Genomic DNA, 72089 nt, shown 5'->3' on the forward strand with positions numbered 1-72089 from the left:
CGTAGGAAGCATCCTGAATGTGGGGGGGACATTTTTAACGGGGGGTGTGGGGGTCCCCCACCACGAAAACAAAATAGATGTCCTGTATTCTGGTGCATTTTAACAGGTGGTTTGATACTTTTATGTGGCTATACTAGCATGAGGAAAATGATGGGTACATTTTGTAATTTCATCCAGTAGTAAAGAAAGGAAACATATTTGATTATTAATTCAGAGCCGTCTTTGAATTAATAAAAAGCAGTTTAAATGCCAATTTTTTTTGTACATTTATATACAACAATAAATATTTGTGAGTGCATTGAGAGATATTGTTGTGGAGAGTCATTTACATATAAATCGCAAAATACATTTGTGAATCCTTCTGTGAGCATTTATTAATATTGAGACTGATCTGACTCCATACAGATGTTAAGTTCACCTAGGAATGGTATCATTGACTTAAATGTTCAAATAAATGTTGCTCTTCTGTCTATATTGGTCATATGATGCCCCTTGACTGAAATGCTTCCTGTTCAATATCCCCACTGATTTCCTTAACATTCTGGAATGAGAGTCCACATCACAATTGACTCTAAACTGTCATTTCCCTTTCATCGCTAACCTCAGCAATGGACCTCTCTCCACTGTCCCTGTATTCTGACTCACTCTCAAGCGCCTAGATGTCAAGAGAGGTGGTGAAGTGATCATTATTTATTGAGCAGTATACTCTTTCACATTGAATCATAACAAGTCATACTGAATGTAAATACAACTGACTCTAAAGTAAGTCCCAGTCTGTGACATTGGACATTTTGAAGACTCAGTAGTAGGTAGAATATTAGCTAGTCTATGTAATGTGCACAGAAAATAAACAGTTAACTGAATACTGGGATGGAAATGGCCTATAAGCACTCAGTAAAACATAAACACACACAACAAGCTTCTGAATGATAAGTATAATTAAAACATAATGCACATTACCATTTTGAGAGAGAGTACCTAAGTTAAAGAACTCAGAAAATAATCTCTTATCGAACTGAGGCTCCAGTAAAACACACTGACTGCGTCTCTACATCATGGTGTTTACATGAGCACAGAGAGATCGGGTTATTCATGTTCCCTGTTTACATGATAAATACTAGTAACCTGGCATTTCGATGCCTTTTCTCATCTAAACTATTCAGTATTTGTATCTCTCTATCATGACATAAAGACGAAACTCCTCTCCAGAAGTGAGACGCTTTTGCCGCCGCCGCCATCACTGTTAACTGATTAACTGCTACCAGCTGAAGACTTACTTTCCTATTCTTTGAAAAAAATGTTGTTATGTCCATGTTGTCTGGGGGAGAAAACATATCAAACCAAGAGATCGTCAGCTTTGATTTTCGCTGTAGGCTATTAACAATGTCCTGAACACTTGGTGTGTGTGCCTTACCTCCGCTACCGGCATCGCTTAACAGATCTGAGCTGTCCAACTATGACAACACTCCTTGAACATGCGCGCGCTATGGGAGAATCTGCCTTGGTACAAAGTAGCAGTGAAAACATGGTAGGGAGTTTCATTGATTTGGACATTCTCTCAATAAGCAAGTGGAATGGATTTGATAGTGAAGCACTGACATAGCGCTCTACAGAGTGCGGCGAGTGGAGAGACCGATTCACGGACTTTCCACATGGTAAAAGTGGGGGGGTCTAAATTAATCATTTCAAAAAGTGGGGGGGACTTGTCCCACCCTCATATAATGGCTGTGACGCCCATGATTTTAAGAATGGCGTTTATCTTTTTTGAGTATGAGTTCTTATTTTATTTTATTTATTGGGGTCTACAACAGATGATACAAATGTTTGTGTCAGTAAATGTGTACTAACAGAGGCGGGGGTGTGTGTGAAAACAACGGGGACAGGGCTGCTGTCAGACGATCAGCTGTGCGGCGTCATCACAAACGGACGTCGCTTCACGTGACGCTCCGGAGGAAAGGACGTCCCATTGCTCTTAAAACTAATTTCCCTGCTTCTCGTAGTTTACTTGCGTCCATCCATGCTTCCCTGGTGGGAGAGACTAGTCACAGGGAAACGACGCAAGTGAGAGACGCAAGGAATCAATTTAACCAAAGTGAGAAGGGCCCCCGGAAGTCCCTCAGTGGCAGCCATGATAAGTGCCGTTTGAATTATCTAGAATGATAGGAAAGGAGGTTTCAAACTTCCTTTATAACCTCCTTTAATTTAGGAACCACTGGACCTCCCTAACCGAAAGGAGAGGAGAAAATGCTGCCCCACAATGCCTTGCAGCCGCAGCATTTGCGTCACACAACAGTCGGCCGTTCACGGAAACAACGATTATGACGGAGAAATTATATCATGAAAGTTACGGTGCTTATTAAGCATTTTAAAACGTATGTGGTAAGTTGCCAAAGTGCTTTGTTTTGAACGTTCATCAGTATTATAATCAAAAAGAGAAATATGAACGTTAGTTTTTACTGAAATTATCAAATAAAGTCAACATTTCACTGAGCTGTGTGGGGTTTGTTCAACTTTAAAAGATGTTTGAATGGTGATGTACACAGTGATAGGTGCACGAGCCACTACCGCGGAGTAGAGGTTGGGGCCGTAACAACATGTCCAAGACACTGTGAAATGTACTTTGCACTTCAATGGAGTAATACAAAGTTAAAATGGGCATTTTCTTTGTTTTTCTTTGTTGATTGAGCAGATTCAATTGTGTATAGTTATGGTAAAATATAGTCAAATTTACAATATATTATCGTATTATTTACATTTTTATATTTACATTCAATTACTGGCAACTGTGTTGCATTACTTCTACAGTAAAAGTGTGAAAATGCAGGTAATTACTATAATTTATGTACAGCAAGGTACCATAATACCACATCTCTGTACTGATATATCACAGTAATTCCATGGGCATGGCAACTGTAAAGTCACAGTAGTTGTACTTTTATTCTAATTTACTGTAAAATATCTACAGTCAATTACTGTGAAATCCATGCAACTAGTAGCCAGTAATTTACTGTAATTGTACAGCCAAACATTTTACAGTGTATAAATATAATACATGTTCCTTTTGCTTTTTTTCATCTCATTTTTCTCAAAAATCTTACCTCATAAGAGGCAAATACTCTGGTGAAGGGAAAGGGAATATTGAACATAAACATGAACCAAATTACGGTGGCCCTGAAGTGCAAGACACTATAGCATTTCAGAAAACGCCACAGCATTTCACAAAACACCACAGCATTTCAGAAAACACCACAGCATTTCACATTGGACGGAAAGGGTATTCCTTAGTGATGTTTGTGATTGGACAGAGCCAGCCAGAGAAGCACTGCTGTGATTGGTTGTTTTTGCTGCCAGTCAAGAAATGACGCTTCGTGATTGGTCAACACCCGACAGCGAAATATGTCCCAACACATCAGCCGTTAGCACACACTCAGTCAGAGCTCACAGCTCCTCATATCTGTTCAGAAACTGGAAAAGAGTTAAACATGTACAAACCACAGACTGTCTGTGTCGTGGTGAATACAGTCGCTGCTTTATTTATGTCTGTATGACGTTGTTGTGAGTGTGGACGGAGCAGCTACAGGTTAGTTTAGCCTGATGGATCCGATTCCATTCAGAAAACACGCATTTTAAAAGCTTTTCGCCTGCCGTCTTATCTGCAGACTTGTCAAAGCGTTAATTCATGGTTTTTACTAACCGTTATCAGTATGTAGTTTCTTCGGCATCACTTTGAAACGTGTATTACAATTAAATCACGGTCAAATATGTTCATTTTGTTGTAGTTGGTATCTCCCATAGGATTTACATGGAGATACGCCCCGCCCCCTCTCCAGCGCGTCTTGTTTGAATGACAGGAGCAAACACAGCTGACAGCCGCGGTGAAACTCGAGCGATTAGAGCGATGCGAATATTGGGTGGTCTACCATAGTATTTACATGGAGATAAGCCCCTTAAAAACCATGAATTAATAAAGCATTAATTCTGTGTTTACTCCTGTCATTCAAACAAGACGCTGGAGAGGGGGCGGGGCGTATCTCCATGTAAATCCTATCGGAATCGGATCGACCAGGCTAAACTAACCTGTAGCTGCTCCGTCCACGCTCACAACAACGTCATACAGACATAAATAAAGCAGCGACTGTATTCGCCATGACATAGACAGTCTGTGTTTTGTATATGTTTAACTTGTGTCCAGTTTCTGAACAGATATGAGGAGCTGTGAGCTCTGAGTGTGTGCTAACGGCTGATGTGTTGGGCCAATCACGAAGCGTAATTTCTTGACTGGCAGCAAAAACAACCAATCACAGCAGTGCCTCTATGGCTGGTTCTGTCCAATCACAAACAAGAAGTGTTCTCCCTAAGGAATACCCTTTCCGTCCAATGTGAAATGCTGTTGTGTTTTGTGAAATGCGGTTGTGTTTTGTGAAATGCTGTGGTGTTTTCTGAAATGCTGTGGTGTTTTGTGAAATGCTGCGGCGTTTTATGAAATGCTGTTGTGTTTTATGAAATGCTGTTGTGTTTTGTGAAATGCTGTTGTGTTTTGTGAAATGCTGTGGTGTCTTGCACTTCAGGGCCACCGTACCAAATTAAACATAATGTGTCTGTTTGGCTGATGTTTAACAAGCAACCTGCACTTGCCAACATGTTAGCCATATCAGTATAATATCAGTATTCAATGTATAACATGTCCAATATGTAATATAATGTAATGTAATGTAAAGCGCTTTGAGCACTTGGAAAAACACTCAAATAAATACCATGAATTATTATAATATCAACTTGGCTAAAGAGTATCAATATGTTAATAACACCCTGTTCCCTTATATAATTAATTTAAAATTCATGACTTTCTTTTTATTAATTACTATTTTCAAAAACAGATTATTTACTGTCACCAGCCTTTCAGCTGCTATACAGGTTCACTGCTACATCCAGCACTATCTTTGACTTGGTGCAAAAACTGCAGTCAATTTCACCTGACACACCAAACCTTATACTTGGTGATTTTAACCATGTGACCCCTAAAAAGACACTCTCTAACTTTTATCAATATGTCTCCTGTCCAACCAGGCGGGATAAAACATTGTGTTATGGGTCAGTAAAGGAAGCCTATAAGTCAGTCCCACTGGGCTCGGCTGATCATAACTGGGTGCATCTACTGCCCATATACAAAACAGTTTTGAAGCGAGAGAAAACATTGACAAAGGACATAAATGTCTGGACAAAATAATCTGTAGCCTGTTTGCAGGAATGTTATGACTGCACTGATTGGGATATGTTCAAAGAGTCTTGTGGTGCCAACTTGGATGAACTTGTTGATGTAACATGCTCATATACAGCCTTTGTAAAGACATGATTATTCCGTGTAAGCAAGTCAAAATATACCCTCATAACAAACCATGGGTGACCAAGGTGGTTAAGTCCAGCATTCAGAAAAATAAACAAGCTTTTAAACAGGGAAGTGCCTCTGATCTGCATAATTCTAATAGGGAACTTAAAATAGAAATTCTGAAAGCTAAACAGAATTTTAAATCTTAACTTCAAAACAAAATGGCTGCAAACAACCTTGGCTCAGTCTGGAATAGCATGAAAACCATAACAGGCCTCCGGGAAACAAAGAATAGCTGCCATGTGACTCTGGATGGCTTTAATTCAGATGTTGAGTTTGCAAATGCCCTAAATAAAAAAAAATTCTCGATTTGACACATTTGATTTCAGTAGTAATATATCTGAACTGAAGCTTGAACTTGAAGACAATAAGCATTTTAATATAGACCAGAGGGAAGTGGAAAAGGCCTTCCATTTAGTAAAAATAAAGTCATGGACCTAGGCAAAATAACTTAGCCCTGTGTTCCACTACATTTTGAATATGTCTTTACAGACACAGCATGTGCCAAAGGTTTGGAAGGATGCTGTGGTAGTCCTTGTTCCCAAATCCAGAGGCCCCAAAACTCTTAATGATTTTTGACCAGTTGCACTTACATCAATTCTAATGAAGACATGGGAAAAACTAGTCAGAGCAGAAATCTTAAGGAAGACTGAGCATGTACTCGATCCCATGCAGTTTGCTTACAGGCCACACAGAGGAGTAGAGGATGCCACGGTCACCTTACTTAACTTACTTTTCAAACACTTGGAGGGAAATGGATCTCATGCTAGACTTTTATTTGTTGATTTTTCCTCTGCTTTTAACACAATTCAACCTCATATTTTAATTGGCAGACTTTTAGAACAATTTGAAATAAGCAATAATCTTATGGGCTAGATTCTTGATTTTTTAACCAATAGGACACAAAGAGTGAGGGTGAATGGGACCTTATCTGATCAAGTCAGCTCCTCCACTGGCTCCCCACAAGGATGTGTCCTTTCACCACTATTATTTATACTTCACACTAATATGTGTCAAAGTAGGTGGGAAAATAGGACTATTTTAAAGTATGCAGATGACTCTGTAATTGTTAGTAGGCTCCAGGACAATGAGACCAGCCACAGCCCTGTCATTGACAACTTTGTCAGGTGGTGTGAGGAGTCCTACAACTGAACATAAGCAAAACCAAGGACATGATCATTGATTTTAGAAGACATCCCCACATACATGAAGTCTTAACAATCGCGAATCAGAAAGTAGAATTTGTGTAATCATACAAATATCTCGGGACACTTATTGACTCAAAATTGAGCTCTGATCCAAACTGTGAAGCTGTGTGCAAAAGGGGGCACCAGCGTTTGTACTGTCTTAGGAAACTGTCCTATTTTAACATTGACAAAACCATGATGATAATGTTTTATCGTGCTTTTATCGAGTCAATTCTGTCTTTTTCCTTAATGTCATGGTTTGGTAACCTGACTTTAAAGAGCAGAAACTCTCTGAGTCAGATCATAAAGTGGTCCAGCAGACTGATTGGTGAGCCACAGCTAAACCTGGAGACCCTGTACCTCAGGCAATTACAGCAGTTATCCAGCTCCATATTAGATGATGACTCCCACCCTATGCACTCAAAATGTAAGCTTTTTCCTTCGGGCAGGAGGTAAAATGTCCCAAAGAGTAGAACGAAGCAGTATAAAAACAGTTTTATCCCAGCAGCTATTGCACAAATTAACACATCATAGGAGCGTCCCACAGATGCCTATTTATTTATTTAATTATGAATTTCGAATGCCCATGTTTGTACTAGTGTTTTCCTTCTTAAATGTTTTTGAAATATTTTGAGATTTGACAGAGCAGGGTGTACTTGTACTTTTTACTTGTCCTTTTATTAGAGATCTGTCTGTTGTTTGTGTTTGTTTTTAGAGTGTGTCAGGATGGATCCCTTGTCTTTTTCTCTGCAAACAAAATCTACGCACGGGTACAAATAAAGAACCTGAACCTGATCTCAGTATTGGCTTTATTTTTAACTTATTTCCTGTGCACTGAATGCTATGCTATGGGGCTAAGCATCTTATCAGATAATGGCCAAAGACAGATTCATCAAACACCTTTAGATGTCCAACATTTAAAAGAATGCAACTAAACATTTAAGCGGTGTTTTCTTTACAAACAACAACACGAGGCCCCTCAGCTCCAGTTTCACTTGGGCAATCCCACCGTCCTCTTGGTTCCCACAGAAATTCGAACCCTTACTTTTATATTTAGAGACAAACAGCCGCTGTCAGTGTAAAGTATTGCCAACCTTGACACCTGGGGTCTTTGGTGATGGTCAGGGTGGAACATGCAGATGTTTGTGATCTTTTTGTATGCATGAACTTAGTAGTCATGTAATTCACTATAAATGTTCCCTTTATTGTAAGAGTTTTTATAGACTTTTAAATGAAATTAATTTCTTTATATCAAAACCCTCTCCCCTGTGGTTCCTTCTACCCTTATGCGACATTTACTTTGGCTTCCATCTTGCTCCCTTGAATCCAACTTTGAATGTTGAAGTCCCACTCCTCCTGCTAAAGTGATTCATATCAACCTCCCCTGCTACAGTAACCAAACGCATACAAGCAGGGGAAACGATTAAAATAAATGATTAAAATAAATGATTAAAATAGACTAAGGTGTTGATATGATGAATGAGCAAGGTAAGAGGCATGATTAACCCACAGGGGGGGAAAGTATTAAGAGCTGCTCATTATCTGTGCTCCTCCTCCTATTCCTCTCCCTTTTCTTCAATCACTTGAGGAGAGGAGACCCTCCCAAACTAACTACCCATTGGCCTATAGGCATTAGGGACAGCTTTTAGCAATTGAAGAGGGAGGGAGGGAGAGAGCAAAAGTCAGTGGCAGTGTGGAGGTTTTTGAATCATTGGCCCAGGGCTGTCAACAGGTGGCAGAGGGAGAGGCTTTGTGACGCTCAGTCCTTCAGATAAAAGGGGAGAAAGGAAGAGAGTAAAGGAGGAGAAAGTTAAAGAAAACTCTCAAGGGTAAGGCAACATTTTCATATTAGCCTTCTCTGTCATTCATATTGATTTAAGCATGCGACTTAATGTCTGTCCTCAATATGTGTTTTTTTTGGTAAGGGATTTAGTTTAGTGGCAATTGTGAGTCTCATTAACCTGTAGGTGTGTTTCTGGTTCAGACTAAATCGTTTTAATATAGATGATTACATTTAGCTATTTACTATCACCAGAAAAAAATATGCTGTTAATTTAAAGTTGTTATTTTTGTTATGCTCTTGGACAATTCTACATCATCCCAAAGGGCTCCATTATGCGTTTAACCTTTTGGTTCTCTATCTTACTATATATCAAAGTTATTGTTAGTGTTGTTTTCCACATTCTCAACTACATGGATATTGAATTGGAGTTGAAACAAGCTATTTTTCAGCTTTTCTTCCTCTCCCATCTCCAGTTCTTCTTCTCCATCCATCTAAACTCTCCAGTTGTCTCACCTCTTTTTCTACATCTACCAGTCTATAATCAGATGGATGGTAGGACTTCGGTTAAACAGTCCACATGCAGCCTTTCATGTGAACCTTGCCTAAAGTTGCATGGCATTTTACAGTTTAACTTGACACCTGGAATTTATGAAGTGTCCCTCGACCGAAGCGGTTCCTCTGTTAGTTTGTTTTGCATGGCAACAAGAAAGTAGTGGAAATCTTGGTCAGTGATGAATATTGATGTGATGGAGTTTGGCACACTGATATGAAGTATGAGCATTAAAGTGTTGTGAAGTTGTTCAGACTTGTCTTTCTGCATTTATAAAATCCAATGAAAGTGCTGTATAATGTCCTGAGGAGGAAAGTAGAGCTGATTTGCTGAAGTACAAATGTGTGGTACTTATACTTAATGATTTATTTCATTCTACTATCCAAATACTGTTCGAAAATGTTGTTACCAGTTACTTTAAAAATGAAAATGTTATCTAAAACAAATAACTATTACGTAAAAAATATGCATTGTTATACATTTAACTATCTAACATTATAAAACAATTACATTTAGCTTAACCTGCACATTAAAGCACTACCTGTTAATGCATTAGTAATACATCTTACAAAAAGCATCCAGTTTTATAATAATATTAAACTGAACATTTTCCCTATAGGTAACATTTTTAAGGCAAGAATTTTGTTGACGTATAATGGAATATTTCCATAATATGGTATTGTTACTTTAACTTAATGAATGACGTGTTTTCTGACCAAATAATGTATAAAGATAAAGACATTCCAAATTATTTAAATAAATATGTTATTTTAGTTTAGATACTCTAAAAAATGTTTTACATTTTGATCAGTTAAAACGTAGTTTGAGCTTTTGTAAATGTTTAAACAATTGAAAAAATCAGAGTTTTTCCCTTCAGAGCTGCTGTAAGCCTTTATTTCTGCAAATAATATACCCAAGTTATTATTTATGTTTTGTAAATCTATTTCCCCATTGTTGTAGATAATCCTAAATTATATGTCAACATAGCTGCCAGCACTAATTTTCTTCTGTGATAATAACACAATAACTATGTGCAGGGGTGATAGATATTCTCACAGGGCTGTCGATCCAGTAGATTTACTTTTAATGCTACTGTGCTGGCTCAGGGGATACACAGAAGCCCTCAGAAAAATGAGCTACAGATGTGGGCCCTCAGCCATGCAAAACGATAGAAAGAGGGACGCATGCAGGAGGGAGAAAGAGAGAGAGAGAGAGAGAGAGAGAGAGAGAGATAGAGAGAGAGAGAGAGAGAGAGAGAGAGAGAGAGAGAGAGAGAGAGAGAGAGAGGAGAGAGAGAGAGAGAGAGAGAGAGAGAGAGACCCACACTCTAAAAAAGTGTTCATATTGCATAACGTGACTGCTTTCATGAAAGCCTCACAACTCCAGTTTCTTTCATTAACTTTCACTGATTGAAAATGGCCCCTGGGCACATGAAAGCTACTCAAAACACACTTTTATTATTTCAAAAACGTATCTCTTTCAAAACTTAGACTTAGGTTTTATTAATGCTCGGGTTATGTTATTTTTCTTTCTGCTCAGTTGGATAGGTTTTCATCTGACTGCCCCACTAAGAGGATTGAATCCTCAATGTTTCTGATGAAGCCAAGGCCTTATCAAGGGCTACTTGTGGCCAGTAAGGCAGCGGGACGCTGACAGTATCGTGAAGATATGAGTTTTGCTCTCAGACGATAATTGCTTTCAGCTTCGTTTTATTCATTTCCTCCTTTCTGTCTGCAAGCTGTGGAGAGGAAAGGAAGGGAAAAGGAATGTCTACAAGTTTGTGACCGCACATAAATGCAGAACCTAGGCTTTTGGTTTGGTCTAATGAGACTGGTCTTGAGTTGAGACCTGGCCAAACAGTCTCCCTTCTGTCTGAAGCTTAATGGCTCTTTAGAGAGGATAGGGTATTTTGCATATCTCTTTTTGTGTGTATCTGTATTTTTCTAAAGCTGTTCATTTATGTTTCACCTGTTGTCCTCCACTCCATATCCCTGTTTATCTCAACCCAATGCGCATTCACTGTTTTCAAAACTCTAAAGGGAATATCTAGTTTTCTAGAAACACAAATACAGCTTGACACAAGCCTTCACTGAAAGGAGTCTGTGGATCCAGACAGCATTGTCTCCTGGTGATTAAAGTGCTGTTGTTACAATACATGTAGACGCAATCCCCCTTGTCTCTGTAAGCTATAAATAACATACACAGTGTCAGAGTCCCACGCACGTCTTTCTTCCATATAAAAGAGTGAATACACATCACAGGTAGTGAACACACATTTTACAGGCCCATTGACATAGCTTTGCTTTGACTTGGAGAAGTTATTGTCAGGAAGGAATTTTTAACTGGACATATTGAATTTTACTTGATGGTTTGAAAGTCAGGCTGAAATGCTATCTGGACGGCTGTGTGCTGAGTGAGAGCGTCCAGCGGACTGAAGCAATTCTGTCTTCCTGTTTCGCGTATTGATTTACAGTGACTCATGACAGTCAACTACTTTTAGATCATGAACTGTGAATTTGATGCCAAACCTGAGTTCAACATCTTTTTGTTACTGGTGGATTGGAGAATACCCAGTATGTGCTCCATCCATCCAGTATTTTATTATTTCATGTAAAACCCATACTCTACAAGAGGATATAACTATTCAATCGATTCCACCGATCCATCCGTCCATCCATCCATCCAACAGACCAATTATTTTTCTACTTAATCGTCCAGCAAACCCTCCATATCTCTCTGGCAGTAACTCTCAAATGTGACTGGCCCACCTTCTTCTCTATTCCCCCATTTCCTCTCTCCATTAATCCCTCCATCCATCTCTCTTTCCCTACACCGGGACTACACCGGGACATTCTTAGTACTCAGTAGTGGCCGTCTGCTATGCTTGGAAGGTCACAGTGCTGTCTCTTCCAAAAGAAATAAGGAAAGGGTCTGAAAATGGCAAGCATCAAATAAAAACCTTGACAGGGAGCTATAAACATGCTTGTTAAGCATCTCTATGCACCAGTTCTCAGTGCCATTCCACATGGCTAACGTGGCAAGACCAACGGTTCCCAACCTGTGGGCCGCGACCCCCTAGTGGTCCGCGAAGGCATTGCAAGTGGGCCGCCAAATTATTATTATTTATTTATTTAATTTACATTTTAAATGTTGTACAGGCTAAAGACACAAACATGGACATAACAATAACATATAGGAGATGACATTCCCAGTTGAAAAAGGTTGGGAACCGCTGTGCTAGACTGTCACTGACTCAAACACACTCTCTTCATCATTCCCTCTCCTACCTATTCACTCTCTCTCAGTCACTAAATCTCTCTCAATCTATGTGTTTTTCCTTCTCTTAATATCTCTTTTACCTCATCGCCAGTTTACCCTCCAAAGTCTTGGCCATTGATAAAACATCCACTAAAGATGTGGCCCTCACATTGGGTCATAAAAGTAATTTCCCAGTGATGTCATAGCTTGAATTTCTTGCACAGGCACCAGTCTCTAACCTCAACTTTTTGACCAGCAGCAATAAAATAAAATAGAATAACCTAACAAGTTCAGCTGTATTGCATTTTGAGACATAAAAAGAAAAGGTCATGGTAACTACATGTCTATTTAAAAGACTGGATACTTTTTAAACAGAACTACTTGAGTTACAACCTGTGTCAATCATCAGAGGAAGGATTTATGCAGTAAACCAAAGATTATTTTACTAAAAACAAATTGAGTCCAATTGAATAAGTGAACTTTCCATCTCTTACATATTCAAAGGTTCAGGTTTTCTCAACCACTCAGAGTCTTACTTAATCTGATAATGGTATCATTGGAAGATTGGCAGGATTTAGATCTACTTGTTGACATTTACATTTTCTGGCAAAGCTTCCCAGTGTCTTGGGGGAATTGTAGGATCTGTTTCTCTCTCTGCTCATTTATACTTTTCCATCTGTTTTAGTCTTTGATGCTCAAGTTTAGCTAATTTAGCTAAATTACTTAAATATTTTATAGTTCCCACTAAATCATTCTTAGCTCAAAATAACAATGATATTTGTAATCACAATGTCATGCTTGTAAAGTCTGGGGTAACACTTTTCTGTCTCTCTTTCCTATTGCTGTCTTTTTTGGTTATACAGTATGTGTGTATTGTTTCAACTCTTGGGTTTTGCAGAGCATGCATATTCCATTGAATAATCCTGTATCATTTGAAACAAATCCAACGTATTTATGTAAGCTTGAAAGATATAATATAGCAGTGTGGTTTTCTAGCTGTCAAACAACACAGCAGGACCCACAACATTTTATTACTGGGCTTTCTTTTACTGTCACTCATTAGAGGGTTTGTGTTTCCATAGACCACACACACTCAGCAAAGTTAGATCAAAAGTTTATTCTGCAGCAATTCAAACTTTTACATCAGAGTGTTAAATAAAGATCAAAGTCCTTAAAAATATACTATTTTGAAACCTGTAATTTTGCTTTCCAGGAAGGCATATTGGTGCTGCTAGGTTTTAGGTTCACATGACATCACTGTCATTAGACACAATGACATCATCACTGAGGGCACGTTTCTGAGGCTCTGCAACGCCTGAGTGAGCGCAATTTATAGTTTGGAGCAAATCTCTGAGCGATCTTTGGCAAAGTGATGACTGCTCACTGACTGCTGCCATGCTGTGGAATGAGGGGCAGAACACACACACACACACACACACACACACACACACACACACACACACACACACACACACACACACACACACACACACACACACACACACACACACACACACACACACACACACACACACACACACACACACACACACACACACACACACACCACAGTGACACAATGGTTCAGCTTGCCTGAAATTAAATATATATCAGCATGCCTCACTAAATGTAATATAACTTCTGCATTGTAGAGATAGTATTTAAGTCCTCCGCTCTCCAAACACCGTCTGGAAGGCACAAATGTGACCCTCTTTCAACCCGTAGACTCAGATTCAAACAGCTGTAATGACTAACATCTACAGTTTCAGAAGTCTATGCCATAGATCCAATCTCTTTGAGGCCTATGAACTTGCTGGAAAAAACAGATGTGATATATATTTCATAATTGTATCAAGAATTGTGTTAGGTCCCAATGTTTGAGAATCTTATGTGGTTGAATTCAGCAGTGAGGAGTTTAGTTTTCATTCTATTGTTGTTTCTGTTTTGTAATGTAAGACAACAGAACACCTATGCATTACAAAGAGGTTCCCTAATGGATGGTACCCATATCATTTCTCTTGTAGAATGCAACAACAAAATAATAGATAGATGTGAAAAACTAACATTTTGAATGCTCTTATCTCGTCCTCTAGCCATGACTTCCAGTCTCCTGTGGCGGGCCCTGTGCCTGCTGGTGACGCTCTGCACTGTGTCACACTTCAGCTCCGCCACTCACCACCCTGGTCCCTCAGCTCCAGAGCAGGGGGTCACCTTCAGCCACGTCTATAAAATTGACATCCCTGGGACTTCCAGTTGTAAACTTGAGAGCCTGCCAGCCCAGGACAAAACAGGTCATAAACAATAATAAGAATTAGAGCGAGAAAGTATGCAACTGAGAATAATTACTGAAAGAACATGAGTGGTGTATGAGTGTGTATGCAGAAAGCTAAGTGAATTGGATGAAAGTCTGTAAACAACAAGAGCTGAAGAAACTGTTTTTGTAAGAAATATGATAAGAACCTAAACCCTTTCAACACAAGGATATGGATTTCATTGGGAAACAATATGTTTTATTTTTGTAATTTTATATAGGTCAGACTACCCGCATTATTGTACCTCACACTTAGGTGGAAATTACGTAAAAGTTTAGGTTAACCTTTTTAGGTATCTTTTTGTCCACTTTCATTGTTGTCAGTAGCACATGATGGCTATATAGATATTTAATCCAGAAATGGATATTATGCTAAATAAACCGTATCATTGTGTGTGAGGATTGTGACCAAAAGTAGTATCTGAAGTATTGAATATATGTCCGTCTGTAGGTCTGCAGACTGAGACCACTTCTAATGGGGAGAACGACATCACCTTCAGACACAACATCAGGCTGCAGACACCAAAGTGTGACTGTGAGGATTCTGAAAGCTTCAAGTCACTTTTGTACAGAGTCAATGGGCTGGAGGAAGAAGTCACCTACCTAAAGACCGCCTGTACCCAGGGATGTTGTGGAGGTGGTGGAGCTGCAGGTAAGCAGTGCCACATCCATAGACTGTATACAAAAGGTCCACAGCCGATACATATTGACCCACAAGCTATAGTCTATGGAGGAATAAGTATACTCACTACCTTAAGTAAAAGTACCATTACCATATAGAAATAAGTACATTCCTGCATTCAAGATTTTACATTAGTAATACTGCGAGTTGTTTAGGCCTACATAGTTCTTAGGAGGATCTGATTTGTTGATTGTTGTCAGGATGTAAAATATTTTTCAACAAATGTAACAAAAAGCTTTAAGTACAGTTCTTGAGGATAAATGTAGCGTACTTAGATGTATACTTTTTTGTATCACTCTTCTCTTTCTCAAGGAGTGGGCACAAGCTGTAGTGGGCATGGTACCTACCAACCGGAGACCTGCAGCTGCCTCTGTAACCCAGGATGGGAAGGCCCAGACTGCTCCGTGTCCTCCTGCCCTGACGAGTGCAATGACAACGGTCGATGTGTGGATGGGAAGTGTGTGTGCCTTCAGGACTACACAGGCGAGGACTGTAGCCAGCTGATATGTCCAGACGATTGCAACGACAAAGGGCAATGTGTGGATGGCAAATGTGTGTGTTTCCCACACTTCACCGGCGAGGATTGCAGCGTCCAGAAGTGTCCCAACGACTGCATTGGTAACGGCCAGTGTGTGGATGGCCAGTGCATATGTGAAGAAGGCTTTTATGGCGAAGACTGCTCATTAGGTAAGCTATTAAAATGCCTAGCAACACAAATGCTTTAAGGCCGTGAGTACGTTTGTGAGCTAGTTAACATTGCCGTGGTGAAGTTAGATTTAGATTTGATATTCAAAAGACTTTTACTCAGAACCTATCAGTGTTTCAAGGTAATTCGTACCTGTTTTGTTCTATGTCCCATAGCAATGAATTGCATCTGAGTAAGCATGTTCCACTATAACCTTTTTTCTGGGTGATTTATATATGTAGGGTGTAGTTTAATGACCCAGGTTTTGATCGGTTTCTCTTCTGAGGATTAGCATTCACACCTCGTCTTTTTATTTAGTCACCACTATGGCTCTGCTGACATTAAGCTGTGAATGTTAACTGCCATCTTATGGAAAACACAGATGCTACAAGGAGCTCTGGGACCATAAAAAATACAAGACTTGCTCTTAAAGCCCAGTTCACCTTCAGATCATTTCCTTCCTATATCATTTAACGAAAACTTTTAGTAGGACACTGAATACATGTATAGTACTATAGGACTAAGAGCAATCAATTCATGCTTATTTCAATGTATCTGCTTTATTCTGTGTAATTCATGCTGCACTATCCTTGGTTATTCAACTGCAAAAGGTATTTTTCTTTAAAATAACATTTCTAATGAAAAGCAAAAGGGTACTAATACCTTGATAATGGCTGTGTATCACAGTAAGCCATGGCAGTGTGACAGTGAGCTAGCATAAACTATACCAGGGCCTTAAAACCAAAGTAGCTAAATGGGACTCATCGAACATTTATTATATTTTTTTCATCCGTTTTTATCATGTGACATGTAGAACGTGTCACCCTGCAACGCTGAATTTGAACTCTCCTGTACCAATGACATGGGTTGCTACTGTTTTCTCCACCAACTCTCTCTTGTCTTATGAGGCTTTTGATTCCGTTGACTGTTCAAATATATAATCATATATAACTTGTTGAGCTCCCTTAAGAGCGGTCTTCTTAGCCACATTTCTGTCCTACTTAATTTGTAATAAATGGTGACCTAAACTAAAGTAAGTCATTATGACGGCCACGGTGACCTAGTTGTGGGGAATTTAAAGCATCTCCCCAACAGTTATTTCAGATAGAGCAGCTGATGGGGCCTTTCCAGTGGGCTGACCCTGTGACCACTGACAGCTATGGCCTCTAGACAACATATGACATGAGGTCACAATTTGTATTGTACTACCGCTGTAAAATAGGAACACCCATCAGTCTTTCTTGACTGCCACCTTGCTGTGACCCCCATGAAGAATGATCACCTTTCCTTAACGCACTGTTTACCAAAACGCTATTACTGTACTGCCTCAGGTGCAGTGTGCGAAATTGCATTTTATGGCAATTTAAGGCCAGGCAAGCAGAAAGGTGCACAGCAGCAGCCAGGTCAGTTCAATCTGCTCAGTTCATTCTGTGACAGCCATTTCTAAAGATCTCTTGAAGAATCAGCCTCAGGTGTTTAGCTCAAAATGTAGCTTTTTTAAGTGTTCATCTCTGGGATTGGAAACTTTTGGTAATGTGTCTATGGCGTTTTATCCTCTTCATTTAACTCGGAGCACATACTTTAAGCAGGAGATTTTAATGTAAACTACACGTGGATTTACCACAAGAAAAGCTCAACAACCAATTTCAGTTCCTGAACCACATTCTTCGTGTTAGCCGCCAGGTCAGCTATGTCAAACTCTTCATGGTGATTTAGTTTTCGTCAAGCTGTATTTCGCTCAGCAAAGGCAGGCTCATGTGTAGGTGATGTTGAATGGAGTCCAACATTAATAATGGCCCCGTGTGAGAGGAAAAGTCAGGGAGGAAGAGAAAGTGGGTGGTAATAAAAAAATAGTGTTGTTTTTAGCTTATGTAATAATAGTGGTAATACGCCACAGGAAAAGAAGAGACATTCTTTGTTTTATTTGGCTACTTGCCATTTTAACACCAGGATGATGGATGTCAATCTGCTCCATGGGTGAGGACATGACTTTTGAAGTGTGGATTGAAAAATACTTAACCTCCGGTAAAGCAGCGGTAGTTCCTTGCCATCAATGTTAATATAGCTTCAACATTATATATTTTTCTCGCCACAATTGAAGGCAGATGCAGGTTTAGATAATCAGTGGTGATCTAACAATGAAAATATTAGTTTTTGTAGCTAAAACTCTATCCATCACACTAGAGTTGAAAAGTGGAAAGTATAGCAACTTCCTCCAATGACATAATCTTGACACAAAGCGGTTGAGATTATCAGCGCTTTGAGTCAAGTGAAGAGAGTACATTCTGTAGAGCTATTTCAACACAATGCAGATGCTTTGGATTTACGATTCTTACAGTGGCTCCTTTGACTGTCTCAAAAAAAAGAGATTAAAGGCAACATAATGTACCCTTTGAGTTATGTCCTCAACTCAAAACCATATTTGGCAAAATTCTGTGGATAAAGGAAGTTTCTCAGAGAAGTGTCAAATATTTAAAAACAGAAGCAAAAGGTAATAGTACACAAAGTTCTAGTTGAGTGAACTCCTATTTCATTTGTCCCGAACAATATTGACAGTGATACTTCCTTAGTGCTCACTTGTTGCAGATTGATAGCCTTTTCGCAATCTTGATATGTTCATTTTGCCTCCCCAGCTGTTCTTAAATATTATTCTAGTGTAAAACCTGTTGATAGTCAAGTCTAGAGTAGCGACAGGGGGATATTAACTGCTACTAGATGGAAAGGATTGCTACGTTTGAGAAAAAAAAACATTTGACTTCCTGACTTTGCTTTTGGAATGGCATTTGAACTTGATGTGAAATCCTTCCCTGCCAAAGTTATGGTTGCTTCCTTCAACACTCATTCACTTGTTTGTGGAAAGCTTCACTCCCAAACTCTTCTGACTCGATGTCTCCTGTTTTTGGCAGCTTTTTAAAAAAAAAAAAAAATCCGAAAAATGCATTGCTTGTTTCTGGTTCATGATTTCTTGCTTTAATTATCATTTTATGGATTTAAATGTGTATGTAAAGCATGCACTGTCTAACCAGTGAATATGGATCCAATTGTGACCAGAAACCAAATAGTTGTTTATGAGATATTTTACCTATAATATTTATTAAGCAGGTTGTAGATGTTGAGATTAAATAAAGTTGTAGTTTGATAAATAGATATGGGGATTTATATCTCGTACTGTTTAAAATAAATATGAATTAAAACTAAAACATAATTATGTTTGCTTGCAATTGCATTATAGCCTTTTTTCGCCACTTTTTCTCATACTGATTTGATATGATAAAATAAATTGACTTCAGGTGTTATAGAGAACATTACAGAAGAGAAAAGGTTTACAGTGAAGCAGTCAAAGATGTGATCAAAGTGATAGAACAGTGCATTAAAATGTGGTACCTCTGTTAATCCTTTTCTCTCTGTGTCCTTTCTCTTTCTGTGTCTCCCTCTGTCAGTCCTCGGCCCTCAGGGTCTGCGGCTGGTCCAGCTGACAGACGTCTCTCTCCTGGTTGAGTGGGAGTCAGTTCGCGGGGCAGAGTATTACATTCTGACATATCATCCCAAAGATGATGAGAGTGCCCTGAAGCAAGTATGTTGTTTCTTTCTTTATCTGTGTAGCTTTGTCAAATAAATGCAGTAGCATCTAACCATATGTTCTTGCTTTTATAACACCTTTGCTTCAACCCACTGTATCTTAGGTTAAGGTTCCCAACACAGAGAACTCCCACCTTATTACAGGGTTGAGTCCTGGGGTCACTTACATTGTCCAAGTTTATGCCGTCATCAAAGAAATCCAAAGTGAAGCAGACAAGGTCGAGGCTACCACAGGTAAGCACAGTACAGTGGAGTACATCTGAAAAACAACATTGGCGCCTTAAAATGGCTTTTGATTAAATGAGCATGACACAGATTGAGATCCATGACTGATGAAGTAGAACAGGGCTGGATGCAGCATGTTGCCCTTTAAATGTGTCTGTGGCGTAGCATTAAAGTCATACAGTATTTGACCCATTACAAACTGATGTGCCAGGGTAGATTAAGATTTTCTAGAGTTACACGGCAAGACAGTCTGTTCCCTTTATGCTAAACAACTTGCAGTGATTTGTGCAAGATGTGAAGTTTCTTGTATTTAAACCTACCGTAAATGTGTTTCACAGAAATGTTTTGCTGGAAAGCAATGGACAAGCTAAAGCCTGTCATTACAAAGTGTTTCATTAAGCATTGGTTTGTTCATCATTAAATGTAAAGGTAATTACAAGGAAATGGCTACACAGATGTGTTTAATGGAAATCGGACATGATCACAGATGTGCTGGAGACAGATGTGAAGAGCAACAGTTTACTAGACCGGATTGGTGGGCAGACAGATGGACAGAGGGAGAGATTGAGTTTGACTCTGATGTGTGGTTAGCCTGGTTAGCCATTAAAAAAAAAGAACTCACAGAGCACGGCATTCCCAAATGGGCATGAGAAAACACGACCTCATCTGGCTTATGGTTCTGTGAGTACACAGCATGAGGCAGACTGGTTCCATAGTTTTCAACTTCAAACGATGGTCTACTTCAAAAGAAGGTTTAAGTGAATGTTTTTCTTTTCCCAATAGCTGGCATCAAAATAAAAATGTTTACCCTTTTCATTTGGTTCAATTTTTTGTCACTTTGTTCTGTCTATTTTCACCATATGCTATGATTTTGACATCCCTCCTGGGTATGTTAATAGCATAAATAGAACCTTTGTTTTCCAGATATATTTATCTAATGGCATATGTGTGAAAAAGCCTTTAATGCTCCTAATCTTTTGAAAATACCCCGGTCTAAGAATGGTACAGTTAGTATAGTACGTCTGAGTCACAGTATCATAGAGGAGGGTATTGTGTACATCATGTACAATGAGCATTACTAACATACTTTTTTTTATAATTCAGAATGTCTCCGGTTCAACATTATATAAATGTGCTAGTATTTGATTATTCATACAGAGACTACAGTGTGCACTTTTCATGCCATTAAGGGCAGACACTGTCCACAGAATTCTGTAGGACAAGGTGTGATTTATTTTATATAGCCATGTACAAATGTTCTAATATCACGTTTTGTTATTACATTTTCCTGATGGCAAAAGATCCTGAATGGCTCTCTCCTTAGAAAGGTCTCATTTCAGGGTAACTCTTTTACCCTGAAATGAGACTGAGATTCATCATCTTGCTCAAGGACATGGGAGTATAGTAAAGCAGATGCTTGTGATTACAGGGGTTTTAATTTAAGCTTTCCAGTGTAAGGTTCACGTCTGAACTCCCTGTTCCACCTTTCTGTCCAACACTCATATCCTTCTCAGATGTCTCCACTGTTGATGGTATCAGAGTTCTTGGCCAGACAGAAGTCTCCATCAAGGTGGACTGGAAGAACCCGCGTTCTGAGGTGGATCACTTCAGGCTCACACACATCAACCCAGCAGGACAGGAGGAGGAGCTGAACGTCAAGAGGAGCCAAGAGGCGCGCACCAAACACACTATTGTCGGTAAGTGTTGTAACAGACAGATAAACAAGTTTGAACACAAGACTTAAGTCTCTAGGGTTGGCTAGCTGGATGTTATTAAAGAAAGATCTGCCCTAAAGGAAGGGAGGCTGTGCATTAGCTATGTTTGCCCCAAAATTAGATGATCATTTACCTCTCAATATTCTCCTATCATCCTATGCAGAAATATGAAAGCAATGTATACTCTAACTGATATTTTTACCCTTTTAATGATGCAGTTCCTTTTTGTCTGTTTTGTTTTCTTTAGTGTTTGCATCTACCCTAAAACAAAATGTCTTCCTGCAGGTCTGTTTCCAGGAACAGAGTACCAGATATCAGTGCAGGCCATCAAAGGAACCTCTGAGGGAAAACCTTCCTCCATCACGGGAGCCACAGGTCAGTGTCAACACATCGCCCTCCATGATCCATTTACCCTAATCTGTTACTGAGTGCAAATGATGTATGTAAATGATCAGTAAGCACAACATGGGATCAATTGTCTACTGCTGAATGGAAATTGCAGGGATTTGTGTTAATGCTTACTGTACACCAAGTGTCTGAATTGGATGACACTTAAAATGATGGATCAGCCACTTGTGGAACTGAAACACATTAAAGAAAAAGTGAGGACATCCATATTCCACTTCTGCATTAGGCGAAGCCTCAAATACAGCTCTTAGTTCTTGTCAATTGGCAATTCACTAGTGGTTTGAAAGTAATAGGAAAAATAGGAAAAACACATAATCTGTCATTCAAAATGCTGAAATGCGATATGACACAACCTGGTATTACCATTGATGCACAGCCAATGATAATGACGTAATGATGACAGCAAGCAAGAAGCGTGATCTTGGGTTAATGACGGAGGGCAAGAATTTACAACCTCATAATCTGGACAGGTCTTAATGGCTGTGGTGAGCCTAACACCAAGACGAAACATGAGATCAACGATGTTACGACTACCCTGATGTTCCTGGTTTGAAGGTCCATCATTTACAGATTCCATATGGTAATGTTGGATTTTAGCGGTAAGGCATTACGTTTGATGCCTTTAGTTTAGTGTTTGGTTTTTCAGGACATGTGGAAGAATTCATTTTACAGCTTTACTTTAACAGCTGGTCCTGTCATTCAGTTTTTCTATGGATATTGTTTAGGTGACAATACAATTGTCCATAATGGCACAACAGGTTTTCAGTTTCTCACAATATTCTGCTCAATATTTTTTACTTTTTTGAAACGTTTTCTTACTCTTTTTCCCTCCTTCTCCGTTCTCATTCACTTTCAGAGCTTACTCGGTTCAAAAGCAGTCTCCAGGTCGATGGCTCTTCGGTTTTTAGACCCTAAGGCAGCCAATTTAATGTTTTTTAGTCATCAGAGCTAGCTTGGTATTTTCAAGACTCACCTTGCTCTTTTGCAGCCAGCCAGGTAGTCAAGGGCCCCTGTCACTGCTAATCTTTCAATGTGTGAGTGTGCTACCTACTTGTGTCGTAAGTGTGTGTGTGTGTGTGTGTGTGTGTGTGTGTGTGTGTGTGTGTGTGTGTGTGTGTGTGTGTGTGTGTGTGTGTGTGTGTGTGTGTGTGTGTGTGTGTGTGTGTGTGTGTGTGTGTGTGTGTTAATCTACACCAGACAGAGAGAGGCTTGTCTCCACTCCAGTAGCTACAATCCCTCATTTTAGCTGTTGCATGAAAAGGCTTAGAGGTGATTGAGGAGGATAGGCCTCAGCTCTGCTTGCCAGCGAGGATGCGCTGGTTTCAGGAACCACACTCACCTATGTATTTCCCCGAACATGCTGTTTGCCATGGGCCAGTGTGGTTGGATTCAAGGAGAGATAAAAGGAAGATGAGGAATGTAAAAATAGCAAAAAGCAGTTCAGTAAAGAAGACAGTAAATGAGTTACAGCAAGAAATGATGGTATTTTTTAGTCTTGCTCTTGGTTAATCAAGAGCAAGACTAAGACAGGATATGAAAATGAATGAGGCCCAGAGAGACGATTTTAGTGACATTATATAGCAAAGCATAATGCATTAATGTGTAGCTACTGTTATTAAATGACTGAGCTTTTGTCGAAAGAGGATATAACTGTGACTACTGTGGAAAGTATTTTCTATATCTTCTCTATGTCTTCCATTCTTTCTCCCTTTTATTTCCTTTATCTGCCTGTTTAAGTCTTTTCGGACTTTCCTTCTCCTAAAACGTAATAAATAACCACTTAAATGTATTTAATGTGACAATGTGGAAATGCACTTATGTTGTTTCTCCAAATGACAAAGTTATTTGAAACCTGAACACATGTTATATTTACAACGCTATTAAGGGTGCTCATTATGGCCTTGGTATCGTGAATTGTTTCTAGTAAGGGAATGGCTCTACATTAAATATTTACGGCTTGCCTGATTCACATATGTGCATCTAATGTGGTTGTATAAATGATCCTCTCCTCTTTACTGCCACCAGTAAAGGAGAACCCCAGAGTCAAACTTGAAACACACATCTCACACTCACTAACCTGCCAAAAGTTCACAAGGCGTAAAACACAACATACCACGGCTGCTACTGCTGATTCTGATTCAATAAAGTAGCCACCAAGGCACATATAACCAAAAGCAGATGGACTCGGCTTTAGGCGAGAGGAATGTTTGTCTTTATGTTATCAGGCCATATTAAAGAAACCCATGTGGCCCAATGGGATTCACAAGTCTGCTCAGACTGGGTATGTTATGATATTAACCCGGTTAGTCTGCTCAGACTTGTCTATCAGCATTTTCTCTGTACAGTAAAAGAAAATGTGAGAAGAGACATTTGATGGAGATAATAAACTACAGTATGACCCTTTTTGGTTGTTTAATTATATTGGCGTTAAAAGAGACAGCTCTATTGGCCTGTTCGTGTGTGTATGTAGCAACGGGGGCCCGGGGACACAAGGCCAAGGCACATCAGATATACTGTTCTCTTTTATTGGAGGATTAAATGCAATTTCTGCATTTATTTATGGTTACTGTAATACAGCTCATTGGTATTGATATATTAATACATTTAGGTAATTAGACAGCAAGTACATCTGCATTTGAAAAAAACCCTCTAATGATGAAAAACGAATGGTGTAATTTCTCAAAACTGTGAAAATGGCATGCCTATGGTACTTCTACCTCTAGATGTGGTGAAATAAACAGATCAGTTCTGTCAAAAATAATGATTAGCTACTTATAGTACAAATAAATTGTTGTACAACCATGAAAAGCATGTGGATCACCACCATCAGCACCATCAAAACATAAGTAACACCTGAAATACTGTGGTGTCTAAAATAATGGCACCTATTGACTCATAATTTCCTCTTGGCGACATCCGCCGACCCACATGGCTCTAAAGTACGGTGAGGCTGTAAATGATGAAAGACAGCCTGTTACTGCGCCTTGTGGTCAATGCCTCTGCTGAACATGTCATAATGGATAAGCTGTTTTCCAAATCACCAAAGCCACAGCTCGTGTTCTGCAGCCCGGTAGCCACTGTCGCTGCGCAGCTAGTGAAGTACCACGTCTGGAGAAACTCAATCCATCACACACTGTTCTAGAGCAAATGCAAGTAGAAAGCAGCTGTGCTTGGAAAAAGATCTACAGCAATAGCATATAGAATATATACATTTTTAGTCAATTTATTGAACATGTCAGAAACAAAACATACAACAATAATAATAATATATATATATATTTTCTTTTTTTTCTCACTCATAATAATAATTATAACAAAGTGCAAAAATAAATAAAATAAATAAATACATTCTCAAATAGTCTCTGTCATGTTCAACAGGGGCAAGAAGAAGCTTAAAAAACTGTTCTGGTCCTACCCCCTCTAGCGTACATTTTTCGTCATCAGCGACATGTTTGTCTTGTTAATTTATTTGTTTGTTTGTTTTTTACAAAACTTTGTTTTCACAACAAAGAGGCACATTTTTACTTTGAAGGAGAACAAGGCATTATGTACACACTTTATTTAGATGGTTACTTAAACATCTAATTTAAGTTAATTTGTAGAGACGGATAAAACGCAAAAGAACACTATATCTTCAGTTTATCATTCATTAAACTAACTTTTATTGAATAAGATTACATCTGTTGCATCGCTTTGGTTTTAAAGTTACAAAATAAAAAGCAGAGTTCATTCTCTTCTGACTTACTGCAGAAAATCAGTGTTTGTGGTACAAATGTTACAATATATCAATGGTTGTCAAAGAGGTCTGCTGTTTTCAGTGTTGTGTTTCCTTCACTGTGGATTATAGCCAGAAAGCTCTGTTGGATGTCTGGCTGTATAGAAAAACAGTACCACGATAGAGGTTGGAGGCAATACTTTATGGTGATTAAACTTTTTCTTTTGGACATATGTCCAAAAGAAAAAGCACATGGCACATGAAGTGGCTAGGTTTTGCCCTACCTCACCCAACAACTTTCCTATTGGACTGTGCATGTGCATTTCTTTCTAACCTACTGCTAGTGCCACTGAAATTACATTTCTACTAGAATGTGTGAAAACTACTTTGCAGTTTCTGCCAAAATTACAACATGCCAATAAAATCTGCCTGGTGGCCTATGCTCCTGTTTGTGTTTCATACTCACAGTTCTGGTGTGTGAAATTACGAGGTGTAATAGTAAAAAGCACACAGTCTGTGTAAACATTCAGCCGGCCACAAATGTGTATATTATAACAATATACAGACAGCATTGAAGTCCAATGAAAATAAGATGAAAAGGAGTGCGTTCTACCGATCCAGCACTTGGTCACATGACATGGAAGCTATTGAAACAAAACACAACTTTTTAAGAAGTTCCTCAATAAAATATTCGTATAAAACGGAAAATGTGTGATCGCAACAGACCAAAAAACATGTGATGGATGTTAGATTGATTTAGAACACGTTATTAAAGTATAGTATATACAATAAACTAAACATTTAGATGGATGCCTAATATGCTTGGCAATTTGCACATGTAGTTTCAGGCGCTTGCTGAGCACCATTGGTAGCACTCAAGGTGCTTTGACTACTGATTGACCTCTCATTTTCTTGGCCTTGCGGGAAAACCCTAATAAAATGGAGCTATTATAAATTCTTTCTGTGGTTAAGCTCATGACAAACTGTCAAGCAGTGCAGCCACAAGCATGGAAAAGTGACAACGGGAGAAGAGAGACAGAGAGGGGTTATAGAGTTAGACAGCTGCGTGGTTCCTTCCTTCTCCTGGAAGCATCATCAATCAATTATCATGATGCAGACTGCGCACTGACACAAGACTGACCTCCACTGAGCCGCTGCCGCAGAGGAATCATCCTAAATGATGATTGCTTTTACATTTCCCTTCACTTCCTCTGTGTCTCTCTTTCTATGCCTCTGTGACTCTTTTATTTGCTGTCTCCTTCCCTTTCTTTGCTGCTCTCTCACTTTGCTTTCATCGACATTCCCTCGGCAGACCATCCACCACCAACTGCTCCGTCTGTGCACCCATATGTCTCCTGTGATAACTGGAGCTTACTGACTTTGGTAACAGAGGCTCTCCAGTGTCATCCCTCTGCAGCTCATGCTGTGGAGCTCAATGATCAGGACCAAACCATGGGTTGTGTGTTAGTAATGTTCTCCACAGAGCTCTTTCTCTGAGACGTTGGGTCCTTTGTCGTTCACAGTAGCTATACAAAAACAGTAGATGGATAACAGACTTACTGTACTTACTTAAAAAAGAAAACAGCAATCAGTAAAATATATTCGTGTTTTATAGTTCATTCTTGACAAACAATGCTGATTCTCTATTGAACTCACATCACTTCCAAACACAGCAATTTAATTATATTCATACTCTACATTAAACAATTCTCATCCTGCCCCATGCTACAGTTGAGACTGTCCTCTGAAGAAATGTCTTGAGTCTTTCAGCTCACAACATATGTTTATGTTTAGTTGACAAAGCCCTCTGGTGACTGTAGTTGTTATAAGGGAAGCAAAGGAGGAAGTCAGGTGATGTTGTTGTTGAGCCGCAGAGGGAGGACGGAAGGGCCAACAACTTTAGACTCCATCACGGGAGACCGCTCTTCGTTTCAGCCAGTATCAAGGTTTCTTTTTAAAGCTTGATCACGATTGTTCCCAAACTTTAATCCCATTTTTATTATTGTAAAATTCATTTTATCAGTCCCCTAAATGTGAAGGCAGAATGTGAAGACTTTTCCAAAAGAAGAAGACTAGAAAAGCAACTCCTCTAAACAGGGTAGAAAAAAACAAATAAAGAGCGACAAAAGGCCAAGAAGACAAAGCTCAAGATTCCCCCTAAACTGGGTGGGTCCAACTTAGCAGAACCTATTCGTTTGTAATGATGATGATGAGTAGGTCATAATAAGTCATCTTTACTTAAATTACTTTTTTTCGTTGGTCCAGGAAACACAAATATCCAGTCCATAGCGACTGCCCTCATTAGCAAAACGCTAACATCAATTATTTGTTAAAATGAGTAAAATGTGAAGTTTCTACAGTTTCCACTTCCAATTTGAATGGACTAGATAGAAGGATTGATGAAGAACAATCACTTTTTTTTGTTACTTTTCATTTTCTTCTTCTTCTTCAGACATTGATTCTCCTACTAACTTGGTCACCACTGAAGAAACAGAGGACACGGCAATAGTGTCATGGGATCGTGTCCAGGCAGAAATCGAGGGCTACATGTTGAGCTACACCTCTGCTGATGGCTCCAGCAGCGACATCCCTGTAGGACGTGAGAGCACTTCGTACAGGCTGGTCGGCTTGAAGCCTGGAGTTCTCCACACCGTCTACATCTGGGCCTTCAAGGGAGACAAAGTCAGCAAGAAGAGTTCAACAGAAGCTGAGACAGGTAAACTTTGAATGATACCTTGGTTCATGTGTTTCCAAAATCAATCCATATAACGTTTATATAAATGTTCAACACATACGTTAAAAGCAACCCGGTATCACGGCAAGACGTGAACATGTGACGATTTACCATGCTGGGAGACGTGAAGATGTCACGATTTCGTCCCTTCAAACGTGACAGTTACACGGTATTGTTAACCCATGTTAACCAGTGGAGAAATACCCGGAAATGCCAAGCAAATGCTACCCCGACGGTCGGTTGTTATTGTCAATATTAATATAATAATGATTTATTTTTTAATAGTCACACTCGATTACGCCAATTTTCTTGTTGCCCCAGCTGGTCGACACCTCTTTTAGCAGAAACAAATCGATGTTAATCCATGCGTGTGGATGTGGAATTAACGGACGTGACGTTGTGCGATTGCGTTGCCAGGCAACAGCTTCGGTTCATGTTCATGTGCAAACTCTTCAACTACAACCGTAGCTATATTTAAAAGCATGTTAGAAGGCCTCACGAAATACTTTAATGTAAATTTAAATTTAAATGTGAAGGAATGTGTGTATAACAAAATACATCCGTCATAAACGAAACCGGAAACAGAGGTAGGCAAGATCCTCAGCGATTGGATGGTTTAGCCGCAATGCACGCTGGGATTTGGTGTTTATGCGATGTGAAATCCGAAAACATTTTTACAAATAACAAATAATAAAATTCAATAACGTGCTTAGTATTATTTTATTTTTCAAAAATGTTTTCGAATTTCCGGTTTCGTTTATGACGGATGTATTTTGTTATACACACATTCCTTCACATTTAAATGTCTGTATGGGAAGCTCAAACAGCTCTTATATGCAATTCACCAATCACTTCACCTTGATCTTCTTTCTGTAGATTTTCAGATTATTATTTTCCAAATTAGCACTTAGCACACTGACCCCTCTTAGCTAATGTGCCAAGGACATCTTGAATTTACCTGAAAAAGGCTATTAAACATAATTAGGCTTGACACCTCATTTAATGTAGGTTAAGTTTACCAGGGGGCTGAATGTCTTAGAGAAGTTTAAGTGAATTTTGCTATGTTAACAAAGCCAGGAATGTTGTTTCTCCCGTGTCTCCTGTCTCTTGATCTGTGCTGTTTTGAATGTTAGCAGCTGTTAGTGTCTGTTTGCCTTTTTGTCTCTGAAGAAAGGCAGAGGAAACACGATTTTGATTACTGAAATGTAATCAAAATCACAAAAATGTAATGTCTTTCGAAGATGCTCTAGAAATTGAAAACGTTTAGGACTCTTAGCCTTTAAGCAGTAAAGAAAAGAGAAAGAGTCAAATATATTCCTCGCATTTGTATTGTTTTGATTGTTTAATGCCAATATTATAAATGTTTCTCAGGGATTAAGAAGGAGAGCAGCTAAATGTAAATCTCCCAGCTCAAACCACTCTAATTGTTATGAATATGTTTATAATTTGTAACATTTTGAGTTCCGACTTTTCACTCTTGCCCTGCTGCAGGTTTATGATTTTTGGCAAGGCCACAATTGCTCTGGCCACATGGGGAATATCAACTCCTTTGAGTTGCTGTGTTTGTTGAACATATCGGATGTATCTTTCCATATTTTTCTGTTTTGTACACATCTTCATTTTTTTCCATTAAGGGTTCAGCTTTCAGGTTCTTCCTGGTTACTTTTGATGAGGGAAGCAGACATGTTAGCTTCAATAAGCTCACTCATACATCAACCAGCAGGAGTGCTCAAGGAAGCAAATATCTGAAGTGGCTTGAAACTCACTTTGCTCCTGATGATGTTAGCAATTGTAACCCCCTATTGATTTATAAAATGGAAAACATGTGGAAGAGTAACTATTATTATAAGGAGTACAAATGGCTTTGGAAAAGCAACATCAATGGTTCAGGTTTTTCTTATCTTTAACAACGTTCTGTCACCATCTTTTGTTTGCAATATTAGTTTGCATGTTCTTTAATTAACGTATATTTATAATAGCTCTGCTTACATAACAATGAGATGTGATGTCAAACTTGGATTCAGGACCTCAAACTAAAAAAATGGTCACATATATTTCTTAGGGAAAAAATAGTCATTAATTATTCTAAAACATTTTTCATATTCTTGATAAGAAAACCATTTGTTTTGATTGAAGAACCCAAAAAAGACCATCAGACACCTCCAAACACATTTATCCAAGTTTGATGTTTCTACCCTCTAACCAAGTAGCTGAATGTTATGTATAAGAGGTAGCTGTGTTTATTTGTTGTTATGTTTGCACTTGATATATTGTTGTTATTTCGTAGTCTGAACTAACCATAACTCCCCATGTAGAGCTGGATGCCCCTACTAACTTCTTGGCCCGAGATGAAACTGAGTCCAGCTTCAGGGTGTCCTGGGATCACACCAAGGCCGAAGTCGATGGCTACATGCTAAGCTACAGCTCCTCTGAGGGCTTGAGTGAGGAAATCCCTGTCGGGTCTGAGAGTACTTCCTACGTGCTGACTGGCCTCAGACCTGGGGTCCTCTACACTGTCAACATCTGGGCCATCAAGGGGAGCAAACCCAGCAGGAAGATATCCACACAAGCGGAGACAGGTCTCAAAGACTTTCTGTTTGAATTCAAATAACTTACCTATCTGATTAGCTATTGTCTAAAATGTGGGATTAAATGCTCATATACATGAAATAGTATGTTGAGGACCCTTCAAACAATGTCAAAGAGACTTCTTTTTTTTTCTAGACCTGGTTGTTGAATATAATTTTCAACCAATGTGTAATTAGGCCGATCCCAACTCCCTTACCTTTGCCCTACCTCAAGTTTTGGAGTGCCACAGACAGTAGGGGTTGGATTATTTACCTAAGAAATTTGACACCACTCCTTACGACATCATTACATCATTAGCTGATAAAATAGGTAACTATTTAAATATTTGTTTAAAAAAGGACATACAAATAACATTACCTCACACTCTCAAATCAGGGAATTTTCATTGATGAACACAATTTGGGATCTGCATCTGAAAGCGCCTCGTTTGGTGGGCTGGATGACCACAACCTGTTGATCCCCTAAGCAAGGAAACAGGACATTGTAGCCTGCTTGGCGGCTTGCGAAACGGAGGAGTGGTCCAAATGAGGAAGGCCTTAGTCTGTTACATAGTCCACAACTCTATATTTAAACTACAAGCTATCGGCAAAAGGGGAATCCGAGTCCAGCTTTAGTTTTTCATGAAACCAGCGGGTCTTGGAATACCTTATGGACTGGTCTTGAGTCTTTAGTTTGCATCTGTAGTACAATAACCACCTCCTCTAACATCTTCTTCTAGACCTGGATGCTCCTGCTAACCTCTTAGCCCGAGATGAGACAGAGTCCAGCTTCAGCGTGTCATGGGATCCAGTCCAGGCAGAAATTGAAGGCTACATCCTCACCTACAGCTCCTCTGAGGGCTCTAGTGAGGAAATCCCAGTCGGGTCTGACAGCAGCTCTTACAGGCTGACTGGCCTGAGGCCTTGTGTCCTCTACACTGTCTACATCTGGGCCATCAAGGGGAGCAAAGCCAGCAAGAAAACCTCAACGCAAGCTCAGACAGGTCTCAAATCTACCATTTTCTTTCATATTGACCACTTAAAGCCATGCCTACATTTAAACTGAACTACTTAACACACTTATTTTTTGTGGGACTGTTTATTTTGTATTCTTCATATTTTATACAGTTATTTAGACAAAAAAACTCTATTTTAAAACCCAAAAGAAAAAAAAAGTTCCACATATGGTAGACTAATCGGTTTAAGGAAGTTTCAAATGAATTCACCCGTCACTCCATCCATCTACTTGCCAGTTTATTGTGCGTTTCACAGCGAGCAAAGCAGAACAGACGTCCTTTTTCCTCAATAATTTACTCCAGTTCTTCCTGAATAGTCTTGTGCCAGCTCAGAGGTGTAATCCATTATTTCCAAGTGATCTTCACACCTCTACCTGCTTCTCTCGAAGAACCTCATCAGTCTCTTATATCCAACAATGTGATCATTTCAGTTACATCTGCCAATGTTTGTGACCACGGATGAAGGAATGGCTGAAGATTGACTATTTGGCACTGGTGTCTACTAGAATTCACTCATATGTTGTCTACGTTGCTGCACCCAATCCCTCTTACGCTTTTGTCTTTCTCTTAAGTCCTTACTCTTGTGTAAAAACCCAATTTATCTGGATATTTTGTGAAGCTGTCTGCACATCTTTTCCAGAGAAGGACAACTTAAAGCGTCAAGGGACTTCTTTCCGAGTTTGACAGCCTATTTCACTCCTGTTGTGGACCACCGTCTTTCTAAGGGTGTCCCAATGACCATCACTCTACACCTTCTAACTACAGCTTTTCACAGCTGCTTGTATGATAGGGAAATGAAACAGAGTCCATTGTGTGAAGAACCTATGATTGGATAGAAAAACATTTGGTTTGGAGTTGGGAATTAAAATAATCTGGCCAGCAATACCAGGCCTTTTTAGCTAACTCAAAGGGCCAAATGTTGTGACCAATCAAAGTGTTCCTCCTTTCAACATCAGGTGCACCAGAGTCCAGGATGGATACATTTATGCTTTTTTTCTCACAATCACCATTTTCCCAGCCCTTACACTTTGGCTACCAGGTATTGCCTGAAACCTTCAACATTTCTGGATGAGCTGCAAAGTTCATTCGACCATAGGGGCTCTCATATAGAAGTTTTTTCTTAGCTCTTGCTATAACCGTGACTCCATATGCAGAACTTGGAGCTCCAACTAAATCTTGGACCATCATCAGAATGTTCTGAGACACAATGCAGTCAAAAATGAATAAACACTCTGATGTAAGCTCAAGCATAGAGAAACCTCTGTGATCCTATGCTGACTCTGACAAGCTTACTGCCTCTTCTTTTCTAATGTCACATCATTTGGGCAGTGAGGAAGATTTCAATCTCATATATGTAGAGGGTATCTTATTTGTTTTACGATGTAATATATGAAAGTACACATTATTGTTCTCCTTGAAATTACCACTATACAACTAATGTTTGTTAGCAAATGCATGCCAGAAGATTTCATTACAATGCATCTTGTAGTTTGCATCTGTAGTATAATAACCACCTCCACTAACATCTTCCTCTAGACCTGGATGCTCCTGCTAACCTCTTAGCCCGAGATGAGACAGAGTCCAGCTTCAGCGTGTCATGGGATCCAGTCCAGGCAGAAATTGATGGCTACATCCTCACCTACAGCTCCTCTGAGGGCTCTAGTGAGGAAATCCCAGTCGGGTCTGACAGCAGCTCTTACAGGCTGACTGGCCTGAGGCCTGGTGTCCTCTACACTGTCTACATCTGGGCCATCAAGGGGAGCAAAGCCAGCAGCAAGATTTTAACCAAAGCTGAGACAGGTTAATACTCTACCAATAGGCAGGATTTATTTTGGTTACAACAAAGCCCTCCTCTATCTTGAAATATCAATCTATCTTAAAATAATGTGGACACATCCTGGAGTGTTTTAAATATATTTTTTATAAATACTAAAAAACGGTGGAACGCCAACAAACACAAATGTTTAAAAAACTGCTGTGAAAAAACAGATATTGCTCTCGGCCAGATACGAATTTATTGTTGGTCTGCTGCTTGTGGCCTTTAGTTTAATGATGTTGATTCCATTTTAGCAGTAACAAGTCCCCGTCTTGGATCAGCATTATGTACACATAAAGGAAAGTTGTAGCTTTCATCCCAATAGAGTGATTTTAATTTAAGAGGAAAACAGCATTACATTGGGTTATGGATTGCTGCATACTGTTTGATGTGGCATTACTGGATACACTGGTATTCACAGGGGTCAAGGGTTAGTTATCAGAGGTCAGTGAATGCATCCTGGGACAGAGAATCACCTGTGGGGCTTACATCATTTGTGAGACATATACACCTAGATGAACTGCTTAATATGTCAACCCCAAAGCTAAGCTAAACTATAATAATCTACCACATTGTGTTGATGCCTGCTAAACCAAATTAACTGAACATTGCTGTATTATTTATTCAATATTAATAATGTTTTTTTGATTAATGCTACATTAAACAGCAATACATAATTTCTTACCCCCTGAGAAGTTTAATTTATTGAACTGTAGATTTCTTACAAATACCAAAACAGTTGACACTTAACTTTAAAACTATGAGGGGGAAACAAAAACTCATCCTGTGGCTGGAAATGTGTCCGGGAGGCCGAGGCCAGGTCACTGGGAATGTCTGGTATCTTAGTGAGGGGTAAAAATAGCAGTGGCCGCACATGGTGAACGGGTTACAACAACAGTATCTTTGTGTGAGCCAGATGATCTGTAAAATCACCTGGGAGCTTTAAGTGAAAGCGGCAACTTTTTCAATTAGGCAGAAAAGGGCCACGTTTTGGATTATTAACTTGTCTCGTCGTAACTCATTCAGAAACGTTTTAGTGGCTACAGACCAACACCGTGCTGGGTTCAGATAGGAAAGCCATTGTGTCACAAGATATCATCTGGGACCCATAAAAGCATGTGTTATTCCATTTGTGATTTTATTGGACCTAGAAACAGGCACTATTAATCTGTCAGTTTAGACTGTCTTAAACCAACATCTGTGTGTTTCACAGCATTGCTTTTAAAAAATGATGTCACCAATGGCACCCCTAAATCTGTCACTGTTAACACCTTTCTGCCATTACAATTTCATTACATGAAAAGACTGAGAATTGGAGGGTTTCTGAATATAATATATTATTGTATGAGTTTTTGACCTTGACCCTGTTCTCCTTTGGGGTTCCTCCTTAGTTGATTATTTGCCTGAGTTTTTGTTAACAAACTCAAGTAGAAGCAGTACCAAAGTTCTTCTGTTTTCAATTCAGTAAAGACGTATTAAATAAACCGTGTTCTTGTGCTGTAATCTCTCTGATTTGCATCAAATCCACAGACATTGATGCCCCCAAGGACCTGAAGGCAACAGATGTGTCGCTGGAGTCTGCCCTTATGACCTGGGTTCCTCCTCTCGCTGACATTGAGGGCTACATCCTCACCTACAGAGATGAGGAAGGCAACATGGAGGTAACTTAGATATATTTTCTCTCTCAGAAATTGTAGACACCACTTCAAAATGTATTCACATATGTCACAACTGAGGTATGAAGGTAAATTAAATCTGTAAATACACAGGGATTTGTCATACAACTGTTACATTGAGTTACAAAGAACGTATAGAAAGCTCAGTTTGGCAATAGGAAGAAAAACAACATTTAATTTCTTATTGAAAAAAAACAGAGCTGCAGTTAATTTCAGATAACTGTGGCTGAATGACAATATTCAACTTAACAAAGCTGATTTAAACTCTTTGTATTAACAAGCAAACAAATATCCATTAAACATATTTTGTAACTCATTTGATTTTAAAATACTACTGCTAGTTTTTAAATCTCTAAAAGGCTTAGGACCGTATATAGACGACCTACTCAATCACTATGAAGCATCCAGGAGTCTCAGGTCTTCTGGGTCGGGTCTGCTCTCTGTTCCGAGAATAACCACTAAACATGGAAAAGCAGCTTTTAGTTATTATGCCCCAACAATTTGGAACAAACTGCCTAAATGATGCACGTCCGCCAAAACACTTCCTATTTTAAATCCCGACTAAAAACGCACCTATTTGCCGCTGCTTTTAATTGAGTTGCTCATACTCACACTACAGTATGCCTTTTTAGTCATGTATTCTGTACCTGCTGTGTTTATTTATTTCATTACCTTTGCATATTATGCCTGTTTTTAAATGCCTTTTTAATAATGTATTTATGCTGTATTTGTTCTTAAATGTCTTTTGCTTTTAATCTGTAAATCGCCACATGCTGAAAAGTGCTATATAAATAAAATTGCCTTGCCTTTAAAACGTGCTGAGGTGACAGTAAACGTGACTTTAAACTCTGTAGTACGCTGACCTCTTGTGGTCAAAATAAAATGAATCTACTGGGAGTGATTTAAACTACATGAAGGAGGTGATTGATCTTTTCCTTGATACTTTTTAATACCTTATAATAATAAAACATTAGTCTACCTAATGCATGTGTCTTATTGAAGCTTAAGACAATGTCATCTTTCATAAAGTGAGAGCTCAGTCAGATGAAATGCAATTGTGAATTGTGTTCAGACGGTTGAAAAGCAGATTGGGGCCAGGGAGAGCAGTTTTGCTTTATCCAGTTTGGAGACTGGGAAGAAATACACCGTCACCATCATCGCCTACAGGGGGAGCAAGAGGAGCAAGGTGGTGGAGACCTTCTTCAAAACAGGTCTGTGCACAGTTCACTGAGTCTCTCCTGCTTTCTGTGTATGCTCTTTTCTGAAATTGGAAATTGGAATTTCTATTAGTTTATGTCAGTTTCTCTGAGACGTCACATTGTGAGTATTAAATAGGTATTACCCATTTGTGCCCAAAGACTACATTTGGTATGTTAACGGAAAGGCCAAAACAATTATTCTGATTGGTATAAACTTTTTAGTCCTGGTACGGACATGCTCTGGGCAGGTATAAGGATAAGTACACCTTTAAAATGTTTCACATGAATGATCACAATTGTATCTAGTCATATTCCAAATGTTCCTAAAATCGAGGAAAAATGCCAACTTTGCACCTCTATGGCCACAAAAGATTAAATATCTAGTTCACTGTGACCTCACAACACATGTTTTGTCCATAACAAATAATGTAAATGGTACTTAAGATGGGTTAACAACACCATCACATCCCTTCTCTAGTTGGCCTCGTGAACCCCTTCCCTGTGGACTGCACCCAGGTCATGAAGAATGGCAATAAGAAGAGTGGCATATACACGCTTTACCTTAACAACGACCGCTCCAAACCATTTGAGGGTTTCTGCGACATGGAGACTGACGGAGGCGGCTGGCTGGTACCAATTACTTCCACTTACCAAAATATATAAATTTGATTTCAATATTAAAGGTTCCAACGAGTCACACAGCCTGAGAAAAGTTAAAGTCTGAAAAGTTATCCTGAACATTTCCACATTAGAGATATTCAAGACCTCTGATGCTTCGTTTTTGATTTGTGTTCTCAACTATATAGAAATGCAGTTTTAATTAGCTGGAGTACCCATGAATTATAGTAGTTGCCAGTTATAGCTACTGAAATGTTAGTGTTGGAGATGGTAACCAAAGAAAACATTTGGAAAGATTTGTGTAACAGATGTGAGTGAACATCCTGTGTTTGCTGCTTTCAGGTGCTGCAGCGACGTAACACCGGCAAGCTGGACTTTATGAAACGCTGGAAACAGTGCATAGCCGGCTTTGGCAACTTGACAGAGGAGTTCTGGATTGGTGAGCACCGGTTCTTAGCAGAAATTGATGTATGCACATCTGAACATTAATGGAGCATGTCCTCTTGTCTGGCTGTTTCCTCAGGTCTGGATAAGATATATGAGCTCACCAACACTCCGACTCAGTATGTGCTGAGGGTTGAATTGGGACTGGGCGCCGAGAGAGCCTATGCTGTGTACGACGACTTTAAGATTGCAACGGTCAAGCAGAAGTTCAGACTCACTATCGGCAAATACAGTGGGACAGCAGGTGGGCCTCTTGCTCCTTAAATCTCTTCCAAACTACCAATTGACACCATATGGAACTTACAAAATGTATATTCTCTCAGACACTTCCCTCAAATAGAAAAAGGAAAGAGAACACGCAGTAGGCACCCCACCCATTATTCTGTGGGGTGCTGAGAAAGCTATTCACACTAACAAAAGATGGAATATTTTTTGAGAAAATTTGTATATTCTGTCAGTTATGAGCTATATGGGGAAAGTGATGTCTAAAGAAAGCAGGGCTTTTGTGGGATTTGAAGCCAGACAGATGCAGACACACAGCGAGTGGGAACATACCACAGTGTGCTGAAACAACATATACTGTATCTCTCTATTTCTGTCTTTTTATTACATTTCTTCCATCAGGGAACTCATGGAAGAAAAGGAAGTGAGCAGAATAACTGTTAATAGAGAAAGGTTGAACTGCATACAGACTGTTCTGTATTATATAAACATTTAGGCTCTATTAATTTTTTATTTCTAATGATCCCCAGGTGACGCTATGACCTACCACCAAGGCCGGCCCTGGACTACTATAGATAACGATAATGACATCGCCCTTGGCAACTGTGCCCTGGCCCACCGCGGCGCCTGGTGGTACAAGAACTGTCACCTGGCCAACCTCAACGGAAGATGGGGAGACAGCAGGCACAGTTTGGTGAGTGAGCAGTGAGGCACTCCTGCACTGATGTTCATACTGTAGGGTGCTATCCTGCCATTACTGTGGATCTGCCCATTTTGGGTTTAAAAAGACGAAAAAGTAATACAAAAGACAAATTAGAAAGCTAGTAGGAGGGTTCATGTAGTACCTGTAGGAGCTTGCATCAGCATTAGCGCAAAAATATCAGTGTAATTATGAATATTGTTCACAAGAACACTCCAAACATAACCAGTCTTTATGGCTAAATTGTCAAGGACAAAGTGTTGAAGTTAACTCTGAATATGAAAATATATGAAATGGAGTCTTCTCACCAATAGGTGGCACTGACAATGTTATGTGATGATAGATTTCAACATACCCATGTTACCTGTTAACAGTCTAAGGGTCCTTTCAAATAAGGCTTTATACTCTCATTTCTAAACTCCATCCCCAGTAATTGATTTAATTTTTCGTTCTAGGTATAAAGTTCAAATTTGCGTTGCAAAGTTTAGCTACACTGGAGACTTTTTTTAATTGTTTATTTTCTGTGTTCTGAGTCTCTTTCAGTTCAAAATGTCGATGAAGCAAATCCAATTTTTATCGAGCACGGTTTTTAATTAATTTAGCAGGTTTCAATAGAGAGGCGTGCTTTTCTCTTCTATTTTAATTGTGAATTTCTCTAACTGCTAAACAAAATATATTTAGCTGTTGAACAATTACCACTCAGAACCAGCTGATTTCAACATGATATATTTGCTAGCGCTTAAATAATGGTCGGCAAATACAACTAATCATGATACAAAATGGAACAGCCTCTGTTATTTATGTTCAATCAAAACATACTTACAAAAATAAACTTGAAAAAAGCGTGCTCACTGGGAAGCTGTTCCCTGGTCAGCAATCAAAGACAACTTCACCCCAGCCCTCTCTCAGTTGTTTTGTTTTAGATTGTTGAGATGAAGCACAAATGGCTTGAATCCATCAGCAGTGATGAGAAAACGCATTTCTCACCCCAGCTATAAAGCATAAGTGTTTTTTACCAGGCTGATAGGATAACAACAACAGTTATTATGTCTAAGGGAGTCTGATACTGAAGAAAATGCCAGTGGAATTGTTCTGCTCGAGACTTCATCCATAATATTGCCGCTGCAGATCACTCCCGCAATGTTTGTCGGCGAAATGCAATAACAGTCCAAACAAGTTTGTACTTACATGAAATTAAGACTGAGGCTGGTGTTTAATAGTGTTTGTCATTCTGCCTGTCTATCATTGTCGCCTGCCCATTTCTCTCACCCTTTTCTTGTCCCCCTCATTTCCCCTCTCCCTTCTATTTCATCACTCCAATGTATACCGATACTTAACTCCATTCTTCAATCTCCTGCCGCTCAATCTGCTCTCAGGGAGTGAACTGGGAGCCGTGGAAGGGCCACCTGGTGTCCCTGGACTTCACAGAGATGAAGATCCGACCTCTGGGAGCCATGTCCAGCAGGAAGAGGCGAGAATTGATGGCCAGAGAGAAGAGCAGAGCCACAAACCCCCAAAAGAAGTAACAGTGCATCTCCCACTAAAAGCACAACAGTCATCACCAGTCCCATTAACCCTGCATCACGCTAGACTTGGGTGTTTCTGTACATTTGTTCATACTTATGTCCGCACATGCCTGTATGTGTCTAAACTCTTGGACAATATGTACACACACTGAAAGAAATCCGGATATGGAATAATAACTTATTATCTGTTTGTATGCAATGAGATCAATCAGAAATTCCTAGGTTTAGTGTGTTTGTGGGAAAGACAAATGCCTTGGTGTTGTTTTGAGTGAACTGAATATTGAACAAGTTTATCAGTTATAGGCCTACAGCAATTGTTATTCTTACAAGCTCCTGTTTCACTGATTCTGGTACTAACTTCAATTACGGATCAGGAAACAGAAGATTTAAAGGTGGGGTAGGTAAGTTTGAGAAACCGGCTCGAGATACACTTTTTGTTATATTCCATGGAATGCTCTTAACATCCTGATAGCAATGAATATTTTAAGTGCTTTGACAAAAAACCATAAAAAAATGTCATCTGTGGAAGCCGTAGTACTGTAAAAAGCACGACCAATCATTTTAGCCGGCTCGGCTAAAGTAACTGGATGGCCTACCTGCCTGTCAGCCTTCCATCTGTGCACAAACTTATCTCGTGCCCTCATTGGTCATGTGCGCATTCGTGTGTGTTGGAGGAGGGGCTCTGTGAGGAAGTGGCAGATTTTTTCCGGCTGTGTATTTTAAAATTCTAGCGATCTCGAGCTGGTTTCTCCAAAATGACCTACCCCAAATTGGGGTTAAAAATTAAATTAGGCGAAAAAAACGAATTTTCTTCAATTCCTTCATTAACTTTCTTTTTAACAGGCCTCCGGACAGCAGCCCAGGTTATTTGTATTATATGTGTTTATTTGATGTCCTATGAAGATTTGAGTAGCAGCCTTTCTTGTGTATAGTAGCACTTTCATAACAACATAAATGTTAAAAAAAAGCTGTGAAAATGCCTTGTGTGGTTTGTTTTAAGATCAGCTGTGAACAGTTAGCGAGTTAGTGCCCTGAGTTTATTGACGAAGTTGGCTGGCTGTGTCACATTCAGCTGTCACTGCCCTGCAAACACTGTCACATCCCATCAGTGTGTACAGAGCCAAGAATAACAATGGAGGCTGAGTGACCATACTGCTCCTGCTTTATATTCATCTGATACCGACAGCGCATATCAATCAATGCAATGTGCCGACATCAAACGTTCATATGGATGAAGTGTGTTTGCATCGTCCTGAGGGACTTAATGAACAAACTCTGGAAAGCTGACAAAGGTTATTAATACTACTTTGACTTTGACTTCATGTATAATTGCATTTTTTGGATGGAGCGCACAAATCAACTTTTCTGATGATTTGACAGATTTAATCTAAAAGTACCCCGCTCCTCCATAAATGTAACTCTCACTTAATGTCTTATCTTTAAACCTTCACGGCTCATAAGATTTTATTTGAACAGATCTTCAATCGTGAGTTTCAAGGTCAGAAATTAGGACCAATTCTAAATCATTTACAAACCTGTATATGTCCATTTTGTTTTACTAATTTCAATCACACCAACATTACAGATGCACATTTATATTTGTGCCATGCATTCACACAATAATTCAATAAATTAATAGGTTTTTTTACATGAAGATTGTCATTTTTCTAGACCCTTATGGATAAAGCTTGGACAAAATACTAGGCATTTATCTTTCCGCAGAGGTAAAAGTTGAACATTTGAAATGGGAATATCAGTAAGGTCTTATTAATTTGAACTACAACTGTAGTGCTTCATTTCTGTATCAAATAATTGATGCATCTTGAGATAACAGAAGACTAAGAATGTTTTAAAATGCAGCTTTTAGCTCTGTTAAAGGATATAATCACATCTTGTCCTCATGCAGTTTTAATGCAGCTGTAGTTAGCTGCATTACATACATCACTTTGTCCTCCATCCCTTACAATAAACTGCTTTAAGGAGGGCTCTCTTCACGGCCAGTAAGGTCGGGAGAACAATTACAACGATTATTAAACCTTTCAAAGAGATATTTGAACAAATCCATGGATTTAATCCCAATGAAAACATGCTGATTCTTTGCAGGTAATGTTAACACTGTTGATCATCTTCAGTTGGTGAGTTATCATCAGCTGAAGTTGAATCCTCAAATATTTCTATATGATCTTAATGACATTTTGAGTGATAGTGATCACATAAGTAATTGAAGTTATGTGAGGAAATTTGTTCCACATTTAAAGGTGATCCATCCAACAGTTCTGAAGACATCTCACTCTCAAACCAAAATGCCAACCTGCTGGTGGTGCTAGAAGAAAAGTCAGTGGTTCAACAAATGAATTGTGATTCAGCACTAAAGTATTGGACTGTCAGTTCATGATATACATCAGACGTGTGGTCACAAAGCTAAGTTGCATTACTAATTAAACACATCAACTTTTGTTTTGGTTTTCAACAAATCCCAATCTTCATTAGCAGATGGAGTTTCCTGAGTTTAAAATCACATTATTAAATACATTACAAATTACATTTGTGTGACACTTGGATAAATGTTTGAAACAAAAGTGTTCAGTGCTGACTCTGTAGTTCCTCTATCTATGACTGCAAAGTTCCCGCAGTGCAACATTTTCATCATACTGAATTGAGCAATATACTTTCAGGGACTGATGACTGTTTGCCGTCTGGTCTCACAACAGTTTCCCAATTCTGTATCTCATAATCTGTAGACAGCAGCAGTTTACCGGCTGTCTGAGCTGGAACCCATTTTACACGGCTACTAAAAGTCTTTGGAAAGGATATAAATAGCAAAACATACCACTTAAACACAAAAAAAGATAGAGATCGAATGGAAACAAACAAAGCACCACCTTGAGTAATGCCATTCCTTCCTCAAAGGCCAAAGAAAAAGTGAACCGAAAATGTTTTTGAGTGTCTATTTATCGGAACAAATGAGTGTGAGAAGGTTCCTGCAAAAAATGTTGGCAGCAAATATTTCCAGCATAGCTTGTCATTTCAACTTTGAAATGAATGTCTCAGAAATGCTCATTGATGCGAAAGGCCTTTTCAGCCACAGTGATTGCAAATGACTTTAAGGAGATTGGTTTCTGCCACTGCTCTGCAAAGCAAGTGGTTTGCTTGTTGCCAGCATAAACAGAGAGAGGAGGGTATTTCTCTCTCTATCTGTCTGTCTGTCTCCCCTGTGTTGCTACATACTGTACAGTATAAGCTTGAACACATTACACTTACGCCTGGTGTTCAGCGTGATGTGCTTTTTCCGTGAACTATATAGTGTTGTAACAAGGGAGTGTTTGTATGAAGAGGAGGCGTGTGAGCTGTTCATGGAAAAGAGGGAAGTACAGACCAGACAAAAGAGGAGAGAATACACTCTGGATTAACTTCTCTTTGTCAGAATATTACTCTGCAAATGACTCACCCCAATTTCATTATTATTGGACACATTATATAGACAAGGTGTGAGTTCACTAAACACCTTTCTGAAAACATATGCTAAAACAGTAGCCCTTCTATCAATATGTTCTCCCTATTGAGATGCGATACTTAGCTTTATGCGATAAGGAATTATAAAAGATGAATCAAAAATATGCTTTAGTAGCAGGAGTGGTGCTATATTAAAGTTGAGCATTATTTAAAAAGGCTTCTTAAAGCAGATTTGTGTGACCCTGTCTGGATTGATTGAAGCATAATGTCCTGTTTGGTTATCCTACAGCGTGACTTCTGCATTCACCAATGAACTTCTTCGTCACTGAGGTGTCTGGGGCCTTGTGACTGTCCTTGACAATGACTCCTGGGGGGCACAGCCTGTATATTTAACCTGCAGAGCCTCATTCAATTGAAAACGTTTTGAATTTCATGGAGTAGCGCAGTGGGACAGAGGCAGAGTGAACTGCTTACATCAGGCTTTGAGAGTGAACAAGCAGAAAAGTTGAGCACGGAGCAGACTGGTGACGACATTGCAGCGCTCAAGACTCGCAGAGTGACAGACAGGCGAGTACAAAAATAAAACTGTTGCGTTGCCTAGCAACATAGGTGCTACGCAGCTGCTCCCTTCTGTCTGATTGTGGGCTATATCCTCTATAACTTTATCATGCATCCCTATGTTGGCTGCATTGGTGTTTATTTTCTTCTGTTTCTTATAAAATAAGCTTCAGGTTATCTTATTTATTGTGTAATAAGTGTTTGATTTCTTGTTTGTTTGTCAATTTGTCTTACTTATGTCCTTGTTTCTGGTTAGGTACAGTGAGTCTCTACAGAGGAAGGCACTTTATAGGTTTATATTTGATAATCAGTTGTTTGCAGAGGCTGCAGTGCTTTCTTTAAAAAAGGAATTTGTAGTTTTTTTTAACCTCAGGGCTCTGTGGGGTGATGCTACTCCACGGACTCTGACATTTAATACAATTTAGTATGTAGCTTAAATGTTCTTTAGTTTGACAGTACTATCACACACACTTTCTTTAGTACAACAGAAGACCTACTTCTACTTTACAATAGTACTCTTTTCATCCCTGCGCACCTTTGAGATGCCTGCACACCTTTGAGATGCCTGCATCCAACACAGTGAAATGTTTGGTATTTTGTTCATTGTTGTTTTGGTATCAGAGGCACCTGTGCTCTCACCACTCAGCAAACATTTCTAGAGCAACAGCTTGGTTTACATTTAATTCAACGTCCCGTGTGACCTGAATGCGACTGTTTTCATGTGCTTCTCATGATAGGTCCAAAATGTGCCAATAGATAGAAGTCGTTGTCAGATGAAGCATGACGGGGTGAGCTCTCAGCAATTGAGAAACACTCAACTGAACGTGTTAAAAATCCTGTCAACTCATTGATCGTTGTTTACAATTGATCACATCTTTGTTAAGCACATCAGTGATAAGAAAACCAATTCGTCATGGAGTTGGATACACCTCCTCATGTCACGGTACATAGATGACAAGATGTGAGAGATCATTTTCACACCTCAGGCCTTTATGAATTAAATAAACATGTCTTTTTTTCTGTTTACACTGAGATTTAAGCTACTGTATGCTGGAACTGACAAACCCAAAATATCACACGCTAGTTAAGAATAACGTTCCGCAGAACATATTTCCCAAAGTGCATGTCAGAGCATTAATATTGTCAAAGATAAATCGCTCCTCAGGCGGAACTGATTACTTGCATCAAAGACGGCCATCAATGCAATAATGAAAATAACATGTTCATGAACATCACTGGAGGCAGAAGTGCGTATGAATTGCATCGCTCTCAGCCTTGTTTATTTACACCGTTTATACCATAAGCAACCTTCCCCTACCGCTTTTATCTACTTATCTTTTAAACTCGCTGCAGTTAAAGTCGATGTGAGTGTAATAAGAATATTTGTAGGCAGATGTCATGCTGTATGTGGATCTACCACAAACACATGTGACTCTTTGTAGTTTCTTTCTTTCACATTTCACAGTCAGTCAAGTTCTGGGTCCTGTGGTCTCAGAACAGTGTGTTAAAAGTCTGCAAAAATGAGCAGGAGCATTGTTCCTGTATGCTCAAAATAAATGCGTTTGCTGTAGATATATTTAAATGTTGTGAGCATATTGTCTTTAGCAGCTGAGCCTTAGCGGCTTTGTCTTTAAAAAAAAAGCTTGTCCATGATCACACACAAAGATCATGACTTTTTGTCACAACTCAAAGGCTCCGTTAACTTCAGTTTACATCAGAAACAGAAGGATGAAATCACACTAAAAGCTACAAAAAAATACTTTATTTTCCTCCTTGTCATCTTCCACATTGTGCTGTCTTTATCATTGTATCTCTATATGTCAGGATAAATTATTCACGCAAAGCCCAACGAGGCATCTCATTTGAAAAAACTAAAATAATCACCTCAGCATTTTTCAAACGGTAAAACAACAGAAAAGATGTCCTAAATATACGATGTCATGCATAATAAGATTAGATCAAAAAGGATGTGCTATCATATCCAGCCTAAAACAATCGAGGACGGCAGGTTTGTTGTTCAAACAGATGACAAATCCTCCCTTTACGGGTTCCTCTGGTCACAGCAAACTGACAGAGGGAAAAACATACATTTAATTTTCTCTACCTTTTGACTCCGGCAGCTGATTTACATACTTCCTCTAAAAAATACAATATGATCTGTTGAAAGTGAGAGAAGTCGAGCAGAGCGTGGCATATTATCAAGAATACGGCCTAAAAGGTGTTAAGAGAAACGCCTGGATGTTGTGAACATGTTAACAGGAAACAAAGTGATCTCATTAATGCAACCAACACCTCAGCAGACATTCATAGCACATGGCGGTAAAAACACCCCCAATACTGTATGATGGATTGGAAAACAAATAATGACTATCAGTAAATCATGGTCAACTTGTAATGTATTGCAGCGGGGAGGTGACTGAGAAGTAAGGAATTACAAATTGATCGTTTTATAAAGAAACAGAAAACCATTATATTCTTGCACGCAATCCCTTTAAAACTGTTTAAACTATTAATTGATATTTAGCTTTAGGCAAGGCTTGCTAGTTTCCCCTTGTTTCAAGTACTAAGTTAACCAGCAACATGTTTACCTTTAAGACATTTAATCGTATGCCCCATTTACACGGGAACGCAAATGCAAACGAAACACAAACGAACCGAATTCGATATAAAAAAAATATTCCGTTCACACGGATATGGCTCAATAAACGTATCCCTTCACACGAGACCGCTCGACCTGCTGGATACGCTGTAGTGCATATGCTGGGCCTGTAAGTGGCGCTACTTCCGCCACCAAATACACCAAAAGCAGCGAAGAAGACCCCGAGCATGGTTTCCATGGTTGCCTGGCTGCCCTTCTGTTTATTCTCCGCGGTGGATTTAGCAACATGTAGTTCATGTAGTTCTCCATGTCCACTTGTTGCTGATGGTTGTGGTAGAGGAGCTGTAGATTTTGCACTAACATCTGTAGCATGGTCAGTAGCAGTAGCAGTAGCTACTGACCATGCTACAGCAGTGAGCAGCAGAGGTGGGGAGAGGCGGGGCTATGGCTTCATCGTTATCAGGAAAATTATCGTATAGGACGAACACACTGAGCCGTGTGCCCCCCAGAGCGTTGCGTCAGCAGATCTATCCGCCTTGGGACCCATTATCGTTTTAGGGGTCCGTTTCCGCGGTTCCTTTACGGCCTCGTGTGAACGAACGGGCTATACGAAGGAGAAAAGTAGCGGATACAACCCGTTTCGTTCCCGTGTAAACAGCACCTTACTCTCAGCAAGAAAGCATGCAAAGTGTCACCCAACACTTTGAATAAGATTAAATTGAATGATTATCTTACCTATTGTATTGACTCTGACAAGGCTTGTGACAGTCTGCAACAACTGATGAAACTTGGTAAACTAAACTTGTGGATGATGTAATCTGTTGGCAGTCCTCAGTGTGGGCGAGAGCATTTGTTAGTGATTATGCATTGCTACAGAGGCTTTTATTTAGCAGGGCAGGCTTTCAAATTAAGCTGAACAAGAACAGTCTCTCTCTGAACATGAATCAGAAGAGACAAACCCCAGCTGCCACATGGGAGTGGAGCTGTCTGAGCAGTAATGACATGACTTGGTGCCTGTTTTCCCAGCAGCACTTGAGCAGGAAGATCAAGTTAGTGCCAGTGTACGATAATGCCTGAACACGAAGATACTGCTGAGACGCCTCTGCTTCATTGGGCTCTGAGATATCGTATACTTGAAAAAAGTATGGGCCTTCAGGTACAATCCATCAGCCAAAATCATTTGATTATTTCTACGTTTTTCGTCTCGTAATAATTTACAGCAAATAACCTTTTTAACCTCATTTATTTTTATCAACATAACTCTATGCTTATTTTATGATTATTACTTGGATAACAATTTGAATTGTGTGTTATTCAAATTAATGTTTTAAATGCAGTATGCTGTACATATATTAATGATGTGGACAAACTTTGGACCGTACTTATCAAACTTCTAAGAATTACATTCATAATAGCTCAGGAAACACATTTAAGTCAAATAAATTAAAACAATGACAACATTTCTAAATGTTATTGCATTTTCCTCAGTGATATGTTTTCGGCAAAAACCTAGCAAAATACATAATGTGTAAGCCATACCATTTGTTTGTGATGATAAAAGCTTGAATGAAAAGCTCAATAACAACCTTATTTTATATAGGGATTACAAAGGATATACATTTGATAAATCAGGATCACATTGACACACAATGAAGAAGACAAACTCATGCATTTAGAATATTTGTTTTACTGACATTTGGATTGTGAATTGTGCCTTTGATGCTCAGTGGACCTGAATACTGCGACAGTCTCAAAAACCAAAACTAAGAGAAGTGTATCTCGATGGCATACAGTACAGTATATATATGTGTGTACTGAGTACACTGTATCATATTTAGAAAAACAAAAATAAGAGCACAAAATACATCTAAATAAGGGAAGTTTGATATTTCCTTCTGCATCCTTTGAGTTTAACTTTCTGGCCGTTGGTGACAAACCTTTTAGAAAGTGAGAGCGTTTCATGAGTCTGGATTGCAGTATGAATGTGAAGAGAAGGGAGTATTACATGAACGCTGGGCAGACTTTAAATTGGCTTGCTCCCTTCAATACAGACTCAATGAATTTCACATGGGAGCTCTAAAAACAAAGTGCTCTCAATAACACTGTACTTCTCTCTGACACACACACACTCTCCCCCTCTCTGAACTGCACACACACACACACACACACACACACACACACACACACACACACACACACACACACACACACACACACACACACACACACACACACACACACACACACACACACACACACACACACACACACACACACACACACACACACACACACACACAAATGTATGTATGTGCCTCTGCCTATTTCTTCCATTATGTACCACAAACTTAAAAGCTCATACAAATGTTGTAAACATACTCCACTCACAACATCATATGAATACAACATGACAGGAATCTGTACAGTGTTTACAAATTTCAACTAAATCTGTACCCATTACAATGTAAGGGTCTTCCCAAAAGTTTAAAGTGGCCCTATTAAGTTCATTTTCAGGTTTCATAATTTATTTTGTGCCTCCACTGTGACATGTTTCCATGCTTTAAAGTTCAAAACGCACTTCATTTTTCTCATTTTTCTGCAGCACCTCTTTCCACCCTCTGTCTGAAACCAGAGCCCACTCTGCTCTGATTGGTTAGCTAGCCTGCTCTGTTGTGATTGGTCAACAGCGTAGAGATGTCCTGCCCCTTGGCCTATCAAGTACAAAAGTACAATGTGTTGGAGCGCTAGCCAATAGAAGTGTGAGTGTTACACAGTGATGTCACTATGTTACGAAAGTAAACAAAGGAGTCCAATGGAGGCGTTTTAGGCCGGAGGAAGTGTGTGGGAGAGAAACTCCCTCTGGAAGATCTTTTGGGTTCCTGTAACACATTACAGGAAAGGGAAAACCCCAAAGAGCATAATAGGGCCTCTTTAAACAATGTCCTTTGAGCCCATGCTGGGTTTCTTTTCAAGACGCTCCATCAGCTCCCCTGCACTGAAATAAAAAAACGGTTTCCTACTCCATGGCCAGGGCGACCCTGTCAGGCGTCATCGCCCCCCCCTTGACGGAGATCCACAAGTCCTCACTCGAGTTCTTTCTCTTCTTCGTTTCTGACCTTGCGGTTGCCATGGCGTCCTTGCAACAGCAGCAGTTGGCATGGCGACAGCAGCAGCAGTGGCAGCACACGACCAAAGTGGTGAGGAGGACGATGAGGGGCAGAGTCAGCAGCACCACCAGGCACACCGTGTTGTACGCCCCCTGGCTGTGCTTCTCTGTAGCAATGCTCCAAAGTTGGTGGAAAAAATCCCGGACGCTGTCTGTTCCCCCATCCATGGCGCTCGGATACGGAGTCGTGGCTCCTTTTAATTAAGTTTGTCTGGCAGTTGTAACGTTTTAATAAATCCTTTTAGAGGGTTGTGAAGTTTGCAAGTCAGTTAATGTGCGTATTAGCCAGCTGGAGAGACTCAGATAATCACAAAATGGTGTTCATTTAAGTTGAAAGTTGTTTTTTTATACGGTATGGTTTCAGCTTCAAAGTTACTCCGACGTCTGTCAGGTCTGATATTGTTGGTGACTTGAAATTGAACTTTTATGTGCTCCTGCTTCTAAAGAGTTTACAGCACTATCTGATGAGGCTTGCACTCAGGCTTGGGTTGTTTATGTTAAATGGAAACACTGGAAGCATGCAGGGTGACTTCATGTATGTCTACTTCCTTGAAGTGCCCTGAGCATTCTTTAAACAAATCCAGAAGACCAAAAGCTCACTTGTTTATCAGAAGGTTTTCTTTGAAATAGCCCAGTTGTGACAATCTTGATGCAGGAGAAAAAAGGCAAAATCTGCACTCCAGCCAAGTTTGTTTATCCTGCTTGGCATTCCACAAAATGTTTTCTTTCTCTTTGTCTTCCAGAGGCCTCTCTCGTCCTCTTGCTCTTTTCAGTTAAGTATTGTAGCGATGCTTTTGGGTGTGTCTGTGGAACAAAAGAAAGAGAAAGTAAATACATTTGCTTTTCAGCAGACAGCTCTTCTTCCCTTTTCCCAAACTCGGCCTTCCAATCCATCTTTTTGCCGCTTGTCAATGTCAGCTTCAGATTTTCAGCTTTTCCCCTCATTAATACTGCAGAGGACTCATTCAGGATTCAGGACAAATCTCTACGACTCCTGCTGAGGAAGACCGGTGCAAAGAAGAAGAGGAGAGGGAGATTGTGTCTGAGGGAAGGCAAGACAGAGATAAAGGTAACCAATCTTTCGAAGAGTCCCGCTGAGACAGAAAGTGTCAGGGAAAACAAAGAGACGTAGGCTAGAGAGAGACCTGCTCCAGGAGATTCATCTGAATATACGCAGCTAATTGCTCCCAATGGAGGAAATATATGGAGTCTGACTTAAGTTTTCATAAATGTCTGATTGTAACGCTTTCCTCTGGCCTCAGATAAAATCTCCTAACAGCTCTACTGGAGGAGAAAAAACGAGGTGAGGTGCTTCAATTGGGGAAGTAGGTCTGCAAAAGAAGAAATAAAAGAGGTAAAAGTAATATTGTTCCTTTTTTCTTTGAGACTATTTGATTAAGTCTAAAGCCTTGAGGCAACGTCTTTATTTAAACGGTGTTAAACCACTATAGTTTTCTCCAATGATTTCAAATACCAATTGAGTAAAGTACGTCCTCTAGATTCCCTTTAGCTCACGGCGTCAGAGCCTCTCTGTATTCTCGATGCAAGAGAGAGAAGAGATTCTCATCTCACATTTGGCTAGCAGAGAGAGTAAGATGCACCTGCAAGTGGAGAGCGAATAGATTTGACGTGGCTCTCTTGGTGCGTTGCGTGTCATGTGTGAAATTGGTTTACCCGCAGAGAGCCTGCTAACTTCCCTCCCGCTCGTGTGCTCAACAGGAAACTGAGCGCTCAAGATAAGTGTCATCTGAGACCTCAGAGTTAGAGATGAGAAAGAGCAGTCTCTCAGACCTAAAATAAATGACCACATTTTAAACTGTGCTTGTTACTATTCGTCTGTTTGGTTATAGTTTTGTTTTTCTTATCAGGCTGAAATAAAATAAAGTGTCCCATTCAACATACAGTACGTACTAAACTGTAAACAGCACAGTTTCATTCATTATAGGCCTACTGCACTCGGAAATAAATATATTTTGTTTGACACAAACAGAAAATGATGCAATACTTCAAACTGCTACTTTTAATTGGCTAATAAGATAAAAACACATACAAATAAGAAGCTCCTCCATTTCCTTTGTCTACATCAACGGATTGCTGAATTATGATTTTGGTGTGTATTCTGACTGCCTGTGACTTTATTTTTGCTTATTTTGGGTTTTACTTTGGTTGTAAAACTACATACAAACGCTCACAGTATGTAATCGGTGACAAGGGTTTGCACTCAAAGTGCAGCTTTCTAGCCGAAAGCAAAAACATCAGATAAGTGTGGACAATGATCTTATTTGATGTACAGAAATCCTTCTGGTCCCAACAGCATTAGATTGAAGCATGCATTAGTCAAATGTACGCAGATTTTCAGCCAAAAAGCATTGCAAGTCAACTGTGAACTATACTGAGGAATATGAACATTGTTGAGAGCTCCAGAGTCACTTCCATGTTATTGTTGGTCTTTTCCTCCGATGTTACATCATGTTGAGTTCATGTTGAGCACCTTTGTGTAAACTCTGATCTCCCTCACATAATGAAAACACAGTCAACAAGACGAGCCACAGTCACTGAACAATAAGTCCGTAGGAGAGAAACAAAAGCCGGTACCAGAGGTGTGATAGCTATATAAAAGAGATGACTAATAATGCATCAGTGCTAAAGTCATTGAATGGAATGGATAAGTCATCAAGAGGTATGATAATTATAGTCTCTTGCCAGTATGAATGATCATTGTGGGTTATGTCTAACATGTCGAATTGTTTTCTGTATGTGCTCCAATAGAAAGGTATGAAATAGTTACAAGCTATATTAAATAGAATATTTTCCTGCTCAGGTAGTTTTAAAATGTGAATTTTCTCAAGGTAAACACTGTGATTGTCAGTATTGTTCTTCCAAGATCGCTTTCTCAGCAGGACATTTGCAGTTTGTAATAGAGGGTGTTCACACTGTGAATACTGATGGCATACGTCTGAGCTGAAGTTAGTTTGTGGTTTAGGAAAGGTGCAGAACAAAATAAATAATTGAAAAAAGAAAATACAGCCATGCTTAATTTTACTATATTTTAAATGAGGCCACATTCTTTAAATGTTTACCTTGTTCATATTATCACTGAAATGCCATTCTAAGTTTGGGTGCTTCACTTTCTCATGACATTGTGCTCAGAAGGAGCCATTCATATACAGGAAAAGGCCACACTGGGGCACACAAAGCCAGGAAGGGGCTGAGAAAAATGTTATGATTGCACTCACTTAGCCCTTGCTGCTTTTTAAGGAACATGTGCGACCTAAAAGACAAAGTTGTGACAGAAGGCAAAGCAGGAATCTTTAATGACTCGCCCCGAGCACACAGTCAGAACACAGCCTTCATCAATCTGTATTAATATAGAGCATGGAGGACATGTTTAGCTTAAATTGAATCAGCCTCCAATAAACTATTAGGACATACTTGAGTTTTTTTGTTGTTGTTGTTGCTAAAAACACAAACTAGGTCAGATCACTAAGTGTAGCTGTTTTGCTTGAGTAGCTACAGGCCTGCTGACAGTCTGGAGGAGTGCATTTCTCTGGAGTGATCAAGAGCAAGTGCACAAGCCCATTACAGTTCAGACTTGTGTCAACTCGATCCTGACTGAGTGAAATGAGCAAAGTTGAGGACAAGAAGAGGAGGAAGAGACACTAAAACCAACATCAGGGAAAGACCAAAAAACCCTCCATTGAACAGAGCGACAGAAAGTTACTCTGAAAGAGATTGAAGCAGTAAATGCAGAGATTACAACTATTTTATAAACTAGAATTTGAATAAATAAATAAATGTTATATTTTAACTAGATAACTAGAGGAGTACATTATAGTGATACTTCGGGGCACTCAAAGGCAGGAGAAAGGAAGAAACGTATCATCTTATCCTTGTAACTTGTCAAACATCCTGTCAGATCTAATCTCTAATACAGAACAACACTCTTTTAATAGGAGTCTTCACCAAAAAAGTTGAACCACAAGTCCCACAAGAAAACAGCTTATATAAACCACTCAGAACAGTTTCAAAGTATCTCAAATTGGCACTCAAGATCTCTTTGAAAGCGGCACCTTACCCCGCGGGCACGTGTGAAGTGGCAGGTCAGCTCGCCCTGCTGTCTAATCCCGACAGCTGCTCAGACTTCAGTTGTTTCTGTTTTGGCATCTGGCTTCTTCTCTGTTCTGGTCCCCCTCACCCAGACATCTTGACAAGTCTTCACTTTCTGTTCCTGTTTCCCTCTTTACCCTTGTTTCCCATTCTCCTCCTACTAGTGAGCGTGTGTTTTGGTTACAGCGTCACTGCACCCTGCCCACTTTGTGTAAGAATGGGCCCTCTGTCTCTGCTGCTGTGTTTCCTGCATGGGAAACTACATTCTTGTGGTTGCTTTACTCAACTCACACAAGCACAGGGTGATGTCAGACAGCAAGGGGGGAAGTTATGTAAACTGCATACGAAATGAAATCACGAGACCTTATTAAATGTGTCTTATGAGAACAACTCCTCATGTTAGGATATTAAAAGAAAGGCTTCTCTACATGCACCAATGTGAGAAACCATGCAACACCAGCATTGTTGCAGCATTTTACTTAATAACACTTTATCACAGTAAGAACCACTCCTCCCATCTCAGAGTCCTGTTAAGGGAATAAGAAAGGGGAAATGAAAGCTGTTAAAGGGTGTGTGTTGTGAGCACCACCATGTATAAGAGTCAGATGCAGTTGAGATATGAAAGGGTAAGGTTGTGTGAACTGCACACAAACACACACACATTCTTACTATACCTGTGGCATTATGGTCAGTGCCCTTCCAGCTCAGTCAGGCAAAGGAAAAGAGGATTTTTATTATTAAGTAAGAAAAAAAGTGTTTTGCTGACATTAAAAAGCAGTAGTCTATTTATACTCTTCTTCTGAAAGGAGAAGTTATGAGATAAAGTGCACTGACTCGGATACTGTACACGCACTCTCGATATGATGTGTGCCTGTGAACATGCAATATCTCAGAGTGGTTAGTGTGGGCCTGCATAGTCTCAAAGAGACATTTTCTTTCGTGAGAATCAAACGTTCTTTTTTATAGCGCCTTTTTTATAATAATGAATAAGGAAACATGGTCAGATATACCCTGTTGTTTTGAATTATTCTACTGCAGTTACATACCCTCACCGGACCATCTGACTGGCTGGACATGCAGTGTCTTTTGGTTGCCACGGGGCATGGTTACATGAAAATTGATGAGACGAGCCTCACCATGTCTGCAGGTGTGTCTGAGCCATCTAAGACAAACAACAACCACCTACCCTCACACACACACACACACACACACACACACACACACACACACACACACACACACACACACACATACACACACACACACACACACACACACACACACACACACACACACACACACACACACACACACAGAGGCTGACTGGCAGGGCGTGTAGTTCTCCACAGTGAAGCTATATCACAGCTGCTGTTGAGGCACTACAGGGTCCAGTCACCTGGAGCAAGTGTTGATTAATGACCTCAGTGTAGCGGCACTTCCCTTGATGGAAATCCCTCTTTACAGTAGTTTATATGAAAATGATTTCACTATATTTTCTACTGGCTGCTTTTGATTGTCACTGCAGACGCACCTGAATATAGATTAAACTATACTGCAGGGGTCATTTGAAAATCTTGATTCTGATTCCAAAACACGAGGAGGGATCTGAAAAAGCAGCTGAATATTATGCGCCAATGTGCTTTCCAGGTCTGAGTTTCTTTCTTTCTTACATTATAAGGATCCTATTATTCCTTCCCTTCCCTCTAAGTATAGGTCTACCTTATGTTCAAATGACACTGCAGTGGCCCTTGTATGCATCCCATTTTCTCCAAGGAGACCTTATTCTCAATACATATTTCCTTGTGCTATATAGGGCGTATCTCGCATCTGGTTTATAGAAACCTTACTTTCAGGCAAGCACAGCTATGAGGGAAACCTTGAACAATATATCCCTTTATCCAGCTGGGGTCTGTAGCTGAACAAATTACAGGAAAGACCAGTAAGCTCACGCTGGATCACCGAGCATACAATCATGATAGCAAAGAGGTGACTGTGACATTACCTGTAGCATTAAAGAAAGCCTCATGGGATCACTGGACTGAGTGGGTATAACCAAACGTGGTGCACTCTGTGACTTCTTGAATGTGAGCGCTAATGAAAAGTGACTAAAGGGTTGCTGTAGTGGAATCTGACAAGTGTCCAGAAATAGTCTGCTAATAAATCCCGTCCCCTCGGGGGCAAACCTTAGCAGTGGTTCAGTCCTGTAAAATGACGCTATGAAAACACGGAGTAAAGACTTGATTAGTCTATATAAGGAATTGCCTCTTGCTCTGAAGGAAAAAGCCCTCATTGAAGAGCTGTTAGCTGGCATGTAAACTTAAGGCTTTTACAGGAACACCTAATTGCACTTTTAAGCTATGAGGTCGGTCTGAGCTATTTTTACATTTATTTACGTAATAAACTCAGCATAGTTATCATATGACACAGGCTGTATTTTAGGACTGGACATATTATAAAACATCTCTTTCTTGGTTTGTGAGAACACAACTTTGGTCCATTCTGCTGTATAAATAAATAAAGGGCGTCTCTGTAAGCCTACAGTAAAGGAAATGTTTTCCAAAGTGCTTAAATATGTTCAACAGGGACTTTCTTAGTTCCTCTTTGCTCCCCAGTATATCCATATACAGAATAAGCTATATGAATCACTGTGGGAAAATCACTCAAGCTAGTCAACATGTTGGGTTGCCATGACACTCAGTTGCCAATAATGAGTGTAAAGTTGGCCAAAAAAGATGACTCAATAAGAAACTGCAAAAAGCAGCTGAAGCCCTCTCAGTTGAGAGTTAAAGGTCACATATTATACAAAATCAGCGGGTGGTTGTACACAAATGTGTAGCTACAGGAGCATTTAGGGCTAAGAGATTAAACATTTTACAGGAACACGACACAGCAAGCATGTTCAATTAGAAATGTTCACCCTGCAGTGATGGGAAAAAAATAAAACAACTATTCTTTAAAACACGTCTCAACCGCAATTCATATCAACACGACAGCATTAATCTCCTCACTGTGTCACATTTTCTCGTCTCATTATTATCTCAGTATCCAGTCCCATCTCCCTTAATCAATGTCACCTGTTAACAGAATAGACTGGTGTCTCACTACAGAACACCTCAGGAGAGCATTAGACTGTGCCATGGATATGTCTTTTTACTGACTCAGCTAAGAGATATAGCAAAAAAAACACCCTTTGCTGTTGACCCTCATGTGTCTTTTGTTTATTCAGATATAAAAAAATAGGTTTCCTAATATAAATAAAATGTCTCTCAAGCCAGACTAAATGCATATTCGGTTATCTTTTATTTATAAAATCTAAGAATCCCTTTGTATTTCTGAGATAGGGTTGTCAATTATGCAAAAAAAAACTGAAAATATATGTTATCCTAAATAACAAAAACACTCGGGTTAGTAGAATTTTAAAATAAATCTCAAATAAATCACACTTCCATTCTTCATTTGTGTGTCTTTGATACAGCCAATGACATAAAACAACGTCAAAAGTACGTTGTGCCCTCTGCTTTTTTTAAAGATTATCGCGATTCATTTTTCATCCCACCCATTTACTGTAAATCTTTCCATATTTGCATTCCATTTCACCATCTCGCAATGTATCGGTACATTCGTGCTCCGCATGCTGACCAACAACAAATAAAGCTGTTCTCTTTACTTGCCACTACAGCATTGTTCTCATTCAAACTGTGCATCAATGCGTGTGTGCATAGAATTTACTCTGTAACTCAGTAATAGCAAATGTGGTCCTACTCTCTCACAAACACACACGTACAACACGCTGTGGCTGTGCCCTATGCACAAAATCCCAAATTGTTGAGCTTGTACCCTGCCGTCCCTGTAGGTGATGAGATAAAGCAGAGACTCCGCTGAGCTCGCGCCCCAGGTCACTGCAGCCCTGAGAGACACTTCCATATGTGTGTCAGCTCTCATATCTGAAAGGCTCCTGAGGACTTTTGTGTAGCCTAGTTCAGCTGATGCAGGGGGGGGGGGGGGGGGGGGGGGGGGCACTAAAGAGCGCTCCTGGCACACAGCAAAAATCCAACCCCATTTTCTATTTGGCCTTAAATCATGAATACAAAATGGCAAGGCATTTCGTTGGTTCAGGAAAAAAATTATTGAAGGAAAACTTTGACAACAAAATCCAGAAAGTCCAGCTAAACAGACGTGGTGACTATAAAGAGAGGAGATGGTAGACTTTATGTAAATCAGTGAAGCCAGAGGGTTATTCTGCTGTCTCCAGAGGACATGGAGAGATTGTGGAGGATTTCAACTTGTTTTAAATGTTGATCAATAACATAATTGGTGTTTTTGGAAAAAAGATTTGCACAAAAACAGGATTGTAAATTTCATATTTTCACAATTACTACAAACCATGGTACTGTAGTCTCACTGCACAAGAGTCATGAAGTATATCTTTAGAAAAGTCATTAGAAAAGTAAAAGCTATGTATGTGATAGCAAAGACAATCAACATATATATATATATATATAAAAAAAAACATTTCCTTAGAAAACTCATAATATAGTATGTTACAAAAATGTCAATAAAAACAAGCGGCATATCATTATAAATGTCCTAAAAAAGCCACGGTATAGTTAGTATGTAATCAAAAATGTGTACAAAAGTCATAAAGAATGCATAAAAATAAGTAATAAAAAGAGTGCGTTATTAGAAATGTAATTAATAAAATGTAAAAAAGTAAATTAAAAATAAACAAAGTATGGTTTGTCATAACAAATTCATAAAAACTCATAAACGGAGTTCTAAAAACATTATAATAATAGTATTTGATTTTTGGATCCCAGCTACCACTGACCTCACTGAGTCAGCTCACACCTACATTTAAAGTCCAGCCCATTCAGGAGCTAGAGGCAGTGCGTGGGGAATTTAGTGATTGCTTTAAGGGATGGATAACCCCTGAGCAGAAAGGAAATACTTATTCAGAAGGAAATTGAATCTAAAGTGCAGGGCATAATTGGTGAATCAGCACTAGTTGATAAAAACAAGGAACATTCTCATTAAGCAGCATTGAGACTTCAGAAGCTACATTGATGCGATCATTAACTAATTACAAGTGTTCAATAGTGCTGAAAACCTTAGTGAATGCTTAGATAGATCGTTGCAACAATCTTTTTCACTTGTGATCCTCTAATTAGAACAAACAAACAAAAATATGAAGTTGTGAAGCTCAAACAGAACATGAAGTCTTACCTCACATCCTGCGCTGAACAGTTAAATCTTCCTCTGTGATCTGTGAGGCCCATGGAGCTCTGAGTATCAATACATGTCTGATGAACACCAAGCTGCTCACCGGCCGCTTTCCCAATTAAGCCTTGGTGTTTACAACCCTGTCACAGAGAGACTCTAACTGGGACAACTGGGCTGTGCCTCCCTCTTATTCAGATGCCTGCCAGGGCCTGTTAACTTTCTGGATTCAGTGAGATGTAAAGAGACTCTAGGAGCGCATGGGAGGCTGGGGACGGCTCACAACGCCGCTTTTCATCAGCTTCACCACGTCACTCTGTGCTCAATCCTGTGGAGAGCTGTGGAGGCATTACTGGATGGATGGAGTGAAGAGAGGGGGAGGAAAGGAGAACATATTTTCTGATAATTACGCAGCATGTTCAGCATTTCATTGACTCAGTATAGGCAAAGGGAAAACTAAAAGATTTCTATGTAAATAAAAGTATGTAGCATTAAGTTCTATTTAACTAAAATACATAATTTGTCATGATGTACCTTTGGGTATATCTTTGTCACAATAAAAAAATGTTCACTTTTTATTCCTCATTTGCTAATGGAATACGATTGCAATAATTAGGGAACATTATGTAGATTTAGCAATTTGGCAGACTCAAGAAAAGTCTTCAGGAAAGTTCACACCAGTACTGTTGTAGAGAAACATCATACAGTAAGCTTCAATTAACTAAAATATACAAAAATTGAAATCAATGAAGCTTGATGAAGTGGTTACATGATTGCTGCTAATGTACGCATGCTGTATGAAATTGGTCTTTTGCATTTTGTACACAAATTGACTCTCATTCTAACTAACTACATCATTTTTAACCACAACACATTATTCTGTTGTTAAAATCAGCTTCTCCTCATTGGTTTTCGAGATGAGATCAGATCTAACTTAGCCTACAAAGTTCAAGTCATTTTTGCCACCCAGGCATGTTCAGCTGACAGTGTGGTCGGTGGTTTCGCTCGTTATCGTGGCCTTCCAGCTGTTAGAGATTTAAAAACAGGCACTTGTTAAGATTATGCAATAAATCCTGTCAAATTACATGAAATACATACATGGTTCCAACACATAGAAACAGTTATCATTTTGATAGTATCAGCAGCCCTAACTGGCTCATTAATTGAAACATTGTATTAATCACCTTTCTGGATTAAAAAAACGAGTTCAAGCTACGGGTGAGTGATATTTCACCCCATCTGCTGGTTGGAAAAAAGGACAATACTCCTATACTCAATATGTATTACATGTGTGTACAAAGTCAAACTCTTTACACACACACAGGCAAAAGTTGGAGATGTTTCCATCAAGACTAACTTCCATCCCAGCTGTACAGCGCAGTGTGAACACAGCACTGTGGCAGCAGAGTAATAAACACAGCAGGGTTTGTCGTCTCTTCATTTAATCAGACAGTATAATCATGTTGTGTCTTTTTAATCGTCCAACATCACACATTTTAAACTCAAACTACGGCCCCCTGTTGAGCTCCGTCTTTGGTTAAAGGACAAGTTACACACAGTACGTCTTCAGGGTTTTAGTTTGCAAGGAAAGGGAAAACAAACCTTCCTTCTGAAAGGGAAAAGCAGGGAGAAGTTTCTGAAGCTTCTCGGACAAGTTTCTGTTAAAGTTACACTCTTTATGACGGACAGAGAACATGGCAAACTGTGAGCATTGTTTTCATGACGCAGCTGTTCAGTGTTTTCTTTTGATAAAGGCTGAACATGAGCTTATCTCTCTGACCTTTACCACTATAAAGTGCTGTGTTGTTCATTTATTTGTGTCTAATGTATTCACGAACCCTATGCAGGCTCATTATTTACCAAGTGGATTCTGCTGACCACACATTTGAATGGATAATTAATAGATAATTAGAAGAGGCCGTAATTAAACAATGCATCTCAGAAAACTGCTGAATTGAGAATTATAATGTATATTTTTATCAAATATGTAGCTTCTGTCATGCATTGTGTAGCTGTGCAGTTTTGTTAAACAAAAGTCGTGTGTAACCTACGGAAGCCCATTTCCATCACTGAGAGGACATTTTTGATGACTTACTAAATCATTATGATGACTTTATGTCATTATTGACTAACTGTAATTATAATTAACACTCATTATTTAGAATGATTATCTCAATTAAAATGAGATAATAATTAATTTAATAATTTCTTGACATATTAACTCAAAATAACGACCTAATGGACCTGCTTTCAGCAGTTGGGCTGCCGCATGCACTTGACAGCTCAAACACATACACGTAGTAATTTTGATTCTAAACTGACGGATGTTATTTAGCACATTCTTAGTTAAATCTGAAACTTGACTTAACTCTAAAGCCATGTCCGTCAGCATCATTGCAAAAGCCGACCTTGACTGGCTGCTAAACTGTAAGTCACACCGGAAGCTAACAAAACAAAGCTACCATGATTTATACACAATCTCATTGCGAATGCATAAGCCGCGGTTTAGGACCACAATTGAAGTTCCATTAACAGACAAACCAAACCTCAATGAAAATGGCATCTGCTCTGTCCTTTTGCTGAACATTTTCCCCTGGTCATCCTCATATCACATGAATAATAAAACAAACAGCTTTACTGTTACATTGCTTGCAAGGCAAGGCAGGGCAAGGCAAGTTTATTTATATAGCACTTTTCAACACAAGGCAATTCAAAGTGCTTTACAAAAAACGAAAGACATTAAGAAAATGGCATTTAAAATCAGTCATTAAAAAGAAAAGCTAATAAAATAAACATTAAAAGAAAAAGTACATGGATAAAAGTTACAGTGCATAGTGTAGTAGATATGAATAGTTCAATTAAAAGCAGCGGCAAAAAGAAAAGTCTTCAGCCTGGATTTAAAAGTAGTCAGAGTTGCAGCGGACCTGCAGGTTTCTGGGAGTTTGTTCCAGATATTTGGAGCATAATAACTGAACGCTGCTTCTCCATGTTTAGTTCTGACTCTGGGGACAGAAAGCTGACCAGTCCCTGAAGACCTGAGAGATCTGGATGGTTCATAATTTAGCAGGAGGTCAGAAATGTATTTTGGGTCTAAACCATTCAGTGCTTTATAAACCAGCAGCAGTATTTTGAAATCTATTCTTTGACATACAGGAAGCCAGTGTAAAGACTTCAGAACAGGAGTGATGTGATCAACACACTCTCACTCCATAATCGTCCAGGAGCGACGTTTGGTCAGGGTCCCGTGGCGTGCAGTTGTGACGCTCCTAGGCTCCTTCAGCTTCATAAAGGGACGCAAATAGCTTTCAACTGATTGCAATGTATTCCCATCTGCGGCGGGGTTTGACGCTCATGGAAGCACGCATTCGTTTGTGTCGGCTGCCCTTAAAAGGCAATGTGAGCGTCCATTCCCATTGGATAACGGAGAATTGTACACCTGGAAGTAAGTATTCCCCTTACTGTCGATTGATTTTACAGTGATATCTGCAATACTCATCGACTAAAAAACACCAGATTATCCTTGTTAATTACACAACATTGATTGGTTTAAATTGTGTGCAATGCTTTTGTATTTTCCCCCTTCGATTCGGAGAAACAAATATTTTTTCGGAGTAAAGGATGGCAGAACACTACCCAGAATCCCCAGCTATCGTTTAGGACTACACCATGTGCTCTGTTTGACAAACCCCGTGATTAGTTCTCAAGCTCTGTGATTGGTTGACCTCCAACTGCATTCCATATGAAAAAAAAACGTTTCGTAAAAGATAAAATCATACTTTATTCAGCAGTGCTTGCATTACTCTTTGCACGTCATGGTACCATAGCACCTCCAAGGCGCTAAAAATAAAACTTCAAACATCGCAAAATAAACTGGTCAGACTACTGCTTGACCTTTCATCTAGAACCCACCTCACCTCTGCCCACTTTGACAAACTAGGATGGCTTAGAGTCAGGGCCGCCCCTGGCCAACTTGGGGCCCCAAGCGACATTGTGAGATGAGGCCCCCCCCCCAACCGTAGGCTACTTTGCAAATATAATTCCTGTTTATTATTATTATCAACGGTTACTTTTTTATACAGTGAGGTAAATGGTAAATGTGCATGTATGTCGTTCAGTATGCGTTTACAGGTGAATTTTGCATTTCCTGCCAAATACTAGCCTCAAAAAGATAAAAACATAATTAATGCAAATAAACTACTTCTACTAATAATCATAATCAATTCAATAATATAAATACTATATTGTTTTATTATAATATAGTTGTAATATAGTCCAGACAAAACATGCTTATGACATGCTCAAAAACTGATATTTCTTAAATCTGTATTCTAGTTCCCTCTGTCAGCAATGTATCAACAACTACACACACATTTCTATCAGTGTTTCTCTGTGTTGTGGTTGACATGATGATGACTGTTAGGAGTTAAGGGGAGAGGCTGAGCATCACCATGAAATGTGCAAATTGACATAAAAATGAATAAAAGGGGAACAAATGCTCCATGTTTTTTAGGCTGTAAACTTTAACTGTTATGTAAGCCAAGTAGACAGACAGTTTATCACTCTTCCTCCTGTACATTAGCAGATAAAAGGCATCACATACTTGAATGAATGGTAAATAAAGAATGCTGGAAATAACTGCATCTCCATTAGCCTGTATGCTCTGCAGACGCTGCCTTCTTCATGTCATGAATTGCAGCTGATGTTTTAAGATGGCAATTGGCAATTTGACTTATACAACATTCGTAAGTTGTACATTTGACTCATACAATAACCCACCTTCGAGTGATGCGCAAGTTTCTTCATGTTTTGTTTTTTGCGCCGGACTGAAACTGTCTTTTCACCGACATCTCTTCACCTGCACTAGTGGCCGTATCAAAGCCGTGATTGGTCAGATGTCGATTCATTGCAACGGTGTCGGGTTACAGACGTGCTCCTCTTGTCACCTCTCACTCTCGCGGGGGGGTGCGCGGAGAACTGAGCGGAGAACTGCGCACAGCAGCTGAGGCCCTCTGGGCGGGGCCCCCTGCACAAGGCGGGGCCCCATGCAGCCTGCGTGATTGGCCTGTAGGGAGGGGCGGCCCTGCTTAGAGTAGACGACAGAGTACAGCTACTTGCAATGGGCCTGGTCTACAAGATCCACTACACCTCTATGGTACCCATGTACATGTCAAAATTCTTCCCAAAGGTCAAGGAATACCATGATCATAACACCAGAGGGAGCTCCACAAATCATGTGAAACCCAGATTTGGCACAAAAAAGGGGGAATACACGTTTCGCAATTATGCCACATCAAGGTGGAACGCTCTTCCCACAACTGTAAAGGAAAGTAAAACTATACTTACCTTCAAAACCTCTCTTAAAGAGCACCTTCGGGGGAGAGCATTGCAAAACTGGCCCCGGTAATGGTACAAATCTCAACCTGTCGTACAATGGACAGCTTCCCCCCCCCCCATCTATGTATATACTCGCATTTTAGACTCTGTTACTAACTGTATATCTGTAGACTTGGTATGTCTTAAATGTCCGGTTAGGATGTATTAGAACGAAATCTAAAATGAAAATTGTAAATAAGCAATCTGTATTGTAGCGTTCACAAGGTGAGTCGGAAACAGGCTTCTCGTTATTAGGCTTTAATAACTCTTGTTTGACAACAGATGATCACATGTACATGTACACTTGTGGGTTCAACCTCACACTAACCTAACTCCTACCCCTACACATATATTTATAGCAGTGTCTACGTCACAACTCCCCGCCCTCCCCCGTCCGCTCCCCCAACCACAGGCCCGCACCTCAACCAGGATCACTGTGCAGCTCTATGATTGGCAGAGAAACGGGGGATGCCTGCGTGACACCCTGGACATCCTATGCAGGGTCGCTACACTACCCCCCCACTACAAGGTTCCTCGCCCACGAGGAACAAACAAACACAGCACAACACTATCTACACACTGTACTTTGACTAGGAAGGTCTGGGTGGACTACCATCCCTTCCAGTGAGACCAGGGCGCATTCTTGCCCTCTACAGGAACTGAGGGGTCTCACTATAACTTTTCTACCAAACAAAGTCTCTGAAGCGACCCGGGGGTCGTGTCTGCCTTCTCGGCAGGGGGACTGGGGTCAGGAGGACCGGGGTTGCCGGATCTGGCCCAGGCGGCGAAAAAATGGGGCGACTCTCAGTCCCTGATGTGGGACTGCTGCTCTGTTCGCCGGGGGGCCTGAGTGGGGATGTCAAGGGGACGGCTGTGGGCCCCGATGTTCCTTGGGTCTGTGGGGAAGCGACTCCTCTGTATGGAGCCAACCTGTCTCTGTGGAGCACCACTTTTCTCCCCTTTGGTGGCAGCTGCACCCTGTAGACCACTTCCCCCACCCTCTCCAGTACTCTGCAGGGACCAACCCACTGACTGTCCAGTTTTGGGCAACGGCCTTTCTTTCGTTGTGGGCTGTAGACCCAAACCAGCTCCCCGGCCCGGAAATGATGCCCTCTGGTCCTGGTGTCATAGTTCCGCTTCTGTCCACCTCGTCCAGTCTCAGCTCCATCTCCTTCAGTTCGCCTCCGAGTCTGAACCTCGCAGAGTCCAGGGTCTGCTCCGCCTCTGCCTTCATCGAGGCCTCTCTGTGTTGGGCGTTCTGCTCCATGGTACTCCTCTCCGCTATAGCTACGCTTGCCTGCTTCTGGGACTCATCCAGCTGAGATTTACAGGTATCCAACTCTGCATCTGTCCTTTTCAGGTCTTCTAGTTTTCAAAGTCTCCAGTTGGGATTGTCCTAGCTTATTCTGGAGCTCGTTGTAACCTTGCTGCAGCGCCTTAGCGTCTCTACCCATCTCGCTGATCCTCTCCTGGTACTTGATGCAGTCCCTCTGCATCTGCCGGACCTCCAGCTGCTTCTCCCTCAGCAGCTCCTCCTGCTTACCAGACTCTGCTTCTGCTCTCTCTCTCTGTGCTTGCCTCATGTCCTCCTCCAGCCTGGCGGCCCGGTTGCTCTCGCTCTGTGCCTCAGCCTCCAACTCGGCCCGCTCCCTCGCCAACCGCTCCACCTCTTGCTGCAGCTCGGCCAAGTGCTCCCGGTTGTCCGCCGCCTCCTGCTGGTAGTCTGCGATGCTGCCGTTGAGCTGGGACAGCTGGTTCGTCAGACGCTCCTCCAGGTTGTCCTTCTCGGCTTCCAGGCTCCTGAGCAGCTCTTTGAACTGCGCCTCCCTCTTGGCACCCTCCTCCACCAGGCTCCTTTCACTCTCTTTGCCCTCTTGGAGGCACTTCTCCAGAGAGGCCACAAGTTTCTCCTTCTCTTTACTCTCCTGGAGATCTCGCTCAAGAGAGGCCAGCTCCGCTTTGAGTCTAGCCTACTGTTGCTGCCGCAGTTCCCTCTCTGCCTTGACAGCTGCTTCCATCTTCCTCATTTTCTCCTCTAATAAAACTTGAACACTTTCAGTCATTTCGGTAACCCATACAGGCTTCTCCTCCTCTCTGCAGCTCCTCACAGCCGGTGGTACCGGCCCTCCGTTGCTCCTCGCCGCTACACTCCACACAATCTATCTCTCCACAGCCATCTCCAAGGCCACCTGCAAGGACTGTGGATGCTGCAGCTGTACCCCAACCCTCAAGTCCGCAGGGAGGAGAGCCCTGATGAATTGATCACGTGCCAGCTCACTCTGCACTCCGGGTGGCATGTGTGCATATGCCCGCCGCGTCAGGCTCTCCACGTCGTTAGCCAACGCACGCAGCGTCTCTCCAGACTTCCTACAGCGGTTACTCAATTCGTTCCGGAGGAGCTCTGGCGGGAAACACTGTCCAAACCGCCTCTTCAAAGCCCCCGCTAACGCTTCATAGCTGTGTTGGTCCTCAAGGCTAAGTAGTAGCAGACATGAAAGAGCCTCGTCTGTGAGGCACAAAGCTAGCTGTAGTGCTTTAGTCTCTATTGACCACCCCCCGGCATGTGCAAGTAGTTCAAATTGGGCATGGAAAGCCTCCCAGTCTGCCTTACCCGAGTATTTGGGTGTTTTCACGGACGCGGCGGCTGCTAATGGTTGATGGGCGCCGCCATTGTTGTTTACATCCAGCTTGGAAATGGCGCGAAATGCCGCTGAAGACCGCCAAATTCCCGCGTCTCTAGCCATCTTCACCGCCGACTCTCTCGCCTCCCGTGCACTCCTGAACTCCCCACTCATGTCCTTCGACCACCCGCATGCTCCATCTTCCTCTCCATCACTACTTTCCTGCTTAACTCCCATCTTGCTGAACTTTTCCATCTCCGCTAGCTTACCGGCTAGCTCCGTGACGCAGTTACGAACTCCCGTCAGGATAGACGTCCTCCGTTCGAAAAGTCACTTCTGACACCAATGTAGCATTCACAAGGTGAGTCGGAAACAGGCTTCTCGTTATTAGGCTTTAATAACTCTTGTTTGACAACAGATGATCACAGGTACATGTACACTTGTGGGTTCAACCTCACACTAACCTAACTCCTACCCCTACACATATATTTATAGCAGTGTCTACGTCACAACGACGGGGGGTCCGCTCCCCCAACCACAGGCCCGCACCTCAACCAGCATCACTGTGCAGCTCTATGATTGGCAGAGAGACGGGGGATGCCTGAGTGACACCCTGGACATCCTATGCAGGGTCGCTACAGTATGTAAACAACCACCTGTATGTAAATTGTAAATAAGCCATCTGTATGTCAAATATGTCTTATATGTCTTAAATGATATGATGAATTGGAAATGGGGGACCCTGATGTAAACAAGACGAAAGTCTTTCTCTGGTCTGTATCCCCTTAACAATTGTATGTTTTGAGCTGTACTGTACTGTACCCAATATACAAGCTGTTAATAAACTTTTCAATCAATCAATCAAAGTCATCACATGAATGCATTGTAATAAATGGTTCGGCTGCATTAAATATATTACACATCTGTCGTAGTTCTTTATTTTTATTTATCTACAGAGATCGGGCTCAGAATATACCGGAAACTATTCTTTTACCGTTCAGTTTGAATTTCACAATAAAGTTAGTAATATTTTGTTTTGATATTATTGTTTTTTATTAACTACTAGACCACTGGGTCATGTTAAGACCATCTTTTCGGTGTTGCTGTGGGTTTTTTTGATCGCTGTTGTGTTACAAATATCAAAACAATAACTAAATATATCCGTCGTAAACTAAACCAGAAACAGCAGTATATTTTATTTTGTTAACACTGTAAACTTGACATCTTTTTAACCCGAACCACCTACTGGTTAAAGCACGTTATTACACGTTTAGAGTAATGCAATGCAGGTAGATTGCATTGCTTTTTAATGACTGTTTAAAATGCCTTTTTCTTAATGTCTTTTATTATTATTAACTACTTGTTACTTGTTGCTAGGGACGCTGCTATCGATATTATTTCTGTTATGTTGTGTAACTGTTTAATGGTGTTATCTTTATTGCTACCCCCTTCCCCACAGCGCAAACGTATTAGTTTAACAAAATCTAAAATGGTGACATAGATAGCCTACGTTATTTTCCCCTGTGCAATTCTCCATTTACTCAACAAGAACACATAATTATCCTTGTGTTTATTTATTTGTTTGATTAATAAACACAAGTTGGAGTCCGTCAGGACCGAGGGTCGGAGCAGCTCATTTGCTTTAGAGAATATTACACCGGGAAGTAAAGTATTCTCTCCGCTTCGCTTGACGAACCCCGTGATAGTCCTCAAGCTCTGTGATTGGAGAGTGTGCTCCGAGGGTTACGCTGAGCGTCGAACAGCACTTGAAATGGGATGGAACCACGGCAGACTGTCCAAAACTGGATTTGAACGGGTCCACCGCGTCCCCTCCTCCCCCACCCCGTCCCCAGAACTACACATGCTGGCTATTGTGTTTCGCAACATGTTCTCTATCTATGGCACGTCTCTACTGAAAAACCCTGAGGAATTATCACTGCACCCGCCTGAGGAATGTTCTATGAGACACATGGAGGAGTCTCCACTGCCCCCCCCTGTCAACGCCTTTGAGGATACTCTTCATTCATCCCCCAGCTCTCTATACTCTCCGCTCACCCTTTCACCCTCGCCCACCCCCCTGGAGTTCGATGACCGCATGAAGGCGACACGCAGGGCTGGCACCGATTCCTTCCTGGAGTTCAATATGGAAGCAAACAAGAGACAGAAGTATTTGAATTTTATTAGACACCGAATTTATAGCATTGAAAATAATTACTTTGAAAATCATGTATCTGAATGTTTTTGCTCCGAATTTACCTATGTGAAATAAAAATGTAAAAATTCAAGTGAAAAAAATTCGAATGTTCAAATTCAGATCCCAAAAATTCGACGTCAAAAAATTCGATGTCAAAAAATTCGGTGTATAAAATTCAATGTCCAAAATTGCGATGCAGCATCATCCGGGCTACTCAGACAGGATAAGCAATCGAGCCCTAATGCAATCAAACTGACTTGGCCTATCAGAGCACGGCTTTGTCAGTCATGTGATCACAACAACCCGGGAGAAAAATGACGGAGAACAGCGGGGCTCGCCGCTCGGGTAAGCAGTCAGTTTGTGCTCTTTATCTTACAAGCAGTGAGGGCTCGACAGCATTTGTATCTTACATTAGCTAAATGAGTGAAGTAGCCTTGTGCCTTGCTGTTAGCAAGCTCCGTAGTTATCATTAACTGAAGTGAATCACAACGTTACCGTGTCCTTTTGTGTGTGTGGGGGGGGGGGGACGGTTTGCAAAGTAACGTAACGATCACTTCGGTTAGATAAGTCAAGTAGACCATGCTACACTATACGAAATACTCTCTTACAAAAGCCCTGCATTTAAACATGTTAATGTTACTTTAGTAAAAGTATGCTAGTATAATTAGGAAAGTGTTGTTAGAGTATTTAAAGTAGACACAAGTTATACTATTATATTATATCATTTGATTTATTGTTATTACCGATGCACGAGTTGACTTAACTGTGTGTAGTTGGAGCTCATTTTGAACAATGAGCTAACTAATTATTACTTTCATAATGGTGTAATGTGCCGACTATTTTCTACATTAATAGATGAAGGTCTGGTTTGTTCAAAGTCTCAAACTAGTAGGACCAGAGCCCGAGAGACTCTAGGGCTCTGAGTAGGACATGCTGTCATAATTACCCAGAGTCCGAAGTGACACCTTTACAATGTTAAAGCTGTTAGTTAAATGTAGTGACGTAAAAACTAAAGTATTCAAGATAGTGTAGTGAAAAAGAGATAATGTTTTTTTTTTAAATGTTACCAAAACAAAATCTCTTGTTTTGGACTGACAGTAATGATTCAAGAAATAGTAGATAAATAAATACACACACATCAATGTGTTGTGGATGTAACACAACACATGGTGCTCTTACCTGTGATGCCTCCTCCAAACATTATAACCAGACAGTATCATTCAAACTATAAGTAACAGTTCTAGCTACTTGACTTCAGACAAACAATTCAAAAGACAAAATCAACACAATTTATTGAAAGACCAATCTTTATTTCTCTCCTTTTGTTTGTGTTATTAAACCCTGTCAATCTAAAAAACTGAGCAACTCAACAGTTAACTTTATATTTCTTATTGTCCAAAGCATCTATTACACTATTTGTTCCCCTCTCATATTCACAGGATGGATGATTAGAGACTTTGGGGGAGACCTCAGCTTTATGAACGTCCTGTCTGTTGCTTTGACCGGAGAGGGCTGAGGGTCTTTCCCTGCGAGGAGTCCTCCTCGCAGGGAAAGACCCTGCAGACCTGATGGAGGAGGACCTGCACCAGCTGCACCTACAGAACTTAGCCCATGCTGGGCATAGCTGTTACCACCTGCACAGGCCTAGCCTGTCAATTAACAGATTAACATTGAGTGTAACTTATGTATATTATTTCGTTTTTATTTAAAAAAAAAATGGTGATGGTTCATGCTTGATAACTTTTAGTTCACATTTCAATAAATTGTATTTGCACTCCTTTTGTCCGTTATTCTTACTGAAAATGTTAGATTACACATTCACATCTGACTGAAGATTGGTACCATTTATTTATGACGTTCCAAACTCGGCGGCACAAGGCACAAGTGATGTGAAGCTCATAAAGTGAGGCAAATGCATTTGATCAGCTGACTTTTTTTTTGCCAAACTTTATAGGCCTGACAATCACACTGTCTCTGAGGTGCAACGTAAAACACAAAACAACACAAATGAAGTTCCTGTTAGACTACAAAACTATTCAGTGTGCAGGTCTTTGTGTTACAATACAAGTGTCTCTTAGTGTCCTGTACTGCTCTTAAATCTCATAACATCAGCTTCTCCTTTCCCTCTTGGATGTTCTTCTGGACCCTCAGAGAAAGAGAACATGGTGAAGCAGTCCTGTCTCTCAGGCATGTCCTTTCCTAACAGAAATATCAAAAAACATATTATTGCAGAGCAAGTGTGTTATTAAAGATAGAGGTGTGTTTGTTTGTTCATAAATATAATGATTTTTTTATTTGAATGTGTTTTTTAAATCCAACAGTGTACTGCAAAGATAATCAGATTATGAATAAACCGTTCTAAATTCATCAACATTGAAATAAATGTATTATTAAAATAATATTTAACTGTTATCAAAACTTAGTGCAACTGTTGAAGCTTGCTCTGTCCGGTTGTCTCACTGAAAGACAAAGGGTGGCAGTTCTCACTATGTGATGTTGCTTGGTAAAATGTAAATGTAACCTTTTGCAAAGAAAGTCCACTCAACATCACTGATGTGTAGGTGATCTAGTATTCAGTCATGTTAATGGCATGTATATCAGTCTATTGGAGTCATTACTTTATGCATTCTTTGTAAAGTATGAAAAAGGTGTACCTTGGAATCCGTGCTGAAGTTCTCTGCTGCTAGGAGTCCAGATATGTCTCTCCTCCTCTGGTCCAGCCTGTCTGGATCACCTTGAGGACACTTTGAACAAACAGATGTAAAGTTACATGCATGGGTTACAGACTTCTTTCCATGC

General features: G+C 40.1%; 2 protein-coding genes across 4 annotated transcripts; one reads left to right on the plus strand and one right to left on the minus strand.

The window, feature by feature from the left end:
• Positions 1-8272: 8272 nt before the first annotated feature.
• On the plus strand, positions 8273-40969 carry tnn (tenascin N). 3 transcript variants are annotated; one of them, XM_034234588.1, is made up of 19 exons: positions 8273-8402; positions 14258-14455; positions 14927-15127; positions 15470-15844; positions 19283-19416; positions 19526-19655; positions 21161-21343; positions 21647-21736; positions 27937-28200; positions 30534-30797; positions 31526-31789; positions 33338-33601; positions 35148-35278; positions 36366-36504; positions 36971-37122; positions 37453-37549; positions 37634-37798; positions 38307-38470; positions 39853-40969. In XM_034234588.1, exons 2-19 carry the CDS (start codon positions 14260-14262, stop codon positions 40000-40002), a joined length of 3363 nt encoding a protein of 1120 aa, XP_034090479.1. In that variant the 5' UTR covers positions 8273-8402; positions 14258-14259; the 3' UTR covers positions 40003-40969. The 3 variants fall into 3 exon arrangements, with proteins under 3 accessions (XP_034090479.1, XP_034090480.1, XP_034090481.1); XM_034234589.1 differs by having other exon boundaries at positions 15473-15844; XM_034234590.1 differs by lacking the exon at positions 30534-30797.
• A 7218-nt stretch (positions 40970-48187) lies between these two features.
• Positions 48188-54131, minus strand: LOC117558325 (uncharacterized protein KIAA0040). Its single transcript, XM_034234427.1, has 2 exons — positions 53854-54131; positions 48188-50582 (listed from the first exon to the last, which is right to left on the minus strand). The coding sequence occupies exon 2, from the start codon at positions 49944-49946 to the stop codon at positions 49629-49631; it is 318 nt and encodes a 105-aa protein (XP_034090318.1). The 5' UTR covers positions 49947-50582; positions 53854-54131; the 3' UTR covers positions 48188-49628.
• Between the last annotated feature and the right edge of the window lie 17958 nt (positions 54132-72089).

This window comes from Gymnodraco acuticeps, unplaced genomic scaffold, assembly GCF_902827175.1.
Source record: "Gymnodraco acuticeps unplaced genomic scaffold, fGymAcu1.1, whole genome shotgun sequence".
Classification (NCBI taxonomy): domain Eukaryota; kingdom Metazoa; phylum Chordata; class Actinopteri; order Perciformes; family Bathydraconidae; genus Gymnodraco; species Gymnodraco acuticeps.

Excerpts from the sequence above, each read along its gene's own strand:
- tnn (XM_034234588.1), top strand. The coding sequence starts at position 14,260 with ATGACTTCCAGTCTCCTGTGGCGGGCCCTGTGCCTGCTGGTGACGCTC. Across the intron at positions 14,456-14,926 it reads GCCAGCCCAGGACAAAACAG|GTCTGCAGACTGAGACCACT; the intron begins GTCATAAACAAT and ends GTCCGTCTGTAG. Across the intron at positions 21,737-27,936 it reads CTCCATCACGGGAGCCACAG|ACATTGATTCTCCTACTAAC; the intron begins GTCAGTGTCAAC and ends CTTCTTCTTCAG.
- LOC117558325 (XM_034234427.1), bottom strand. The coding sequence starts at position 49,946 with ATGGATGGGGGAACAGACAGCGTCCGGGATTTTTTCCACCAACTTTGG.